This window comes from Lactuca sativa, chromosome 3, assembly GCF_002870075.4.
Source record: "Lactuca sativa cultivar Salinas chromosome 3, Lsat_Salinas_v11, whole genome shotgun sequence".
In the NCBI taxonomy this organism is placed as follows: domain Eukaryota; kingdom Viridiplantae; phylum Streptophyta; class Magnoliopsida; order Asterales; family Asteraceae; genus Lactuca; species Lactuca sativa.
Window position 1 is genome coordinate 28,268,407 of NC_056625.2, and position 72,089 is coordinate 28,340,495.

General features: G+C 35.7%; 3 protein-coding genes across 5 annotated transcripts; 2 read left to right on the plus strand and 1 right to left on the minus strand.

Annotated features, from left to right (window-relative positions):
- Positions 1 to 18,532: 18,532 nt before the first annotated feature.
- LOC111898495 (bZIP transcription factor 68) lies at positions 18,533 to 21,901 on the minus strand. 2 transcript variants are annotated; one of them, XM_042900019.2, is made up of 15 exons: positions 21,531 to 21,901; positions 21,120 to 21,180; positions 20,940 to 21,043; positions 20,743 to 20,796; positions 20,571 to 20,645; positions 20,374 to 20,460; positions 20,223 to 20,279; positions 19,962 to 20,131; positions 19,839 to 19,893; positions 19,705 to 19,747; positions 19,486 to 19,620; positions 19,339 to 19,400; positions 19,184 to 19,261; positions 18,928 to 19,053; positions 18,533 to 18,850 (listed from the first exon to the last, which is right to left on the minus strand). In XM_042900019.2, the coding sequence occupies exons 3-15, from the start codon at positions 21,009 to 21,011 to the stop codon at positions 18,794 to 18,796; spliced, it is 1,071 nt and encodes a 356-aa protein (XP_042755953.1). In that variant the 5' UTR covers positions 21,012 to 21,043; positions 21,120 to 21,180; positions 21,531 to 21,901; the 3' UTR covers positions 18,533 to 18,793. The 2 variants fall into 2 exon arrangements, with proteins under 2 accessions (XP_042755953.1, XP_042755952.1); XM_042900018.2 differs by having other exon boundaries at positions 19,339 to 19,406; positions 21,531 to 21,900.
- A 14,272-nt stretch (positions 21,902 to 36,173) lies between these two features.
- Positions 36,174 to 38,225, plus strand: LOC111898496 (uncharacterized). Its single transcript, XM_023894393.3, has one exon. The coding sequence runs from the start codon at positions 36,250 to 36,252 to the stop codon at positions 37,960 to 37,962; it is 1,713 nt and encodes a 570-aa protein (XP_023750161.1). The 5' UTR covers positions 36,174 to 36,249; the 3' UTR covers positions 37,963 to 38,225.
- Positions 38,226 to 40,236: 2,011 nt separating this feature from the next.
- On the plus strand, positions 40,237 to 43,215 carry LOC111898497 (protein IWS1 homolog 1). Of its 2 annotated transcripts, XM_023894394.3 has the most exons (10): positions 40,239 to 40,415; positions 40,526 to 41,057; positions 41,334 to 41,453; positions 41,544 to 41,764; positions 41,849 to 41,978; positions 42,063 to 42,203; positions 42,287 to 42,381; positions 42,499 to 42,564; positions 42,657 to 42,807; positions 42,908 to 43,215. In XM_023894394.3, exons 1-10 carry the CDS (start codon positions 40,396 to 40,398, stop codon positions 43,004 to 43,006), a joined length of 1,575 nt encoding a protein of 524 aa, XP_023750162.1. In that variant the 5' UTR covers positions 40,239 to 40,395; the 3' UTR covers positions 43,007 to 43,215. The 2 variants fall into 2 exon arrangements, with proteins under 2 accessions (XP_052625158.1, XP_023750162.1); XM_052769198.1 differs by lacking the exon at positions 42,908 to 43,215 and having other exon boundaries at positions 40,237 to 40,415; positions 42,644 to 42,807.
- The last annotated feature ends 28,874 nt before the right edge of the window (positions 43,216 to 72,089 follow it).

Below are 72,089 nucleotides of genomic sequence, written 5' to 3' on the forward strand. Positions count from 1 at the left end.
TCCTAAGGCCAAATGCATCAAGACTTCCAGCCATATGAAAAGGTATGTTACACTAACTAGTATCTTGTGTAGTTTACATCTTTTTATACTAGTTATAGGCTTAATACCTTGGAAACACCTTTGCATGTATAATTAGTGAAAACATAGATCCAAGGTGTTTAGGGTTGCATGTACACCTTAGGAGTGTTAGAATGCTCAAAATCCAACACAATGCATATAAGTTTAGAATCCAACAGATTTAGGTAAATGGCAGGATTTGGAATTCTTGCATTTGCGGTAAGGATTTGGGACTGTGAAATGAGAATCATTGGAATTATGTTCAACCGATCTATTTCACAAAGTAAAGATCATAGAAAAACTTAGTATGCATACATGGTGTATGGCATAACTAATGTTTAGACAAACATAGTGTGCATACTGTTGGTGTATGGCATAACACTCCTAAGTGTACATGCAACCCTAAATACCTTAGATCTATGTTTTCTCTATTATACATGCAATTATGAGCATCCAAGGTATTATCCTAATCGAGCATACAAATAATGAATATAACAAGATAGAATACATACCTCTTTGATGTAGAATGTCTTCATGAAGCTTGAGTGCCTAGTGCCTCAAGTGTGACACCTCAAATGGTTCACACAACACCAAATACACTTGGAATAACTTGAGAGAAACTTGAACACTCCTAAAATCGGCTAGCCCTTTCTTATTATTCATAGTGGCCGATTTTTCCCAAAGAATATGATCTTATATAGTTGTTACAATTAGGGTAAATCCTAATTGTCATGGCCTTCCATTTCCTTGGATCCATGGGTTCAAATACACCATGGAGCATCCATAGACCATCCTATGGGTTTTAGCCCAACTTGATTATCCATGGAGCATTAGCCCACTATACAAGTATGGATGATTTACACAATCAACCCATATATTTAATTAGTCTTCTTTTGATCACTTAATTAATTCTAGATTAATTCTTGATCAATACTAATTAAATAATCCTATTAATATATTAGAACTTATAATATATTAATCAACCTTAAGTGTTATTTGTCTCATTATAGTATATCCAAGTGCATGATGCCATGCAACCCAAATGGACCATGCCGGGTCGAGTCAAGTCTTACCAATTATAGTTATGGATTTAGACATTAATCCAATAGTCTCCCACTTGGATAAGTCTAAAACTATTATTGCAAGTATGACTTCAAGAACCGACTGGAAATCGTAGCTCACAAAAGCTTCTGTCGAACTCTGACCTTGCCGATGAACTCTGACCCTTGTCAATGACTTTTCCATTAGATAAGTGATCATATATTCCTCCATTCTGGATATCGTATGGACTGAGACATGGATTATCAATCATTCTCTTTGTCCATTTGTTGTTTCCCGATTTCCGATTCATGATGACTGACTGATTGAACAAATCAAATCAGTCCTGGCTTGGCCAAGCACTCACATGTATCATCATTAAATCATCGAGGGGCCCAAAGATATCGCTTTTATCCCGAAGGTAAAAGGAATGGATAAACTTCGACTCATATGGCTTGTTCTGCTACTTGTTGAATCATACACAAAGGCACGTTTTATAACATCAAGTTACCAATGCGTTTTCGTGCAATCAATGTACTATCAACTCATATCTCTAGGTTTGAAGAATATAAGATATTATCGTCTCATGATCACTAGTGATAAAATCCATGAAGTGATTCAAATGAGCGTGGGTTGAATCCAATACTCAGAACTTATGAGCACTCATGAGTGTTGTAGCACAACTTTGTCCACCAATTTGGACCTCTACAAGCCAACCCATGACAGTCTTGATTCATATCTACTTCCAACATATGACCGACTGTGGATGGTTTGAATAACTTTGTCATTCCGGAAGAATAACCTAGTTTATTCTGAAAGTCAAAACATGCAAAATGAAACACAAGAATAATTGAATCTAAAATGGTATCAAAACCTATGAATATAAATAAAACATCTTTTATTTATCACCATACTGATTACTCATTATTCATTGTTTCGGTTTTATCAACTTTATACTTGAATTAAAAACACTAGTTGTCCCATACTCCAAGCATGTACACTATGTTTTATCTAAACAATAGCTTTTCCATATGCCAAGTATGCACTCTATGTTTGTCTATGATCCTTACTTTGTGAAATAAACCAATTGACCAAACTTTCAATTATTCTAATTTCACACTCCCGAATTCTTATGGCAAATGCAGGAATTCCAAATTCATGCCATTTTACCGAAATCTGTTAGATTCTAAACTTATATGCAATGATTCTCTTGTAATGATTATGCACAAAGTCACAAAGACTTGACAACAAACATTGCAGAGCATTCCAAAGGAGATCAACTCCTTGGAAACATCCTTCTTGCATTAAGTTTCCTAATCTTACACAGATTGAATAATTTCTAACTTTGAAACATTTCTAGATTCCATTTTGACTATCACTTCTGAACAAGAGTTGCCTCCTTACAGATTATGCCAATATGGTCCTTCCAAAATTATCACTATACTTTCAACTATCCTTGAGCAACCAATCTTTGGTAAACCTTAGATTGTCCTCGACAATTGTTTAATCCTTTTAGTCATATCCAATTATAGGCCTTTTCCCTTCTTAATGCCCCAAGCATTTGGAAAATTTTAGAAAGGATGAGTATAGCACATGTAACCGATCCTATATCCGAAGCATATGGAACACGATTCATGATGTCTCACATAAAGACTAAACCAGTCTTTTGCTATAATATTTCCATTTCAATTTGCCAAGTTCTCATAATTCAGATTATCAAAAGGGGTGTCGTAATCATAATCGAATTTTAGAACGCAAATAATGAACCCATATATAGAATTTCCTTATGAAATTCATATATATTCTTGACTAAATTTGATTAAAATCTCAATCTAAGCTTTTAGAATTGAAACGAAGTATAATTTCCTCTCCCTTAATTATAGCAAACCACCTTTTTTCAGCGAATTGAAACTTTTTTTTCTATAATTAACATTGCTAACTTGCAATACTTATCACAATTATCATGCTCCCACTAAGATGATGATTATTAGCATAACACTTATGCTCCCACTAGCTTTGACATGTACTCAGAAATCAGTTGGACTTCTAGAAATCAATACTTTATTGACTTTCTTACCAAAGTTCAGATTTATGATACTAGATTGCTTTGATAAAACTTTATCAAAATCATACACCTTTCATTAGATATCTCATAGGTGTGTCTAAACAATTTAAGAACTATGAAAAGGGATGTCGTAATCATAGTCTCAGTTGTTTAGACCTTTGCCACTTCTCACAAGTCCAGGTTAGTGTGCCGGTTAACCACACACGCTCCACTAACGACTTTGAGAATGTAAATATCACAATTGCTATCTAGTTAAAATCTACTTAGTGAAAGTGTTTCCTCACCATCATTTTCATGAATCGGAGAGAAACCTTATGACACTTAGATTTAATGGTGTATGTGTTCTTATCCATGTGAATTGTCAAAACCATAGTCACAAGACAAGGATAATGACAAATCCAAACTCATATGGACTGAACTCAATCTTAATTTCTTGCCATCTGGCAGCTCAAGGGCCTGTCATTGCTTCCAAGTTGTTGTGCAACCAATTGAGAACTCTAAGAACTCATATGTAAAGCCAACTTTAATTGGAATGGGCACAGAATATGTCAACACGATAGGTTATAAACCTCAAGTCGTGTGCTAGTGAAGAACTTCAGGTTTTATTCTTGATTAGTTCTTGAGACTTTCAAGACCTTTAAGACTCCCACTGTCCTCTTGACATATAAGACTTTCTTGTCAGATATTCAAGTGATAGTGTGGATTCTAATCAAGACAAACACTTCACACAATTGGCCTTAGTTGGTCTTTGTTTTGTCCAAAAACATCACAACTTACCAATTTCAAATGTACAAGAGTAGAAAACTTTTATTCTTACATTTGACAAGTGTTTTAAATCTTCTTTAAGACATGTCACTCAAGTTACAATCTCGGAGTATGACTCTAAGAATTGTTTTGGAATGAAATATGACTCATCTTCTTGATTTAACCACTTCAACAATTCATAGCTCCTCTTCTTAGCTATCAGAATGCACTTAGAGGATGAATTGCGATAAGGTATCTTAATCATTATGATGATCATATGACATGATACTAAAGTACTCTCCCATCTTTTCAGATTTGAGAAACTTTTATCCTTCTGCCTAATTTGATTCTTCTTATTCGCTCTTCCATACATTAGAACCTTTTCCAATGTCTCAGAATTACACTTAGGCTTGTAAGTATAACCATATTTACTGAGCTTTAGTAAATTATGACGAATAATCTTATCGATCTTTTGTGGTGGAATTTGGCCAGTGCACAAGAATGTGTACTTGATCCCTTATTCCTTCACTTGACTCACACATCCATGTGAACAAGTAGTTAGTCTTAATTTTCAAATGCTTGAAAGTTCTCATTCATCATGCTATACAACTTGCATGATTCCAAGTTTCTATCCAATTGAAACTTGGGTGATGAGGATTTTTTCTTATTTGGTAAATTTAGACATTACCACAAATAAAAGAATCAATTTCATATTTCCAATATTGCTATCAATGGAATCATATAAACAACACTTCTTTTCCACAAATGCCATTGTAAGGATATTTTAAAATAAATAAAATTAAAAAATTTTCTTTTATTTTAAAACTTTGCGGAAAAACTACCCTTACAATGCAAAAGAGCAAGAAAACTATGTTGTCATCTGTTCCTAAGCAATATATCATAACTCCTAAGAAGTGGCTCAAGAATCCGATCTTTAAACTATGCAATACAAATCTATCTATGCGATCAGATTCAGTATATTCTTTCTTTATGTTCCTTCACTTTTCTTTGATTCTTAAAACATCAACATGTGACCCAGTCACATCATGTAATAAGAATCTCAGAATAGAAACTTAGCAGAGTTAGATAGGGGACTTTACCTGAAGTAGAGTCAAACTTATTGACTTTAACATCCTTAGGTAAATTTGGCAGCTTCGCAACCAATGCCCCTTTCTTTGGAAATATAAACATATGGACCCTTTGGTAATGGGACTATCTCAGACGTAGCTTTTCTCTTTACCATTTGGTCAATCGAGTTGACTATGGCTGATCCGTTTCCATTGGGAAGAGAATGCTTTTTCTGGATTTCTAGTGTCATCATTGTCAATGTCCATAAAGTTTTAGGAAGTTGATCTTAGCAAATAGATAAGATTATTAACGGTCTTGTCATAGTCTGTTTCATAGGAGTCCCAAAGGAACTCACTATGTGACTTAGAAAGTGATTGAACCACCAACATTCTCAAGACTTTGACACCCAACTCTCTCGGCTTGTCAGTATGTGACTTCATCTCCAAGATGTGAGCACACCTAGACCTTGCCTTGCCAATAGGGCTTGAGTGACCTTAAACTTTTAGGAACTTGTGGGTTAGGGAGAATAATTGGAGGAGGTGAAAGAAGTATGATATCCATGAGACATCATCTTCATTTAGGAAAGCTTGTTTCAAGAGATTTGGGAAGATCATAAATGTCTAAACCAGACATGTTTTGGGAGATATTCAAGATAGTTGATTTAAAGTCCTTAATATGGCACCCAATATGAAATATTAAAGCTAGGACCAACAAACTATTTTATAACTTAGAAGAGGGATGTCGTAATCCAAGCTATAAATATTTGAAGGTAGGTGAATGACGATTCACCAATTTCTACCAAGATAAACGAAATGTATTATTAGGTTTTAATTGGATTTGCAACTCCTAGATCTTTTGAGATTCATTGAACTTTTCAATGGCATGTTTCAATCTCGAGTGTGCCCTTCAGGTTTTGTGACTGGGATGTCGATGGTCACAAAACAAGGTGTAAATAACCATGCAAATATACTTGGTACCATTAAGTGTTTACCCCTCAATCGATGTGTTGGTTAACCACACACGCTCCATTGATACTAGGATAAACATTAAGTTATCCTTTGCCTACCTTGTTAAATACGAGTTAGTGTGCCGGTTAACCACACATGCTCCACTAACCGACTTAAACAAAGTGCAAAGTGTAATTTCATGGATTAGCACCTTATTCACATTTTCCTAAGTAAATAAGATTGGGTATTTATAAATGGTTTAGTTACTTAGTATTTATCATTAATACTTTTAATGAAGGGAGAATTCTAGTCCTTGTCCAACCCGTTCGGCTAACGACCCTCCACCGGTCAAGGAAGCAGTGGGTGAGAGTGGACACCCATTAAACTGCCATTTTATAGGCAGTAACCTTATAGACCGGCTTCGTGAATGAGGCCTACTAACGGTAAGACTGACTTGCTCTTATACATGTAAATAAATATTATTAACTTATAATATTATAAAGTATAAGGGTTGAATTTTAACTATTAAAATTCCAAGTGCTAACTTGGAATTAAAGTATTCATTAGAGAAAACTTTTCAAATTCCAAAACTTGAGGGCAAGTTTTGAAACTATTCAAAACTAATTAATTCCATAACTTATGTGTTTAAAGTAGTTTTAATTAAAAACTCTTCAAGTTCCATAACTTGAGGACAAGTTATGGAAGACTTTAAACTAATTAAAAAAATTATTATTGTAACTTATGGAACTAATTAAGGTTACACTTTTTTTTATTTTATTATTTAATGAAGAGACTCTTGAACCTCCATAACTTGAGGACAAGTTATGGAGTCATAAAACCATTTAATTAGAACTAGACTCTTCATTTTGTAACCTTTGCCAACTTTTATGAGTTTTATGATTCTTAAATGTGACTTTTCATATAACTTGAGGACAAGTTACAAAAACACACTTTGGAATCAACTCTTAGATTAAAATGGATTGAAATCAACTATTTCACACAACTTTTCTATTAATCTAAGAACAAGATAATTCAGATCATCAATCTTCAAGAAATTAGCATGAACATACAAACTAATAAAAATCTTGAAATTATGACAATTATCTTAGAAATTGGATTAGCATGAACATTACCACATCAAAAAACAAGTTTATAAGTCCAAAAACATCTTAGGGTAATGTTCCTAGTCAAATTCCACCCAAAACAATCGAATATATGTTGTCAGGGGGTCCAACTCGTCGAGTGCACGAACCAACTCGGCGAGTTGGATGCATTTTGCCTTGGACTCGGCGAGTCTGTTGTGCAGACAACATCAAAACTCGATTTTTTCAGTTATTTTTGCAAGTATAACAAGAAAATAAACTTGGCTCTGATACCACTGTTGGGTTATGAGCATTCTAACACTCCTAAGTGTACATGCAACCCTAAATACCTTGGATCTATGTTTTCTCTATTATACATGCAATTATGAGCATCCAAGGTATTATCCTAATCTAGCATACAAATAATGAATATAACAAGATAGAATACATACCTCTTTGATGTAGAATGTCTTCATGAAGCTTGAGTGCCTAGTGCCTCAAGTGTGACACCTCAAATGGTTCACACAACACCAAATACACTTGGAATAACTTGAGAGAAACTTGAACACTCCTAAAATCGGCTAGCCCTTTCTTATTATTCATAGTGGCCGATTTTTCCCAAAGAATATGATCTTATATAGTTGTTACAATTAGGGTAAATCCTAATTGTCATGGCCTTCCATTTCCTTGGATCCATGGGTTCAAATACACCATGGAGCATCCATGGACCATCCTATGGGTTTTAGCCCAACTTGATTATCCATGGAGCATTAGCCCACTATACAAGTATGGATGATTTACACAATCAACCCATATATTTAATTAGTCTTCTTTTGATCACTTAATTAATTCTAGATTAATTCTTGATCAATACTAATTAAATAATCCTATTAATATATTAGAACTTATAATATATTAATCAACCTTAAGTGTTATTTCTCTCATTATAGTATATCCAAGTGCATGATGCCATGCAACCCAAATGGACCATGTCGGGTCGGGTCAAGTCTTACCAATTATAGTTATGGACTTAGACATTAATCGAACACATACTTGGTGTATGGCATGACTAGTATTTAATTCAAGTATAAATTTGATAGTTTGAAACAGTATGCAATGAATAATGGGTAATCAATATGGTGATAAATAAAAGGTGTTTTATTTATATTCATAAGTTATGAGATCATATTGGATTCGATTACTCTTGTGTTTCATTTTGCATGTTTTGACTTCTAGAATAACTAGGTCATTCTTCCAGAATGACTAAGTTATTCAAACTATCCACAATCGTTCATATGTTGGAAGTAGATATGAATCAAGACTGTCATGAAGTTGGATTGTAGATGTCTAAGGTATGGGACATAGCAAGTGGTGCTACAACATTCATGAGTACTCATAAGCTCTGAGTATTGGATTCAACCCACGCTTATTTGACTCGCTTCATGGATTTTATCACGAGTGATCATGAGACGATAATATCTTATATTCTTCAAACCTATAAATATGATTTGTTACTATGAGTTGGTTATACATTGATTGCACAAAAACGCATTGGTAACTCGATGTTATAAAACGTGCCTTTCTGTATGATTCAACAAGTAGTAGAACAAGCCATATGAGTCGAATTTTATCCATTCCTTTTACCTTCGGGATAAAAACGATATTTGTGGGCCCCTCAATGATTTAGTGATGACACCCCGAAGTGCTTGGCCAAGCCAAGACTAATGTGATTCGTTCAATTAGTTGGTCGTCATAAATCGGAAATCGGGAAACAACAGGACAGAGAGAATGATTTTAATCCATGTCTCAGTCCATATGATATCTAGAATGGAGGAATATATGATCCCTTATCTGATGGACACATCATTGAGTTGTTCAGAGTTGGACGGCAGCAGCTTTTAAGAGCTACGATTGCTAGTCGGGTTTTGAAGCCATACGCAATAATAGTTTTAGACTTATCCAAGTGGGAGACTGTTGGATTAGTGTCTAAGTACATAACTATATTTGGTATGAACTTGACCCGATTGGCATGGTCCATTTAGGTTGCATGGCATCATGCATTTGGATAGACTAAAATGAGAGAAATAACACTTAAGGTTTATTAATATATTATAAGTTCTAATATATTAATAAGATTATTTAATTAGTATTGATCAAGAATTAATTCGGAATTAATTAAGTGATCAAAAGGAGACTAATTAAATATATGGGTTGATTGTTTAAATCATCCATATTTGTATAGTGGGCTAATGCTCCATGGATTATCAAGTTGGGCTAAAACCCATAGGATGTTCCATGGATGCTCCATGGTGTTTTTGTACCCATGGATCGTGGAAATGAAAGGCCATGCTAATTAGGGTTTACATGGTGTAACCCTAATTGTGACACACTATATAAGCATCTTATTCTTCCCAAAAATTGGCACTATGAAGGAATGGTGAGGGCTAGCCGATTTCATGAAGTGTCTCATTTCTCTCAAGTTATTCTAAGTGTATTTGATGTTATGTAAACCATTTGAGGTGTCACACTTGGGGCACTAGGCTCTTGAGCTCCATGGAATCAAGCTACTTCAAAAAGGTATGTATTATGTCTAGTTTTGTTATACTATTACTTATGATTGTATGCTAGTTAGGGTAATACCTTGGAATATTCATATTTGCATGTATAATAGATAAAACATAGATCCAAGGTATTTAGGGTTGCATGTACACTTAAGAGTGTTAGAATGCTCAAAAACCCAACAATTTATGGGGTATAAGGCCTCATGCATGCATTAAGTCGCTTATTAAGTCCTTTTTGAGCTTAAGAGCTTCATTTAGCCATGCATGGACGTAAAGTTAGCAACTTTACGTGGTAATCCAGCTCAAGGAAGTCAAATCTACATTCTGGAGTGAAGTCTTAATGGGTTAAGAGTTGAAATTAGAAGGTAGCTAAACTAGAAGAGTACGTTGGGCGTACAAGCCCTTGAGCCAGTACACTTAGCGTACAAGCTCGCGTACTCAGTCACGTGGCTTTGCGATTTTTAGGCTTTGAGTTTGGGTCATGTTTTTGGACTTAGAAGGTTGGGGTTTAGCTGGACCATCTGAATTTGGGAGTTTTGGGTCAGGAACATTATTGGTCCTTGGTTTAAGTCCATGAGAAGGGATTGGGCCCAATTGGAAATTGGGCCATAATTGGGCCTTGGTAGATTATTTGACTTCTAGGCCTTTTAGATTGTGAGATAGGGCCTTAGTCTTAGACCAATCTAGGTTAAGGGTAAAATGGTCTTTTTACCCCAAGTATGGATTTATATTTATGATTGGAACCCAAATGTTAATTGGATTTTATTTGATATTGATAGCTCAGGGATTTGTCGGACCAGCAACCAGGGATTATCCGATTGATACAACAGTGCGAGGTGAGTTTCCTCACTGGGTTTAGCGGGTCGAAGGCACCAATGTTGGCCCATGATTATGCTATGTTAGTATGCTAGCTGTCTGCGTGACTCGTGCATATGATATGTGCTTATATGCTTACCAGTCAGGGCTCGATGTCGAGCGGGGCCTAAGGACCATTTGGTATGCTATGTATCTTTGTGATTACTGCATGTGTATGTGTTTACTTGATATATGTTATATGTTATATGTATGTTGGACAGGGCTCGATTTGTTTACCGAGCGGGGCCCGATGTCAGACGGGGACCGATGTCGGGCGGGCCCCGATGATGGACGGGGCCCATTATATGTTATTATGTATGGTATGTTGTATTTTTGGAGAACTCACTAAGCTTTGTGCTTATGATTTTCAGTTTATGTTTCAGGTACTTCTGGTTCCAATAGGAAGTGCTCGGGTTGACTGCATTGCACACACCACATGGATTCCGCTTTCGAGATATCACTTTGATTGTTATGATGTTGAGATACTATTTTCATTTGAGTTGTATGGATAATGTTTTTGGAATATTGTTTTATTTAAATTGAAAATGAAATTTTTGGATCATATTTTTGGGATGTTACAAGTTGGTATCAGAGCCTTGGTTTGAGGGATTCAGGCACACTCTCGGGTGTGTCTGAACTCAAACTGAGGATTTGGAAAAGTTTTTCAAAAATAAATATAATTTTTTTAGAAAAGTTTTTTTCTAAAATAAGACGGGGTATGGTGCATGCAACCAGCCGAGCTTAAGTAAGTTTTCCAAAAATACCCATACATGTTATATGTTATGCTTTGATCTGTGAATCTGTGATACGTGTTGAATCAATATATGAATCTTGACTTCTTTGATGTTTCTCTCGTAGATGGATTCAACATGCCAATTAAATTTAAACCTAACTCTGGCAGGTGCACCCAAGGCATGTACTACGGATATCAATTTTCAGTGCCATGTTGAGTTACGGGCTCCTGGTGGTTGCAATAACCCTTGCATAGTGTTCAAGACCGATGAATATTGTTGTGACTCAGGTAATTGTGGGCCAACTTCCCTTTCTAGGTTTTTGAAGGATCGATGACCTGATGCTTATAGTTATGCCAAGGATGATCAAACCAACACGTTTACATGCCCTGTTGGAACCGACTACATGGTTGTGTTTTCCCCTCGGATGTTGTTCAAATTGCTTATAAAAGTCTCAACATGTGTTCTCGCACCTTGGTGCTTAGCTCCATAACCAACTTTGGTTCTGCTTTTGTATGTTAGACATTTTTTTACAGAAAAACTAAAACACACTTATTTTATAGTTGTATCAGGTTGGCTGATCATCTAATATGTGATCAATAATTCATGATCAACCAAATAGATCATGATCTCACCTATTACCCCTAATTATAGAGCTTGATTTAATGTATGATACATATTAGTAAAATATAGAATTCTAAATAAAAATCATCATCGAGATCAAATTATTATTTTTGTAACATCCCAATCTTCAGGCATGAATTTAAAGCTTGATGTTTATATTTTAGGGCAACTCGACGAGATGGAAGGCTCCAACTCATCGTGTAGAGTATTTAATGCCCGCGTATCTTTCAATGTCTACTCAACGAGTTAGAAGCCCCAACTCGACGAGTTGAAGGCTGAACATGAAAACCCTAATTTTTAGGGTTTGCACCCTATTTAAAGACCTTAACTCTCATTGATGGCCTCCCTGATCGTCCCCTCAGTCCAGAGAAAACCCTAATCGTGCCTATTTCCCTATTTTGAGTGTGTGTGAGCTTAAAGAGTATTCTTTAGTGCTTTTCTTAAAGGAGCTTGAAGTTGGTGGTGCAAAGTTGAAGGGAGAAGCTTTAGATCCGGGATTTTCAGTATTGTTACAGCCACTTGGAGGTATAAATTCGTTATCTTAGTCATCCCTTTTTCTAGATCTCTTCTTTTGAAAGTTATGGCCATTATTAGCTTATTTTGGGACCATGGCCTCCATGGACTTAAAGTTGCCAACTTTATCAAGTCTTGGCCCTCCTTCATGCCCTAGGTCCCTTGATAAGCCTTATGTGAGTGTTTTAGCCCTCTTGATGTCATGTATGGACGTAAAGCTAGCAACATTACGTGGTATTTCAGTCCTAAGGAATTAGATCTATAGTTTGGGACATTGGTTTCGCTTGTAAATGTCTGAATGCATTAAGGCTAGGAAAAGTCGACGAGTTGCTCTGCCAACTCGACGAGTTGGTTCGGTTTTTCCCGCTTTCTGGATGCTGAAGAACTCGACGAGTTGCTCTCGTAACTCGGCGAGTTGCCTCGAGCTTTTCACGATTTTCTGAGACATGAAGGAACTCAACGAGTAAGAAGATGCACTCAACGAGTTGGGTTAACATGGACTGTTGACTTTGACTTTGACCATGGTTGACCAAGTTTGACTTTTGAGGGTATTTTGGGATTTTAATGAAGTAGTCATTGGTGATTGTAGGCAGTTGAGTTGGAGCTATGAGTTAGGATTGATATTACCAGTTCAGCACTACTTGTGAGGTGAGTTTTCCTCACTATACTTAGGGGTCGAAGGCACCAAGGTCAGCCCTTGGATTGATATCCAGGTAGTTATTGATATGTTGAGTATGAGTTAGATATGCATGCTAGTTTGATATGCTAGTCTGGTAGATCTGTAGGACTACCTGTGATACTGTCTGGTTATCTATATGTGTATTTATCTATTACATGTCGACATTTTTTGTTGGTTGGATTAAGGTTGTACTGCTCCGTACTATAGTCAACAAACCTTGGAGTATGCCAGATATGAGTTGAAGGCCAGGGAGGGCATGCCAAACTCATAGTGAGGACTCATGAGCATTCCAGATACGAGTTGAGGGTCAGGCAGGGCATGCCAGACTCGTACTATGGGAAAATCCTTTGTATTACGGTCCAAGGACTGAGGGAGCAAGCCATACATAAGTTGTGGGCCCAAGGGGCAAGCCAGACTTATGTTGTGGGCTCGGGAGCAATCCAAACATGAGTTGTGGGCCTGATAGGCAAGCCAGACTCATGCTGGGGCATGGGGTAATCCAATCTGTAAAGTTGCGGACCCATTACATGTTGTTATTATGTGTACTATTTGTTATGTATCGGTATTTTGGGGGAACTCACTAAGCTTCGGCTTACAGTTGTGAACTTTGTTCCAGGTACATCGGATGAACGCGGGAAGGCGAAGGCTTGATCGTGCACCTCCTCATATTTTATGTTATGATTTTTGGGATTTCTCTGATGTTAAACTATTTTGAAAACAATTTGTAAATAATGGATGGTTTTGGAATGCTTGAAAAGTTTAAAATTTTTATGAATTTTATGGATGTTGCAATTTTGATTTTGCTAACTACTCCTAAGTCCTAACCCCTCTTTCAAAGTCCACAAGTTCCCAGGTCAAGCACACTTAACACCCCCATGCTCCATCTTAAACGTCATTGATCGTTACCTCGTCTTTCCTAAAACAACCATATTTTAAAAATAAAAAATCAGCATATAAAATCAAAAAGTTTTAACACGACAAAAATTTTGTCATACAAAAGACGTTAATACAATATATATATATATATATATATATATATATATATATATATATATATATATATATATATATATATTAAAGAATATTTTGATAGAAAGAAGTGACCAGTATATAAAAGTGAACTTTTACAAATTTATAAAGATCGAAATTTATAAGTATGGGAATTTTAATTTTGTATTTAAAAGCGATATTGATGGATCATAGAATAATCCAAAATTCCAAATATTGTTTTTTTTACATATGTGAGCCTTTTTTTTTATCTGTACGGATGTCAAAAAGTTTTATACAATCACATATGTGAGCCTTCTTGTATAGCGGTATTTGTTTCAAAAAAATTGGAGATGGGGGTGGGGACAGGGGCATGGTTAACCCTGGTTTTAATTTTGAGGGCAGAGACGGGGGTGGGCAGTTATATTTACTATTATTAATTATATAAATTTAATAAACAATAGCATTATTTTGAGCTCCTAAAATTCAACAAAAAAACATATTTTTAAGTTGTTAGTAAAATGTTTTTGGGATGTCGTAACATATTTTTTTAACATGTAAAATTCGGCTATAAATAACATTATTTGTTAACTCAAACAACAACTAATCTTAGCCCCAAAAAAACACAAGCCAAAATCAATCGGGGCGGGGGCGGGGATAATAAAGGGAATTCGGGGGCGGGGGGAATAGAGGAATTTCGATGGTGGGGTGAGAGATGCACTCCTCGTCCCGTTTACCCTCATTGACATCCTTATTGATCTGTTGACTCGAATCAAATTTTAATTAGATAGGATCCAAATCCAAACTCAAATCATTGACAAACCTGATGATGGCTATGAAATATTCCTAGAATCTATACTAATAAATAAAGATCTATTATGTTCTTATGTCATTCTCCTATTCAATTGCATACTTGTTATTTTTTGAGTTTTTTTGAATTATTTAATATCCACTTGTTATTTTTTTCATTTTATTTAAATTTCATCCATAAAATGTCACTTTATATTAATTAATTTTAATAATGTATTATATATTAATATAGATAGTAACATTCCATGTTAAATCCCAAAAAATTAGCAATCTAAAGGTCTACTCATTTGAATTCGTCTACTATTTTGAAATCAGCGAAATATACCTTGATGATATACCTCTTACATGAACCTTCACCATTCATTTATTTTAAAACGGTTGAAAAATAACTTTAATGACATAGATGAATAGTAAAGCTAAATGAAATCTAAAATGATTTGTTGGTAACAGTAGTCAAAATAGAGTGTAACGTCCCAAAAATTACGAAGTAAAAAATTCATTTTAAGAACCAACAAAACATCATTCATTCATTTCAAAACCCATCAAAATGTGATAATGTTGAAAATAGTTATCAGAGTACAAATCAGGTCATAAAATGCGGAACGCTGGTGGATGTGGTGCGATCATGCTTAGCCCTTCCCTTTCAAACTAGAAGTACCTGAAACCATAACCATAAAACTGTAAGCACAAAGTTTATTGAGTTTCCTCAAAATACCTCATACCATACATACATAAGTATACAAAACTAAATTAGGTCTATTTCACCCCTTTTGGTCTCTTTCAACCTGTACTGGGTCTATTTCACCCCCTTTCGGTCTCTTTCAACCGGTATTGGGTCTATTTCACCCTCTACAACTAAGCATACAATCATATCAGCAAGAGCTACAAAGACAAAAAGCACATACAGGCATAATAATAAGTGTCACAAAGACAACTATCATCCTACAACATAATTCAGTGAGTCGACATTGGTGTATTCACCTAACAATGATGATCAATTGTTGTTGCTCTACTGCTAATAAAACAAGTGCTACACCATACTTAGATACTCATAGAGGGTAAACCTTTAGTCTACCTCCTAAATCTAAGGGGTGGCCAAGAGTCGATTCAATTCAAAAAGTCAAAGTCAACGGTCAAAGGTAACCATCCACGTCGTGGCTATCCTTGTTAAGTTGTCGCCTTCAAACAACAAGACGGTCGTGTTTTCCCTAGTCGCCATGTTGTGGCAACCTAGGCCATGCCGTGAGCACTGTGTTCAAAATGTCTTAATGGATTAAGTTGAATCCTCCAATACCAAAGGTTCCAAGGTTCAGATCTGATCATTTCAAATGTCCAAATGGATAAAGTTTCCATATTTATCCCTTGAGACCCACCAAGAGGTCTATATCTCAATTCTTAGATTCAAAAAGGCTAAAAATGGCAAGGCGTAAACCATTAAGCACTTAATCCCGAAAGTCCTTAGTCTAACTTTTCTAAAATGCTTCTAGGACTCCTAATGGTCCACAAAAATCCAAACTTTATGGACAAACATGACCCATGCATGTCCTTCTTCAAACTAGGTCAAAAGAGAACAAAAGGACCCAAAATCCATGCATAGTTCCCATCTTACTACAAAAGTTCGAGTCTATGAGATATGACATTCAAGGGACATAGAGAAACCATAAAGTTGCAAGATTTATCTCTTAATATCACTCAAACCACTCCAAAAAGGACCAATCATGCTCCAAAACCTAGATCTATGAAGAAGAACACAAAAAGGTTGAAGCTTGATGACTTACAAGGAGTCTAGAAGATGCACACCAATGGAGGAAATGATCACTTGATGAACCAAGCACTAATTCTTCTTCTTGTTCCTTAAAAACCACCACAAGCTCACTAAAAAGTGCACAAGAGCGCCAAAGATGATTAGGGTTAGGGTTTCTGAGTTTGAGAGTAATGGAGGTTGTAGATGGGCAACCCTATCCTCCCATTTTCCTTTAAATATGGTGCAAAGCCCGAAAATTAGGGTTTCAGTAAAATTAGATGTCACGATGAGGCGATTTTTCTTGACAATTTTTTTCCAAAAAGTTGTTTATTTCATTTTAGTAAAATAAAAGATGATAAAGTACATTGTTATTTATTGACATGTATTAAAAAAAAAAAGACATGCTCATGTAAGTAGGTTGCTAAAAGTAGATTGCTCTTGAAAAAAGATTTCCTTATAGGTTTGGGAGACTTAATGTTAAAACCATGTTTTAACATTTATAGCACCTTGACATCAAATAGTAGGTTGATATTTTTGTACGAACTATTATATCACTTAGACATCAAAAAATGGTTTGCTTGTTTTTGTAGGTGGTTCAAACTATGGAAGACTTGCTCCATTTCTTGGGTTTTGGAGTTCAACACCCAAAACTCTTTTTACATGTATATGTAAAGGGTATCATCCGATAAAATTATTTATTGTTAAAACATAAAATAAGCTGTGTGATCTGATAATGGTATTATTAGTATTTATTAGACTTAATTTAGTAATTAATATGGTTGGGAAAGCAGTTATTGTTAGGGGCAGGGGCAGTTACATTTGGCTCCAAAAGTTGCAACGGTTCATGAAGCGTTGTATTGTTTCATCGTGTATAAATATGTATATATTGTCTTTGTAAGAATTTGTTGCAAGTAATTAATAAAGGTTTACACTTTTTGTGCAAGTTTCCTTCTTTTTCTCATGTAATCTTTTCTTTTTCAATGTTTCCTCCAACATTTATATTGTTTATGTTACAAGTTGAGTGAGATATCATCCTTTTTTTCATTATTATAGTTTTGATATTTTAATTTTAATTTTTTGACCAAACAATGTGGTTATAAAGTTTTTAAAATAGCTCATTGCTTTTGAGATTTTTATTTGACATAATATTTCGTTTATATTTCTATATCTTTGATTATATCTAATTTTGGTTAAAGAGCGATTAGCTCGTGGAGTGAAGAGTGAAATGTAGAAGTAAAGTAGAAAGGAAAAAAGAAACTGCTTACTCATTGTTAGAACACAATCTACGGCCTAACAATCCGATAATTTGGTTTTCTTTTTCATTCAAAGTGTGTTTAGCAATAAGACATCTAATGTTATATTCAAAGAATTCTTTATAAATTTGTGATTCTGAACACTTTAAAATATGTCAATAGTTTTCTTTTATTAATATAAATTGAAGTACTCAAACTGTTTTTAATTTCGGTAGTCTTTATTTTGAAATTTTATTTTAAGAATATTTGATGTTTACACCTTCATGTTACCTTTTTTAATCAATCTGATACTGATACACACGAGTCTCACAACTAGTATATAAAAATTTTCTATTGTTTTTTTTTATTATTATTATTGTGGACTAGGTCACATACCAATTCCCAACCAAAATTATAAACAAACAAACCTTGTTCCTGTTACGAATATTTTTAATCAGTTTGTCGATAAATGCTTGACGATATAAGGTTGTCTATGTCAAAAGATTCTTTAATGGCAAAGGCAAAAAGGTTAGGTATCAGTAAAGACTAAACATTATTATATCACTATCTAATGTCAATGTCAAAGACTAAATTGTTAAAAATCCACATCCACGGCTATTATTGATAGATTGAAAACAAAAAATTTCCTCTGTAATTTAAAGAGCTGAGATCCAAAGTTTTGAAGTCATATAACGTATTTGGACCTAAAATGTAGAAGCCATCATCCGATTGCATTTAGTAAATACAAAAATCTAGAGAGGTAAAAAGCTAAGCCTATTTTAGGAACATGAAGTGTTGGCACAAAAATCTACAAGTTATGTTTCCTCAAGAAGATAGATGAATTCAGAAAAGATGGATACAATTGATATCATGTCATTAATAATATCCTGCCATCTAAAAGAGGAAAAATGGTCAGTATCAATGGGGTCTTTCTACTACTACTACTACTAGTTACTACCATGTAAGTAAAAGTAAAAGTAAAAGTAAAAGTAAAACCACAGATTTTTCCTGTCTGCTAGTTCCATTCCGTTAGGTTAAACCCACCCCAGCTGTCAACTATGTTTGTGTTTCTCCCTCTTCATTATTTTTTTTAGGAGTTTCCCCTAGTCTCTCCTGCATCATCCTCATCAAAATTACAAAAATAATAATAATAAAATAAGTTCAATAGAATTAGCAGGCAGCACCAGCACCTTAAGGGATGCATTCTCAGCAAGAAGCTGGTCATAATCAGTCCTAATACGCTTCACTTCTGCTCTAAGAGACGCATTTTCATCCTTCAACGCTTCTGCCCGTTGAGCCAGTTCATCACATTCCGCCTGACTCATCACATCACATCACATCACATCAATCAATTTTTTATTTTTAGGATTAAATATAGATACTTTCATTTCTTCCTTTCCTAAATTGCTACTATTTCTTTCTGAAAGGGAAACGGTTTCTTAGTACCTGTTTGCGTAATCTGGATCTGCGAGCAGATTCCCTATTGGATTGCTTCCTTCTCTGCCTCTTTAGCTCCCTTTCATCCTGAAATAACAATTTTACTAATGATCCAAAATTATACTAATAACAGGATAAAACGAAGTTATAAAACAAAACAAGACCTGTAGCCAGATCTGTGGCTGAATGGTTTCCCTTGAGCCAGCAGCAGCAGCAAGCATTCCCCCTGAAACTGGAGCACAAGTTAACTTTCCACGAATTGCAGGAATATGAATATGAGAGAGTAGGATGAATTTTAATTTGCTCCATACCAATATTTAAATTTGTGCCTGTGGTGGGACCACCTACAACACTTCCTGGACCTGATATTGGCACAATCGCCATTGAATGATTTGGCCCTCCATTTTGACAACCATGCATGTTGTTTCCATTCTGAGATTCTTCACCTGCCAATATTAACATATAAGTCACACAAAACAAAACACTTCCAACTGTAAAAAGCTTCTACAACTAAAAAGTAAAAACCCAACCTTCCATAGAATCCTGCCTTGATCCTGACTTCATTTGTGAATTCTGCAAAAAACAAAACCAATACCATCTCATATACCCTAATACTCATCCACCAGTTCACTTGTATTAAACAACTACTTGTAAGAATACCTACATTTTCAGAATTTGCATCACTTCCTTCACTTGAACCTTCACTTCCACTCTCACCACTGAAAATTCAATATCAATCAAGTAAACTTTATATACACATAAACAAGGTCAAATGCTTTGTTATTACCTTTTGGGATAAGATCCATTACCAGATGCACCTGCTTTACTGGATTCATTGTTCTTGCCTGTGATCATATTTAAACTTCCAAGACTTCCCTTTGATCGTTTAATAGGAAGTTTCTCTTTCCCCTCAGACGACTTACCATTCACTTCCATACTTCCAGGTGTAGTATTACCCTACATGCAAATTAAAAGGTTGTTTTTAACATATTATTATAAACTTTCGAATAGTCAAAAGTTTATAAAATTATTAGCTCGGCCAACTCACAGAAGCTTCAGCAACACCGTTTGGAGAGGGCATTGCATATGGATAAGGATATGATCCCTGGTTGAATTCAAAATAGGTTTCAACATCAGTGACGATAAGGGAGATAGAAAAAACTCTTAACACAAAAATGATAAAATGATAACAAGAATACCGGAGGCATAGATGGATGAGTATACATGCCACCATGGGGATACATAGCAAGATACGGATGGGGTGCACCATAAGGTGGCATAAGATGCTGCAAGTACACATAGCTATTAAAAGATGCAGAATAATTCAATGTAGAATAAATTGGATGCAAGAATTACATTGAGAAAAATCAATAATCCAAGAAGTCTAGTAATGTACCTGAACCCCCCACATGTAGGGAGGTGCTTGAGGACTTGATGCTAAGTACCCATGTGGAGGCATAGGGGAATAAGCCTGTTCAAGATGTACATATCACCTGGATTTAGTCAAATGACTCACATCATACATGCTTCAAATTTTCAAAGCTTAAAAGTGTTAAAAGATATGAAACCTGAAAACCCGTCCAATCAGGGACAGCCCCCATGGGATTACCTGAGGACTGCTCCTGAACAGAGAAAAGATACAACAGATATAAATATGTCATTCTGACACTCAGTTCAGTAATAGGTATATATGCATATATGATGAATGTAATAAGTACAACAGCATTTATGTACACCTAAAATGGAGAAAGAGCATTAAATTCACCTGGGAAGTTGGAGTCTCTTTTGTCGATTCTTTTGCCTCCTTTACAGGTTTATCCATCTCCCTACTTCCCATTACTCAAAACCAGGTTTTAACCTACAATCATCCTACCACTAGATTTCAAGACAGCATCATATTAAAAGGAAGTTGAAAACTTTAAATAAAGACACATTGAGGGCTTACAGTTCGAAAAAGGCAGTACTTGTTGGCATGAACTTTGGGGTTCGCGGTTGGACTTGAAGCCCTGTCAGTTCAAATCAAAAAATTAATTTTCCTTCTACACCAATTGAAGTTGCGAAACATTATTAAGAGATTTCTGTCACCGGATATGCCACAGGCACAGCTTTTAAATTATAAACTTCCAGAGACGTAATCGGCAATTTTCTTGAATTATAAGCCCCTAATAATGTCATATTTATTTATCAAATTCAATATTAACGGCCCATTAGAATCACAAAACAACATAAAAACTAACTTTCACCTCAAACATCAACGTAAAGTGAAAAACAAATTTATCAAAAGCCATGAAAGATCGCACCAAGGTTCAACATTCTCATGTTTATAATTCCATAATGTTTGATTGGATTAACTTACCGTGAATCCTTTTGAACCACTGAATCAAACCGGTGAGTTTTTTTTTTCCAATCGTAAGGCAAGCAAGATGGAACTGAAAACCCTAATCAGGGAAAATTAGGGCAAAACAGAGGCAACTCCAGGATTGTTGACTGGAGATCAAATTCTTCGATGCAAAGTATGCTGATATACTGGACGGAGGTCTGTAGCTTACATAACAGAGTATCCCTCCTCTGTCCGGCGAGAGAGCGAGCTTTGAATTGATTGATGATGATTGTGAGCAAATACGAAGTGCGGAGGGCGACGGATTTGCGCTGACGTACGATAAGAAAAGCTTATAGGATCTGCTGTGGGACCAATGGGGTGGTGATGGGCATTGGGACCCTTTGTTCGCCGATGGCCAATAACGAAGAATTTCAACCCTAAAGGGCCAAGTGCGACTTTATTTTTTTTATTCACTAAAAAAATATAGAATTTAAAATTAGGTTAACATACCATCACCAATGTATCTTTTCTTCATCATTGAAAACTTATTTTGTGTACCTAACATCTAAGATATGCGAATCATATATGTTAAATAATAATCCTTGTATTTTATACAACAAACAACTTCTGATATTAAATTAACATAATCAAACATATATAAGCCGCTTATAAGATATAAAAAGTATCAACATATCCAATTTAAAATCAAGCATAATACCCTCATAGTCAAATGTCTTCTTAGGTTCGACTTTTTGCATGTACGTATTTGTTAATAGCATATTGTTTGGCTCGGGCCCATGGTTTACGACTCCTACCCCCAGTACATACTATCGGCCCTCAACAATCATGTGATAATAAGCATGGAAATAAATTATTTGGTATCAAAATGGTGAATGAATGTATATGTGTTTGTGCTCAAAGTTTCAAAAAGGTTATAAGCTGCTACGTGGTTTTTATGCCTTTCCTAATCAAGAAAATCCTATGGAAGATCCTACTTGCTTTGTTTGCTTAATCATTATTCATTAGGTTAGTGGCTAGTAATATGCTATACCATTAGGCATTTGGTGGAAGTGTAATGGGAGGATCCTACAGATATCTCTTAATTATTTCTGTACGAATGCAACATGGTGTTGTCTTGTTTTTCGATACTTTGGGTCCATTATATCCTTTAGTAGTTTGGGATTCACCAATCGAGCTTTATCATATTTTTTCGATTATTTGGCTTTGTTGTGAACTTTGGTATTTGGTTTAGTGAGATGTAACACCAATTACGTTTGAACCTTAAGGTTGCACAGTATGGGCAAGACAAAAAAAAACAACGTAGAAAGGCTCCATATGCATAAATCATCTTCCTCTTTCCAAGTTCACAACGCTGTTGTGAACCAAAATTAAGAAGAAAAACAGAGGAAGGCTTACAGGAATTGGAGAAGAAGCGTCAATTGCATCTCATTACCACCACCACAGAGCATCACATAATGACGAGGGAGGGGAGGTGTTCCCCCATGTTCACGTCATTAAGATGCAGACATGTTGTCAATAACTGTCCACACCCAATGATCTAATGAATAAATCATCAATTTCAAGAACATTGATTATTCAATTTAGTGTATCATGTCATGATTATAAATTAGATTTTGAAATGTTATACATATTAAATACGTTAAAATATGCATTATTACCGGTTTTAGTTGCAAATTGCAACTAAAATATGAGATACCTTCTCCAACATCATGTTGTTTCCACATGCGATCTACATAGAGGTGTTACAACAACAAAAAAAAATGAAATCTTGAAAAAGAACATTTTAAAATAGCAAGTAGAATATAGGGTAAATTACACACCAATGGTCCCTCGTGCATGTGTCCAAAAGCACGTTTGGTCCCTATTTTCAAAAACTAACTCGGACTGTCCCTCGTTTGGTTAAAAATTACACGCTTCGTCCCTTGCAGACATAAAATGACTATCTTGCCCTTTTCTTTTTCTTTTTCATTTATTTTTCATTTGTTTATAATTTGTATAGTATTTTTTTGTTAAGTATAATTTTTAGAAAAAGAAAATTCCACTTAAATTGGTTCTGAACCTTCCCACCATCAACCACCTCCTACAACAAGTCACTTCCGACATCAGCCACCTCCGGCCACCAGCCAACTCCGACAAACACCACCATTCATCTCCAAAAATAAAAAATAAACCTGGAACTAAACCCTAAAATAAAACCCAAATCCATACCCTAGATCTACAAATCGGTTAAATGAAGAAGGGAGATGAAAGGATATGAGGAAGATTGTGGCCGAATACCAACTGTTCAATCCCTTATCCTACCACTGCCATGAAACCGGCAAATCCGGTTGGTTTCTCCCCCAAACTTGTTTGAAAAAAAATCCCAGAATTTGTTTTAGTGAGGAGAATTGATATGATCTATTCAACCATCGTTCTTCTTCCACTAGACATCGTTGTTCCCCTCCTTCTCCTTCCTCTTCTTCTCAAAACCCTAGGAGCTGACGATTCGTTAGATGATGGTGTAGATCTGAGATAGTTATGTGAAGATTTTGGTCCTCTAGCTCTCTCTAAGACAATGTTACGAAGATAACGATGGTTTTCAGGTGCTATGGTTTCCGGCGAAGAGGTGGTGACGATGGCTTACAGGCAAATATCGACATTTTCAAGTGGAGATGACGATGTTGTAAGTGGCTTCGGACGTCGATGGATGTAGAGAGAAGTTTCATTGGAGGTTAAGAGCGGTGATAGGAAAAGTCATCTGAAGGAGTTGCTGCCGAAGGGAGTAGCTGCCAACGATGGTTTAAGGATGGTGGTTATGGGTTTCTTGGAAGAGGTTAGATATGAGAGGAAGAGAGATATCAAAAAAGGGGACGATGAGGTGGGTGGGAAGGTAGGACAGGGGCCTTTTTCTTTTTTAAATTAATAGTAATAATAATAACATCAAATTTAATGGAAAACAAATACACAAAGGGCATTATAGTCCTTTCAGATCCAGCAAGGACTAAAACCGCAGCATAATAATTTGTTAGGGACAAAGCGTGCAACTTTTAACGATATGAGGGACGGTCCGAGTTAATTTTTAAAAATAGGGACTAAACGTGCTTTTGGGCACGTACACGAGGGACGAACGGTGTAATTTACCCTAGAATATATGTTATATATCATATTCATCTTTGTTTCATTTAATTCGTATGTTTTAAATCATATGCATTTAAACTAAAACTAATAAGATATCTTGTTAAATTTTTATTTGGACTTAAAAAATATCATTCACATATAATAATTGTTTTCCAAAATGTAGATGCTTAAACTAAAGCCTTAACGTTTAATTTTAAAAAAATATGAGTACAAACCAAAAAATAATAAAAAAATAAAAAAATAGGAGTACTTATGAAAAGAAAAAATTACGTGAATGGTCCCTGTGGTTGGGGGTAATATGCGCGTTTGGTTCCTAATTCTTTTTCTTAACTCGGACGGTCCCTAAAATGTAATTTTGTTGCGCGTTTGGTCCCTGACAGACCTAAAAAGACTATTTTACCCTTCTTATTTCTTTTTAAATTTTGTTAATTATTTATTTTTTATTTATTTATTAAAAAATTATTATTAAAAACAATCGTGTCCCACCCCTTACCTTCACCCTTCCCACCCATCGTCTCTTAATCATCATCATCGACCGATTTCTTCCAAAAACAATTGGCTACCACCACAACACACTCCTTCATCCCTCATCTCCTACCCTATCATCGTCGGAAAGCTCACATCTTCCTTTACCTTTGTTGGAAAGCTCTCAGTCACCTTCTTGTCATTTCACGTCGGACATCAATTTCAACCTAACAACCTTTACTCCATCAACACCATCGCCTTCTTCACCCTCGGTCGAGAAGAAGGGGTGATAACGGAGCTTAGGGCTCCATACTACTGCTCAATACCTACATTGGAGGTCGTGTCGGCGACCTACCACTGCTGCTTGGACCACCATCGACCTATGGACAAACGTTGGTAGTGTTAGGGTTCTACCACTGCTTCAGGTGCTGCCCCACGAACCGACCCATTTTTCTCCCTTCCATTTCTTTCCTTACCATTCTTGATGTGTATTATGATTGAATCAAACCAAATACAGAGCCATAAAATCACAGGATTACATATATGTCTCCTAACTCTCTTGGTGATTTGGGTATATTAGGATATGAAACATTTGGTTAATGATTTGTAATTCCTTTTTTCATCAGGTTGGTGAATCAACTTGAAAACTCGAATTTCAGGTATTAGAATGTACACTTATCATCGATGCTCTTCATCTTCACAAACATCGATCTTTGTCTTCAAGACTAGTGTTGATTTCTATGATTCGTCATGGATTAGATTTCAAACATTTTGATTTCTATGGTCATAGTGGGATTTTGATTTTGATTTCGATTTTGATTTCTAGGTTCTTATGGAAAAACTCAATTTGTGTGTTTCATCTAGATTGTATCTGCAAGTTTTTTCATGGGGATTTTAGTTTTGGATGTGAGTTGTATATTGGATTTTTGTTTGGAATTTGAGTTGTTGCTTTGATTTCAAATTTATTTCATATTTATGGTCGAGTATTAGGTAGTCTTTGTTGGTCTTATAGTGATTTATTGGATACATGATATGCAGTCGGAGATAGTGACCGGAGCCGGTGTCAGGAAACAGGATAGTCTTCCTCCATTGGGGGGAAGGAAAGAAGATTAAGTTGGGGTGGGTCCATTCAAAACAAATTATTAATAATTTATTTATTTAATAATAGCTGAAGTAATAAAAAGGAATTAGAAAAATAAAAATATATCATTAAGGGCAAAATAGTCTTTTAAGGTCTGGCAGATTACATTTTAGGGACCGTCCGAGTTAAGGAACAGAATTAGGAACCAAACACGCAGATTACCCCAAACCACAGAGACTATTCACGTAATTTTCTCTTATGAAAATAACTGCATCATGTTGTAGAATAAATATACTTAGACCTATTTTTTTGCATTAACTCGAAATAACTACCGATTGAAAAAAAGAAATTCTAGATCTAAAAAATATATAAATGTGTTTCTTTACATTAGTATCAATCACTTTTAAAAAATATATATTTATTTATTTTGAAAATGGTCATTTTGAATGGTCCAATATCATTCTTTTCAATCGGATGCTATCTTTTAATCCGCGTTTTATAAATGGGTATTTAGTTGAACTATTCGATTGTCGAATCAATCTAATTGCCAAATTTTACACAATCTGAGTATTAAACAAAATTTACATACTTTAGTATCAAAAAGCTTCATAATATTTAATAAAAAGGATAAAAAAGTTTCATAACATTTACCGTATTTTAGTAACAAAACCTTATTATTTAAGTAATAAAGAAAAACTTATCAAATATCCAATAAGGGTCTACAAAATTAACGAATATCATCACTAGAATTTAAGTCAAATAAAATTTGATTATCTCATATTCAAAAAGTTTTCATATTCATTTTATGGAATTGCAAATAATAGATCTGTAACCCGTTATCAAACAAAAGATGTATACTATGATAAGAGAAATCTAAATGGATTTGAAAAAAGACCATCATATCCAATTACACCAATTTAATAGGGATTTTAAAGACTTAATTTAACTGGTTTAGCCATATTTTTATAAAAAAAATGGTCGGTTCGTTGTCTAGAAAATAAACATAAAATCATTGATAGTTGAACCATTCGATTCCCAGTCCAACCAGCCAATCTGGACAAGTTACTTAAAACGTTGCTTTAAGTTCTTATGTGGTGTCTACTTCTCATTTATTATGTTTTACCTTATGTTAGATTTCAGTAAAAATATAAGAATCAATTTCTCAAAATCGAAAGTTTTTTTTCAGTCCGAAAGCCAAGATCCATAATTCGAGGTTGAAATGTAAGTTTTTTGTAAAAAGGTATTTTAAAGTTATATAAAGTTAGGAATGTTCGAAAAACTTATTAGTTGTTCCACAATGCTTTAAACTAAAATAATGTTCAAATAAAAATAGTTTATAGCTCATTTTTTTTCTAAGTTAACTCCATCTAACTTATTAACTAATAAGTTAATAAGCAATAAGTTTTTTTTTCTTGATAAGACAACATTTGGTAGGTGGGACTGGACAGGACAACACAGAACAAGACTTTTTCAAATGGTGTTTGACGGACATGAGACATGAACATGGTAGAACTTTAACCAAATCCAATGGGACTAAATCATAAAATTTTAGCCCAACCCAAAACCATAGAACACAGTGGGACAGAATACACAATGACAGTTGGGATTCTCTTCTCTACCATCCTCCATTTCGAATCACCTTTCCCGTCAACACTCATGTAATAGCCCAAAATTTCATGCAAAACTTTTCATTTAAATGTTAACAATCCATATTTAATAACTAGAAATTCTAATCATAAGTTGTTTCCAAAATTTAGTACATCAACATATTATTCAAAAAGATCAGAGTGTCCATAATAACTAGTGGGGGAAAATGTTGGAGAGTGCACGTTGCGCCATCAAGCCGGACCCTTGCCCTTAGAGCTAGAAGTACATGAAACATCCAACAAAACTGTAAGCACACGCTTAGTGAGTTTCCCAAAACATACAAAACATATAACCATATGATGTCATGCACATATACATAATAGGTTGCCATGGACTCCCTTCATGGTCTTCACTTGGAATGTCATAGGCTACCCTCACGGTCTTATATCCTCGAGCCATGGGCTCCTCCCATGGTCTTGCCAAGTGACATGGACTCCTCCCATGGTCTTCACATACTTCACACATAGTTCAAATAGCAACCATTACATATTCCATTACTAAACATTTCGTATCAATTAATAGGTCGGCCTTGGTGCCTTCGACCCATGAGTGTAGTGAGAATACTCACCTAAAATACTGAATGATAGCTGACAAGGTCCCGGCTCCGAAAATCAACTCTACTCAACCCCTAAACAAAAGCAATTCCTTAAACACAACTCAAAATACCCTAAAACCCTTTAAAAGTCAAAATTGCTCAAAGACTAAAGTCAAATGTCAAAATCAACGGTCCGAGTTGACCCAACTCGCCGAGTTTCTCCATTAACTGCACAAATCGGGAAAACTCACATCAACTCGCTGAGTTCACTAATGAACTCACCGAGTTAGCCAGGAAACCAACAATTTAATGCATTAAGTTGTTTCCATCGAATCTAGGAACTCTAGTTCTCATATCTCTTTCAAAATGATGTCTAGAAGGGTAAAGTTTCCAACTTTACCCTTAGGAACCATTCAAGTTGAGTCAAACCCAAACCCTAGACTCATTAGAGTGGGGCTTGACCCATTAAGCCCTTAAACTTTCAAAACAAAGTCCTAATATGCAGATCTGGTCCCCAAAGGCTGGAAAATCACGTAAAGTTTCCAACTTTACGTCCATGCATGCTAAAAGGAACCCTAGAGCTCAAAATGGGTTTAATAAAGGACTTAATGCGTAAATGGGACCTAAGACCTAGTAGAGTTTGCAACTTTAATCCAAATGAGGCCATAACATGGCTAGATCTAACATGACAACCCCTGGAATACTCAACTTATTGGACAACTCAACCATGAGCCCAAAATCAAGATAAAACCCCAAAACAATAGATCTAAACAATAACAAAGCAATGTATAAACTTTATACCTCCAAATGACTAAAATGGTTGGGGATATTCTGGAACTAGGTTTTCCCTCCAAGCTATGCACCTTTAACTTCAAGGATCCTCCAAAAATGTGCAAAATATCAACTCTTAAGGCCCTTCATAAGCCCACATACTTACTAGGACCATGATACACTCTTTTAGGGTTTTCTAGACAGAGGAGGCTAGTAAGGAGGCCATCCAAGAGTCTTAAAGCCTTTAAATAGGGTGCAACACCCTACAAATTAGGGTTTCCTTCCGAGCCACCACCTTGTCAAGTTATAGCAACCTACTTCTATGAACATGACCATGGCTTGGACAAAAACGGATTCAAGACCCCTTTTATGGTTCTAGAGGCTAAATATCACAAGAAAGAAGGATTGCTTAGCATACAACCCATGCAAAAGCAACTTATCCTACTCAAAATGGTAAAAAAGACCCATAATTCAACACTAAAGGATATCTAAGTATGGGTTAACAAGCTGAGAACTTTTTACCTCAGAAGGCTGCCAAAGATGGATGGAATCCCGGATCTTGATTTTCTTCCACAAGCTTGATAGCTCCAAGCTCTTCAAATTCTATTCTATATCACAAAAACACACTCAAAATCTCAATAATCTCTCAACAATGGAACTCACAGTGAATTAGGGCTTTTGGGGAACAAGGAGGCTGGTGAGGGAGGCCCAAAAGGGATTAAGTGGCTTAAATAGGGTTCAAAACCCCGAAAACAGGGTCTCCTCCTGGCAGACCTGCTCGTCGAGTCCATGCTTGGACTCGGTGAGTAGACCCTTTAAACCCCGCATCCTTTCTAGCATCTACTCGATGAGTTAGGGCTACGAAATCATCGAGTAGCTCAAAAATAAATACTTTAATAAATTAATTACGTACTAGGAACGAGGCGTTACAAGAAGGACTCCTCGTAATGAAGGGGGTATCGTCAGAGGAGAACCCAACAGATCCCCTTACGAATGGACTGAGTATGGTTAAGCAATTGCAGCACGCTAGGAGTATCGGGCTGAAGGACAAAATTAGTTTTTGTGATTAGATAGATATTTAGAAACTTGTAATATCTAAAATGTAATTGACATTTGATGATTGAATAAAAGGAGTTTTATTTATAAGTAAAGTTACTATCTTGTGTCAACTGTTTACAATTTTGTTCCATTTTGCATGTTTTGACTTCCAGAATAATAAGATTATTCAAACCATCCACATTCGATCATACTTTGGAAGTAGGTTATGAAAGTAGACTGTCATGAATGGGTTTTTGTAAGATTTTCTAAGGTGTTAGACATAGAAAAAGTTTGCTACAAACATTCATGAGTGCTCTTGAAATAAGATTTGAGTATTGGACTAAACCCTCGCTCACATGAATCACTTCATGGAATTTATCATGAGTGATTGTGAGACGATAATATCATATAATCTTCAAACCAAGATATATGAGTTGGTTGTGCATTGATAGTATGAAACCACATCAGCAACTAGATGTTATAGAACGTATTATTGTCTATGATTTAACTAGTAGTTAGTACAAGCATATAAGTCAAAGTTAATCTATTCCTTTTATCCTAAGAGGATTAAAAGCGATATCTTGGGCCTCTCGATGATTTTGTTTTGACTTATGTGTCAGGCCCAGTCAGGACTCAACTGATGTGTTAAATTAAGTTCTATGTCAAACAAATCTGAAACCGGGAAACAAACTGCAGGACAATGAGTATGACTATGTTTCATGTATTTGTCCGCACGATATCTTGAAGAGCAGAGGATTGTATGATCCCTTATCTAATGGACGCATCAGAGTTCGACAACGGCTTTTAAGAGCTACGATTACTAATCGGATTCTGAAGTTACATTGGCAGTTATAGTTATTAGACCTATCCAAGTGGGAGACTGTTGGATTAGGTGTCTAAGCCCATAACTATAATTGGTATGTACTTGACCCGATAGTAGCATTGTCCATTTTGTGTTGCCTTCATCAGAACAATTTGATAGGTTAGATATTTGAGAAAGAGGTTATTTGTGATTTATTAATATATTATAAGAATAATGTATTAATTGATAAATCATATTATTTAATTAGTATTGATCAAGAATTAATTTAGAATTAATTTAGTGATCAAAAGAGAGTAATTAAATTAACAGGGACTGATTATGTAAACAGTGATACATATGGTTTGAGCTAATGCTCCATGATTGATTTGTGATGGACTAAGCTTATGAGATAGTCCATGAAGTGTTAGTCCAAATCAATTGTTGGATCATAAGCTTAAGTGTAAGAATTAGGGTTACAAATGACTATTGGAATTTTACACTATAAATATGTACCCTAAGCTCTAAAACCGGTTACCACTTGCATTCTAAGAAGGGCTAGCCGATTTTCTGTCTCCTAAACCTCTCTCATTGTCCTATAATTGTTTACTGGTGTTTGTGACTTGTTTGAGGCATCACACTTGGGGTGCTAAGCTCTTTTAAGTCCAAGTTCTACAAGCTACATCAAAAGGTAATATTCTAACTAGTTTTTATGATTCAAATATCACTTTTGCATGCTAGTTAGATGTGACATCCCCAAAATCACGGCCAGAAAAGACCGGTTTGTTTATGCTTTGTAAATCAGAGTTACATTTTAAATGAAAGTGTTGCGGAATTTGTCCCAAAACAAAAATATGATAAAGATTTATCAAAAACACTTCCATAGAAATGTATTTCATTAAAAGACTCGGGATGTCATGTTCGTACAGATCAAAAGCATAAACAGTACAATATAAGCCTTACTACATTATTTCATATCTACAGGCCTATATCCGTAATCCCTCGTCCAAAACATCACACCTATGCTCATGCGCCACTACCTGTAATACATAAAACTGAGTGGGTCAGGCTTGGGAGCCTGGTGAGCACATATGGTTTTCAACCCACAATAAATAAGTTTATTAATTCAATCAACAATAACCCGATTACCCGTTCCCGTTATCCTCACTTTACGTCCCTAAACACCTATCATAAGGGACCTAGCCTAAGGATCATCATCGGGACGGACACTACTGCTAAGGGGATTCCTCAGCAATAAATGTCCTAAAGGCAACCATGTGGGGGATGGAGTACACCGGTGAACACGTCGTTCACAAACACCTACAGGTTGCGAGCCTGCTAGCGTTCCACTGGACTGTCTAGAAGAGTCCGTGGTCGTCATCCATACTCCGCTAGATGACAGAAACAACAACATCAACATCGAGGCCTCTCATCATTTTATCACACATCAGCTATTACATCTACCCATGTTTTACCCCAACATTTTCGTAGATATAAAATACATATACAGTTTAAATCATTGAAAACATGTATAACAATGTTCATCTAGCATAGATAGCAAGCATTCAGATAATATGCACATATAGCACGTAATTTATATAAAATACTTCATATCTATGTGTAAGCTGAAAGTAACTATGCACTCACTTGTTAAGGTGATGATTCCAAAATCGGGCAGCGCTTGCTTCTAACGATTCTATTTTCCTTCGACGAAACCTAACATTATTATCGCTAAATTTTAGTCTAATATTTACCGTGACCAACTATTAGTCTTAGTATTATTATTATTATATAAGCGTTAAACAATATTTTCCAACCACTATGTACAGACAGGGGCCAGACATAAAACACCGGAGGGCAGGACCATTTTGGCATATAGCACTTCTGAAATCCAATAACCCTATGCGGCCCTTTAAACCAGATTCCCCGTACCGCGAGTAGTTAAAAAATATTATAACGACACTTATATAAGTTATAATAATAGCTCAAATATTTATTATAAGTTCATAATAACAATACTAATTTTAAATATAAGCTATATTAAAATAAGGTAATCATAACTTACTTACAAGGGGGTTTTTAGCTAGGAGTCGGGCTCTGCAGGGGCAGAACTTCGTCGCTGAATCTTTCTAAGAAAGATTCGTGCAGCGCTTCAGCGCTCACCTTACTATACTAAACTACAGAAAGAGAAGTCGAATCACGAGGGACCGAAATGCTCGGGGGATAAGGAGAGAAAGACTCTTGAATCAAGAGAATGGTGCAAGAAATATGAGAGCCGAAGGCTCTTATTTATACTAATTGAATTTTCAAAAACTACCCTCCATAATTACTTAATGACCTTTTAGTTATATAAACAACTAAACACCCCTCTATAATACTATTATAAATGGATTTAATGATATTTGTACTAAAATAATGTCGAAAGAACTCAACATTAGTCTTATAATGACCGCATCGTCGATACCTTTCTAATGATATATACATATGTATATATATGTGTACGTATACATGATTTATACTTTATTTTAATACGTAAATATGTTATTATAATTTGTAACTCGTTCATACGAACTCCGTTTTTGACGTTCTTTATATCCACGCGTAGGTGAAGACGTACTCTACAACTTTCGTTTAGACTCCGTCAGCTAATTCTTGACCGATCTCAAATTTAACAGTAGGAGGCCTTTAGACTGTTAAATGACCGCGAAGAATTCGTAACTCCTTCATACGAACTCCGTTTTCGTCCATCTTTTTACCGTTGAGTTCCTATTAATGAGATCTTCAACTCTCATTTAGGTTGCGTAGGCCAAAAACCGCTCGAACTAAAATTCGAGTTTCGGGTCGTGCACTGCTAAGCCGAATCTTAGAAAAATCATAACTTCCTCATACGAAGTCAGATTTGGGCGTTCTTTTTATCGACGCTCTTAGTTTAACATATTCTACAACTTTTGTTTAGATTGCTAAGGCTAAATCTCGCTCTATCGTAAATTCACTATTTACGCTTCCCGGTGCCGTGCCGGTTTTGCCGTAAAACTTCGACGGGTCATAACTTCTTCGTTATAACTCGGATTTCAGCATTCTTTATATGTACGAAAACCTTGAGACATATTCTACAACTTTATGTAGAGATATCGGGATTATCTTATATTTTAATTTTGACGCTTATTTTTATTATTTATTAATTATACATTTATAATTAAATTATAAGCACATAAATACACATAATTCACATAATACTCAAATATTTCATTTTTATTACTTCAAAAAAAGAGTTACAAGAGTTGACCTAGACTATTACATTGACAAAAATGCTTAGCTCTGAAACCCGGACGTTACATTAGATTTCATGCTTTGGAAAATGAATATTGCATGTATAATTAGAGAAAAAAATGAGCTAAAACATTAGGGTTGTATTTGCACCATATGGATGTTGTAGTACATAAAACCCATGAGAGTTATGGTTATGAACAAAATGGTTTGACTTTGATGTAACTTTATAAAAATGAGTGTTTATTCTATTGTAGTGTCGAACGAGTCTTTCTGTTCAAAATGAAGTATTTTGTCAACCGCTAGAAGCTAGAAGCTCTCAAACGCTACGTGCCAAACACGTCCTATATATATGAAAAAAGTATAAAATGGAAGATTAATGTTCCTAAGATAGATCTATCAAATCCGCGTTATTTGAGTTTTGTTTGGGTTATTTTTTCTTATTATATGTTAGATATGACTTATAATTAAAAGCATGATTAAAAAAAGATTAAAAACAATCTATACATATTTAAAAATAACGAGGATAATTTAGTAATGATACAATTTTGTTATTTCATTGTCCTTGTCATATCAAACTCATTGCAAATAATTTGTTGAGTTCGGTTCAGTTCACTTTTAAACCTATTGAGTTCAATTGTATCCGATCCAATCTTGTCCAAGTCCAACCATCAAAAACGGTATCTTAATGCTAAATAACCATTCCAAATATATTTTTCATTTTTCAAAACTTAAATTAGCTATTATCATTTTTTCAAGAGATATATACAACAAAGTCTCAATATTTTCATCGATTTGACAAGAAAGTCCTAAACTTTATTTTTTTGACAGTAAAGTCCAAATTACCGACAATTTTTGACATTTTTACCCCTTTTTCCCGGTTAGCGGGTAATTAGGACTTTTTTGTCAAAAAAATAAAGTTTAGGACTTTCTTGTCAAATTGTCAATTAGGACTTTACAGTCAAAAAAATAAAGTTTAGGACTTATTGAGACTTTAGTGTGTGTGTGTATATATATATATACACACACACACACACACACATATATATATATATATATATATATATATATATATATATTTGTTAGAAATTTAATGGTATGATACTCTTTAAGCATAAGAGTTATTGAAACATTTTCTAATCTGCTAGATCCTATTGAAATCCTTAACGTTTGTTTCTTGTTAAATTTTTTTTTAATTTCAACAAACCGACATTGAAAAAAATTGAGATAATCAAGAAAAAAAGAAAAAAAGAACCAGGGTTGTGTTGACTTTTTGCAGCCCTAAAAATGGAGAAATAAGAAACCGAAAAAAAAACGAAATTGCCCTTCTTTCCCTTCTCCACATTCATACCCTTTTGACTAGGCATGTGTTGTTTGTGTTTGTATAAAGCTAGGACAATTTCGTTTTTTTAGGTTTATAATTTCTCCATTTTTGAGACTGCAAAAAGCCAACACAACCTTGGTTCTTCCTTTCTTTCTTGATTATCTCAATTTTTGTCAATGTCGGTTTGTTGAGATTAAAAAAACGATTTAACAAGATACAAACGTAAAGAATTTCAATAGGATCTAGCTGATTAGAGAAGATTTCAATAACTCTTATGCTTAAAGAGTATCATACCATTAAATTTTTAGCCAAAAAAATTATATATACACTAAAGTCCTAATATTTTCAACGATTTGACAAAAAAAGTCATAAACTTTATTTTTTTGACAGTAAAGTCCTAATTGATAATTTGACAAGAAAGTCCTAAACTTTATTTTGTTGTCAAAAAAGTCATAATTACTGGCTAACCGGGAAAAAATGATAAAAGTGTCAAAAACTGCCGGTAATTGGCTTTTACTGTCAAAAAAATAAAGTTTAAGATTTTTTTATAAAATCAATGGAAATATTATATATATTTTTTTCAAAACTTAAATAATTCGTTGTTTCAATTCCAAAGTCCTGGTAAATTGGAAGCAAACTTTTACATGTAATACCCTTCTCGACTGTGCTTACCACAATAACCAGGAGAAAATGGCCGTCAGGGATGCAACATCCACCGCCGACGATTTCGAAGAAGAAAGCATCAGCAAATGGGAATCCCTCCGCCTCAAAACCCTAGCCGAGCAAAGTTACAGTTCCTCCGACCTCAAATTAGCTATCAAGCACGCCAAGCGCGCTCACCGTCTATGCCCCACCCTCGACGGCGTCTCGGAAATGCTAACCGCCTTCAAAATACTCAGCGCTGCCGAAAATACCACAGAAACTACTGGAACGCCTGATTGGTACAAGATTTTCGAAGTAGAACCTTTTTCTGACATCAATTTAATTAAGAAACAGTATAAAAAACTAGCCCTAATTTTGCATCCTGACAAGAACAAGTTTGTCGCCTCCGAAGAGGCCTTTAAGTTGGTAAACGAAGCGTTTAGTGTTCTGTCTGACAAGATTAGGAGGAAAGAGTATGATATGAAGCTTAGAATCGCAATACAGACCGAGGCAGAGGCGGAGGCGGGAGTGGATCCGGGAGGTGATGCTGTGACACTAGACACTTTTTGGACAGCGTGTTCAACTTGTAGGCTGTTGCATCAGTTTGAAAGGAAGTATTTGGGGCATAATCTGATGTGCCCTAGCTGTAAGAAGAGTTTCAAAGCCGTGGAGGTGGATGATGGTAAGAAAGGGTATACAAAAGTGGTGGTCGATGAAAAGGAAAACATTGATACTAGTGAAAGTGATAAGGTCTCAACTCGAAGCGAATCCAAGAGGAAAATGAGTAGTGTTGGAGAGATCATGAAGAGGTCCGAGCAATCAAAAAGGATTGAAAGGTCAAAAACGGAAGATGGGGGTAAGCATTCAAGAGTTGTGAATAATACATTGAAGGAGAAGGGGAAGAGAAAGAATGACAGTGATGAAGAAGAAATGATGACATTAGCTCAAATGCAGAAATTAGTGAAAACAAATGTGAACGATGGTAAATCGAAAGAGAAGTTGAAAGTAAATAAGGTACAAAGAAGTGGATCAAAGAGGGAAAATTCAAGAAACGAGACAAAGGGAGAAGAGAAGAACCAGGATCTTGAGATAATGACAGTGGAAGACTCAGACTTTTATGATTTTGATAAAGGAAGAGTAGAAAAGAGTTTCAAGAAAGGACAAATATGGGGTTTATATGATGATGATGATGGAATGCCAAGGCATTATGGTTTAATAAATGAAGTGGTGTCAACACATCCATTTGAGGTGGACATGTCTTGGTTGGACCCCCAAAGCAATGGTGATGAAGGGTTAGTTAATTTGGAAAGGACTGGATTTCATGTATCTTGCGGAAGGTTTAAGGTTTCCAAGAAAACTTTAGTAAGATCACTTAATGTGTTTTCACATATCGTGGAGTGTGAAAGAGCAGCAAGAGAGGTTTACAGGATTTATCCTAAGAAGGGTTCAGTGTGGGCACTTTATAATAGCGAGACAAAAGACAAAAGATGTTATGATATAGTTGTGTTTTTGACAAGTTATAGTGAGGTACATGGATTGAGCATGGGGTACCTTGAAAAGGTGAATGGGTTTAAAACAATTTTCAGGAGAAGAGAGATTGGGTTTCATGCTATCAGATGGCTTGAAAAACATGATGCTGGGTTGTTTTCACATCAGATTCCAGCAAGGAAGCTTTCTGGGGAAGAGGTGAAAGATCTTTCAGGAGATTGTTGGGAATTAGATCCTGCCTCACTTCCTACTGATCTACTCATTATTGGTTGACAGAAATAGTATTTGGTTTTCCACAATTCATTAACTTTTGTATGTATAGTTCTCTATTAATTCATATTTTTCAGTTTTTTCAGATGGAATAAGGCATGGAATAGAGGTAATTTTTCCCTGTAATGTCCAGTTATGAATTGGATTACTGCATTTGTATGCAAATCATGCATCAAATGGATAGAAAATCTGTGTTTCTATTTATGATAAGCTTAAACTATAATGTACACAGTTATGTTGCATTAATGCCCAAACTTTGGACCTTATATTGTGCATCACATATTTCACATCAGCAAATACTCATTGATCTTAAAGCTAGTTTTCTGAATGTGTGTGTGTGTGTGTGTTTGGTTTGCTCTTTGAATAAGTGGGGAATGAATAATCTATTCACAACCTGCTGTATCTTAGCTTATGTGCTTCTGTTGGATGGGAGAACTTAAAGGTAGTGTTTGGTATGATGGAATTGGGTAAGGGATGAAAAAAAGAAGTTTGTTTTGTCTGAAGAAATGGAATGGATCATTCTTAAAGGACCATTTTGTTAATTTTTATTCCTTAGCCGGCTTTTTTTTTCTTCCATTCCATCACGAGATAGAATAACATGTTGAATATAACCCATTTTATTTACAACAATACCCAAATATCATAAAAGACCTTTGGCGAGAAGTTATGTGCACCAAACAATGGTTGATAACAAGGGGGGATGGGGGAGGAGTTAAATAGAGTTATAGTAGAAAGAGCTAATAGTAAAAAGTGGAATAAATAAGAAAAGTATTGCAGTTAGAAGCTCAGAGATAAACCTCCACCCCCTCTTATATGAGATAATGTCTTCGATTAATGTCTAAACTAAATCTATCTTTAGACTCTCTTCTTGATCGGTTCTTCTCATTGTCCCATAATCAAGGTGAAGATGTAGCGGCTAAGTATCCAACTTTGATGGAGCTCAATTCCAGCAAGAAATGACTCGGTGCCACCTACTGTAGATTCAGACACATATAGTAGACCGACAATACATATCACTCATAGCCGTAACATAACATCTTGAGACCTTTCCAACTTTTACGGGTCTTACACCTAGTACATCAAGATATCAATATAAATCAACGATAACAAGGATTCTTACGGTGGATTACACCTTTGACGCCTCAATATGTACTCTTCTTTACCATAGTTGTTCTACACATGTTGGTATTTTTTTTAATTTTCTTTTTAATTTTTATTTTTTTGTTGTCTTGATCACTCACGTTTCTTCTTTGTGCTCCTTCTCAAAGGAAATTAAAATTTTAAAAAAGTAATGATAGATAATTGTTGTTGTAGATTTGTAGTAATGGGTGAGCAAAACCGAACCCGAAAACCAAAAATTAATGTAACAAAACCGAAAAGTTGAAACCAAGCCAAAACTGTCAGTTTTTTTGTGTTTAGAAAAGTTGCAAGTAAATGAAAAGTTGCTTGAAAACTATGGCCTAAGTTGCAAGTAAATGAAAAGTTGCTTGAATTAAATAAGTAAAAGAAGTCTTCACCTTCATATTTAGTCAAGAGAGCTAGTGTAATTTGTGTTTGCTCTTGAAAGAATAGGAGGAAGCTCTAAATCCTCAAATACGGTAAAAAAAAACAACAAATTGAAGCTTAAAGTTGGAGGATTCAAGAAACTGAAATAAGAATATAATTGAATTAAAGAGAAATCGATGAAAAAGAAGTCGATTAAAGTATAAACTCTCATTTTGAGTCTTACTAACCGGTCTAGTTAAACTTAGCTCAAAATGTCTTGTGTCGTAGAAATTGGTGAATAAAGTGATAACCTCATGTTATACTCTCTAATAAAGTTATTTGGTACCATTGGAGGACTTATTGTTGGTAAATTTTGTGTTTTATATTCTAGGCTTCATCCTCCCCTTTGATTCTTTAAGGGACAAAAAAATAAAATAATAATAAACCAACTACATGAATAACTTTTGCAGTTAATTTACTAACAATAATAAATAGTAACTAAATACGGAATAAGAGCGAAATTGTGATTTTGCAAGGTTTAACCGTTTAACTTAAATGCAACCTTTCCAACGGCATGAGCTTGGGAGAGATGATATCCTTAACAAAAATAAAACCACAAGAACAACTTTGATAAAAATGTACAACTTGAATCAAATTTCGAAAAATGATATACCCGAGGGATCAAATATGTAACTTACTCCATATATATTTTATTTATGCTTTATTACAATGTACGTCCCTCCATTTTATACCTATTAGAATACCTAGCCCTCACGTTTGTTCTATTCTCAAAGGTCAGAACTCCCATTTGCCCCTACTGTATATAATCGTGTTCAGATTCTCAGGCTTCTACCCTCTTCTCATCCTGTTTCGTTCATCTCTTCTTTCGTTTCACTTCATCTGTCTATATATTTACCATCTTTCTTCGTGATTTCTAAATTCCCCTGCACAATGGGTTACGAGAACGATCCGTAAGTTCCAGTGCTCTCTAATCTAGGTTTTTTATTTTTGCTTACGATTCTTCTAGGGTTAGGTTATGCATACGACCTTAATCGTGTTCTTTTTGTTCTTAAATTTTCAGCTATCGCGATGAAGATGGCGAGCCGTTGATGGATTACGACGACGGATTTCAATCCGATCACGGTGATGATAACAACAATCAACATCAAAACCTCCTTGATGACAATCTCGATGATGAATTGGAAGATAATGATTGGCAGAGTAATAGGCAGGAACGGTCTCCGACGCCGGCTCACAACGAATCCGATTCGAAGTCGAAGCCCCGTAAAAGGTTAATCAAGAAGAGCACGGCGGAGGAGACCTTGCCGGATTTCGCGATTGATGATGACGTGGAGGATGAAATGGCGAGTTTTGTCAGGGATGATTCAGACAGTGGCGGTGGGAAGAGGAAGAAGTTTTCCAGTGGCGGTGGGAGTAGTAGCAAGAAGAGGGAGAAGAAGTTGAGTGCTTCCAAGTTCTCGGATAGAGGAGGGAGATCGAATGAGAAAGGTGGGTCGAAATTTAAGGTAAATAGTAAAAGGGGTGGGCGTTCTGGTGGGGATGATGCAGAAGTTAAAGAGATGTGGGATACAATTGCTGGTGGCGATTCAGAGGTACATTTTAGTTGCAAATTGGCTGAGTTCTGTGTGTCTTCTCTTTTGGATTCCGTGGGGATAATTTGTTACGAACACTGTCAAGTACATTGTTCTAACTAATCTAACAAAACTTGTTTCATCCCAATATTAATCTCTCTTGATTGTGCAACTTAAAGATTTGTTTTTCTATGGCTTTTGGGTGCCATGAACCGCCCCTGCCACCTCCAATAATGGAAGGAACTTTGTTGTGTTTGACACTGTAATTTTGTGATAGCCTTTGCTTGACTGATGCAGGATGACAAAGAGGGTCCAAGAATGCTAGATGATGATAACTTCATAGATGATACCGGTGTTGATCCAGCTGATCGATATGCAAGCGACCATGGAGGTTATTCTCCCAGCCGTGCTCCTCAGGTAAGAAGCTCATTCATAGTATATATGAAGTAAGTTGCATGTATTTAGCATCTGTTACTATTTTCTCAGCTAAATATTATAATGATATAGGCCGAGGAGGGTGAAGAAGATGATGAAATCAAGGACATGTTCAAGATGGGTAAGAAGAAGAAGAAGACTGAGAAAAGTGCTGCAGAGATTGCATTACTTGTTGAAAATGTGATGGCTGAACTTGAAGTTGTAGCAGAAGAAGATGCAGAGCTAAACAGACAATCAAAACCAGCTATTAATAAACTCAGAAAGTTGCCACTTCTAACTGAAGTACTATCTAAGTAAAGTCTTTTATATTTGCAAAAGTTCAACATCTGCTTCACAATATTGTTTATATCATTTACCTTTTTAAATTCTTAATGCAGGAAACAACTTCAATTAGAGTTTCTAGATCATGGAGTTCTAACTCTTTTGAAAAATTGGCTTGAACCCCTTCCAGATGGAAGCTTGCCCAATATAAACATTCGTGCAGAAATATTGAAGATCCTAACCGAGGTATATAATAAACCAGGATTAATTATATCCCTTTTTTTTATGTTGGTGTAACTAAACTAATTATGAGTTGTTCTTATCCTCCAGTTCCCAATTGATTTAGATCAATATGATAGAAGAGAGCAATTAAAGAAAAGTGGGCTTGGAAAGGTTATTATGTTCTTGTCAAAATCTGATGAAGAGACCACATCCAATAGAAAGCTTGCTAAAGACTTGGTTGACAAATGGGTAAGCATATATGGATGTTGAATAAAATTAAAATTCTCTCTTTTATTTATTATGTAATGATTAAATTTATAAATGCAATGCAGAGTCGACCAATATTTAATAAGAGCACAAGATTTGAGGACATGCGAAACTATGAAGATGAGAGAATGCCACCCATGCGTCGGCCAACAATGAAAAAGTATATTTTTCAACTTCAAATACATTAATTTGTGTAGTAACATATTTATTGTTAATGATTAATGATAAAAAGCAAGTTTTATTCTTCTGATATGTTGCTACTCCCTATTATTAATAGGCCTATGAATAAAGCTTCAGGGATGCATTCAAGAGATGATGATCTGGATTTGGCTGAATATTCTCAGTAAGTCGTTTGATTATGTGTGCTTTTTCTGTTTGATTATGTGTGTTTTTTGTTTATTTAGATGTTTTAAAATGTTTAGAATATGAATTTAGGGAACCAAAATCTGGAAATTCATCTTCTAGACTAACATCAAGGCCTGAAGCAATGCCACTAGATTTTATAATACGCCCACAATCAAAGATTGATCCTGATGAAATTAGAGCCCGGGCTAAACAAGTTGTGCAGGATCAGCGTCGCCTCAAGGTATGTGTTTTGTGTTTTTTTTTTTTTTTTTTTTTTTTTAAATCTTAAACTTATAATCTCAATAATATATATGTATATTTTTATGCAATTGATGACACAGATGAACAAGAGGTTGCAACAGTTGAAAGCACCTAAAAAGAAACAGCTTCAAGCTACTAAGCTAAGTGTGGAGGGCCGTGGAATGGTGAAGTACTTGTAGGCCGCTGCTAAAAGCTAGTTAATGACCCGACAATATCAATATCACTCCTTTTTTTTTTTTTTTTTTTTTTTCAGGCGGAAGTCGTCCCTATTTGTGTATGATAAAATTGCAAAATTTTAATGTTTTGCAATGTTTTTTATGTTATAAATGAATTTAACTCTTTTCATTTTGTATGATTAAATTTATAGTATTGCTTTTCGTGGATGAAATTCTATTGTTATGTGTTTAGTGGTTAATTTAGGTGTTTGACTATGTTTGATCAAATTTAAGTGAGCACCATTCCTTGACATAACAATTTGTATTTTCTCCAATTTCTCACTTAGGTAATGTCATGCAATCCGGCTTAATTTTATCATAATGTTGTAGCGTTTTGTTAAACGCTACATGAAGTAGCATTTAAATTTGGAGCGTTCTGTTTAAACTAAACGCTAGAAGCTTATAGTGCCGAACGAAACTTTTTGTTTAAAACGGAGCGTTTGTCAAACGCTAGAAGCTAGAAGCTTCCAAACGCTCCGTGCCTAAGTCAGAATCCATAAAATATTTTCTAGGACCCACGAGTCTCACCAGTTTAATTGATGATCCGTTATAACCAAGCTTTCTAATCGTTTTTTATGTTTGCATGTTATGACTTATGAGGTCTAGTTGGTTTATTGAACGTTCCAAATGTTTTATAAATTGTGATGATGCACCCAATGATCTAATAATTTCTATACATAATAAATTGAAAAATTGAAATGAGTTTCTTTAAAAATACGTGGGTCCCTCAACGGCTCAACCACATAAAAGGAAGGTGCCTACCAAAAAATTGAAGATCGCAGATATACATGGGTTATGAGTTTGGGTTAGGCTCCTTTACTTTTGAGGTTAAAATCTTTTTCTCAATTGTTTGTATGTTTATATATACAAGAACAAAGACTATTAGCCTAAAGGTTAGGATGATTAGAGGGAGGAGTTGTCTTTTTTACTGTTTTCATTTCCTTTTCACCGATGTGTGTGGAGTTGGAGCACATTACCTTTGTTTATTATATATACTAGTTTATAACTCGTGGAAATCACGGTTACAAAATTAATTAAAATTTTATAGTAAAAACTCAAAATTATTAATAAGTTATTTTAAATAAATTATTAATTAAGAGATTTTTTTAGTTATATAAATTTTAATCATTAATTTAAATAAATATGTGAAACTATCACTTTATAATTTGTATTAAATTTATTTTTATTTTTATTCTAATGTTATTAATTTAATATAATTAGAGTGAGAAATTTAAAATTTGAAATTGATAATTAATAGGTTGACAAGTGGCATGTATTAATTAATAGACATAATAGGGTGACACATGGCAAAATGAGATTAAAATATTCATTAATTAGGAGGCCTAATAGGATGACACATGTCAAAAGGAAACTAAAACTATTCTTTTATTAGAATAAAAATTTTTATTGTTTTTTTTACGGTAAAACATTGTATGTGGAGCACATTATTTTTATTTTTGACTAAACTACACAAATGGTTCCTGTAGTTTGCTCAAAATTGTCATTTTGGTCAAAAATGTTTGGACTAGCACCAGAGGTCAAAAGTTTTCATTTTATTGCTTGTTTGGTCCAATCTGTTTTGATTTTTTTTTCAAAATGACGAATTTGCCCCTGTTAATATGATTTTCTTTTTTTCTTATTTTTTTTCTGATTTTTAGATTTAAAAAAATAAAAAATAAAATAAATCTCTCTCTCTCTCTCTCTCTCTCTCTTATTTATTTTTCTGTTTTTTCAGATTTAAAAAAATAAACAAATAAAAATCTCTATCTCTCTCTTTTCTGTATTTGAGTGTGTGTTTATCGTGTGAAAAATATTCCAGCACAATGCTCTTGAACTTGGAACCCACCTTCAATATCTCACCCGCCATAGCAGTTGCTGGAGCCAGAGGAGACGAGGTCAAACCAAGATCCCAGGTGCTCGATGAAACACCTGAAAGAAGAAGGATCATCATTGCCACCACCTCAATCACAACCACCTTCAACCCTACCTTCAGCCCTCAATGTCTCCGGCACCACCAACCTCCGTCAGGAAAATCCTTATCTGAAGACGAAGGGATTTCTCTCTCTCTCTCTCTCTCTCTCTCTCTCCCTCGTTAAAGCTTAGTGAATAAACCTGGGTAACGGAGAAGACGCAAGGCGGCGACCTAGGGTTTCATACGCGTCAAGTTTCTCGTTTATCTACTGCATCTATCGCACTTGTGTTATGCTTGTCTAATGGTGGTTGTAATTTCTAGTGGGTGGAGGAGGGGATCTTGATCGAACCTTTCATCCCCAAATCAAAAATCCAACTATTATTTCTAACCTTGAAGATGAAGATAATTGTAATTTATTCCATATTTTGGGGTTTCTCCTCCTGCCTCCATGTCAGAGAATTCCGACATCATTCTTCTGAAATTTCATAGGGCAATAGACATTAGGTTCAAAAATGATGATGGATTCTAGTGTTCAATCTTTCCGATGATGAAACTAATCTTTCAGAAGATGAAACTGTTGTGTTCTTTGATTCCAAAGAACAAAAAATGGATGTAGGTGACTACAACCAAGGCACATGTTGTCAGATTTTTTTTTATTTGTCCCACACATTCATCCAAGTTGCATAACTAGTGCTCAAAGCAAAGATAATGGGAGTGGATAGTTCTTTTAAGGTTTTAAGAGAGAGAGAGAGAGTTTTATCTTTTTTAATTTCTTTTTAATTTTTCTTTTACTAAGAAAAATATCTCAATAAATACAAAAAAATGAAAAAACAAAAAGCAAGGGCAAAATCGTCATTATAAAAAAGTTCAAAGCAAATTGGACCAAACTCGTAACAAAATGAAAAGTTTGGACTTCTGGTGCTAGTCAAAAACTTTTTGGACCAAAGTGACAATTTTCAGCTAACCATAGGGACCATTTGTGCAGTTTTGTCTTTATTCTTTTATTATATATTTTTATTGTTTCTATATAATATTTACTATGTTTTTTTATTATTAGAATAGAAGGCTTATTATCTATAATTTGGTTATGCATTTAGTTACAGATTTATGTATGTATGTGTAAACCATATTAAACACACACATATATATATATATATATATATATATATATATATATATATATATATATATATATATATATATATATAATATGGGTTTGTTAAAATAAACAATATAATTTTTTGGAAAATCAACGAATTATTAAAATAATACTATATATATATATATATATATATATATATATATATATATATAATAAGTAAAAGACTTTATTGAATAAGTATGTAATTGAACCCAAAATACAAAAAAAACATTAATGAAATATTCTAAATAATTTTTATAAATCATAAATTTTCAAATACTTCTTTAAATACAACACTAGATGTCTTATTGGTAAGCTTTCCTTCATTGTCTAAAATTAATATTTTCAATCTGTCTCTACTTTTAACTCTAGACAATGCAACATACAATTGTCCATGAGTAAACATTGGTTGTCTAAAAAACAAACCAACATTTGATAGCGACTGTCCTTGACTTTTGTTTATTGTCATCGCAAAACATATAGCAAGTGGAAACTGTCTTCGCTGAAAGGTGAAAGGAATCATTTTATTCGAAGGGGTCAATTACATTCTTGAAATAAACGTACGTTTTCCTATATTACTTTCAGAAATTATCTTTGTTTCTATAACACGCTTACCCAATGCTATAACTCGCAACCTTGTTCCATTACACAAACCGTATTTTTGGTCAATATTCCTCAATAACATAACCGGAACACCGACTTTTAATACCAATTTATGAATTGGAAAACCTGAAGGTCTAAGGCCATTTAGTACATCAGGAGAATATAAAGATTCGTCAAAGTCATCGTGTACAAAATCCGAATGACAAACACTGTCTGAACTTAAGTATTCTTTTTCATCTCCAGGAAATAATGAACAAACGATTGTTTATTTCTTGAACAACTTCATTTTTCGATGCAGGGATTGCTCTTTCTCGAAAAAACATCGGATTATTGGCATTTTCAATAATAGAAGGATAGACAAATGTAATTAATGAACCAATAGGATCCGATGAATCTGTAATGAGAATATCATATGTTATATCAATAATTGCCTCACCATCGTTTAAACCACCAACCTTTCCTTCACCTATATTCAAAATCCAGTTTGCAAATGTGGATGTTTCTTCAATATTAGATGTTTAAAGACTTAACCTCATGTTTTTTGTTAATATTAAGACCTTGGAATTTGACCAAATATAGGAGAAACTTATTGAAGCACTGACGATGTCTTGTCTACTTCCATTAGGAACAACATATAGAACTAGTGTCATACCCGTCCGGTGGACAGGTTGACAAATGTATAAACAATAATATTGATTATCTTACTTTTATTGAAAATAAGTACAATGTTATTATTTCCAACAAACAACTTTCATGAATAAGTGCTTAAGCTATTAAGCACTTTAATGGGTTCAAAATATGATTGAAAGTGTGGATCAGACAAGATACAACAACACGAAAACATTTCAATACAAATGGGGGAGGATGGGTAAAATGGTCCAAAATTAAAAATGATGCAGGAGGGGTACAATGCTATTATTTTCAAAGACGAATTACCATTTTTCCCCCATCCCCATTTATACATCTGTCGGATTTCCATCTATGTTTTCTCTTCAAAGACTACAATACCCTTTGCTTGCTTTGTAGGTCCATATTCAGATAAAGATTCTCCTTGAGTTGATTTAAGTTCATGAGGTAACTCATCTGATTTGTTAGGTAATGACCTGAATATGTATAACCAGGTGTCATGATTCATGAGTCATGTACTTGATGTAATCCAAGCAAAACTTAATGCTAAATGGAGAAGATATCTATCGAAAATGCAAGCTTTCTTTCACAAGCATGTTTAGTTTTTGATGAAATCCCATTTTGTGTGGTTAGGGATTATAGTCGTGTACTTCAGTCTGAACAAAACAATAGAATATAAAAACGTAAAAGAATATAAAAAACCTAACTAATTTTGAGACAAATTGGTACTATATGAGTTGATAATCAAAGAAACATCTAACCTCAAGCAAAGAGGCTTTTATGAGACAGCTATATATTATTGTTTCTTTTGTACTTAATATGGTCATCAAGGAATTAGCCCAATGGAAAAGTCATTACTCCACCTTTGTCATTCCAGCAATCCACCAACAACCATAACTATCTTTAAAAGCCAACAATCTTCTAGGGGCATAAATGTCATTGCTCCAGTTTTTTTTTCATAAATGCTCTGGTAACGATGTAATACCAGGGGCATAAATATCTTTAGTCACCCAACTTGCTTGTATCTTCCACCTTACCAGGACCTGTGATGTAATATTTAATTACTTTCTTCGTTAAATTGGTAAATTGAAATCAAATACTTATTAAATTTCATGGTAGCATAATACTAAATTTTCTACTAAGTCAACCATATAATCTATTATCAGGGAAGGGTATAAACATCATTTAAACACATTGTTCTAAAAAAACATTATTAAGCTGATGTTTGTAATCATGTACCTGATGGGAGTGATATTGATGACTCACGAGCATGATGGATATATTCAATCAACTTCATTGATATCGAGTGAAGTGTTATCATTTAACCATGGTTACATTTTATTATTGAGGTGATACAAAAGAAGGGTAAATTACAGAAACTTGGTAAAAAGGAGAAACTTACTATTACAAGATTCCAAATTGGCTCGCAACTTTTGTTTCAATGCAACTCTTCAATATACAAAACATCATAGAACCTGAAAAAGGTACATAAATTACTGCTTGATATAGTTGTAATCAATTTTATTTCAAGAATAATCTGATATGAACTGAATAACAACCTCAAATACGATTAACTTAATGCTTAAGAAAGTAAAAATGGGGCTTTGAAGGTTTTGAGATTCAGAGAGATCTCCACAAAACAAGACAAAACGTAATTCATGCATAAAACCCTAGCCGACCCTAAACCCCTTATTTCAATAAAAAGTCAACTTGGAAACTCCTAAACTCCAGGAAACTAGAAAAGATAAAACTAGATTACTTATTTAAATAAGAATACCAATCACCCCTAGGTCTTATGCCTCGATACACCTTGCCCCATCTCCCCTTATTCGTATCAATACCCTGCCCCTGAAAATCCACCTTGTCCCCAAGGTGGAAATCAGGAAATTGAGTGTGTATCACAGCAGCTTCCTCCCAAGTCGCCTCTGATTCTGGTAGATCCTTCCATTTGATCAAAATTTCTGTTAAGCCATGGTTTCTTCTTGAGTCCAGCACCTAATCCGGAACAACAAGTACTTCCACTGTATCTGTCAACCCATCCGGTAAGGTGGATAAAACCTTCTGGTCGCCTACAACTTTCTTAAGTTGTGAAACATGAAAAACTGGGTGAATGGCAGAGGAAGTCGGTAACTCTAGACGATATGCTAGCTTCCCCACCCGTTCAAAAACTCTAAAAGGGCCATAAAATCTGGGTGCTAGCTTGGTATTACGCCTCCTTATCACCGTGTTTTGACGATATGGTCGCAACTTCAAATAAACCAGATCACCGACATGATATTCTACATCCCGCCTTCTTCCATCAGCACATGGTTGTTGGGTTTTGAGCAATCTAACACTTCCTAAGTGTGCATGCAACCCTAATAAACCTTGGATCTATGTTTGTCTAAATACATGCAAAATAATAATTTTCCCAAGGTTTATAACCTATCTAACATGGCATGGGGAACATTTCAACATAAAAGAGTTAGAAGAGATTACATACCTTTTGGTGTGTTGGGTTCTTAGGAGTTTGAGGGCCAAGCACCAATAGTGTGAATGCCTCAAATGGAATCACAAACACCACAAACTCTTGGAAAACTTTAAGAGAGTATATACACCTTGTATAAATCGGCCACACACATGCACACACACACTAGATCACTAGCTTTCTCTTAGTGTATCTTAGGCTTCATTTCATGCTCCATAAGCATGCTTATATAGTATGCATGGTTAGGGTGAAACCCTAATAACCCATGTCTTTTCCTTTTCCAAGGATCCATGGGTTAAAAGCTCAATGGATCATCCATGGACTTCCACATAAGCCTAGCCCATTAACAAATGAGTATTAGCCCACACTATATAAAACAAATAGCCCATAATTTAATTAGTATTCCTTTTAATCTCTAAATTAATCCATAATTAATTTAAGACTAAAACTAATTAAATAACGTAACTTCATATTAATATATTATAACTCATAATATATTAATAAACATATGTGTATAACTCTCATAAAATTATCCATAATAGTTTGGATGAGATGCAACCCAAATGGACCATGCCGGTCGGGTCAAGTATATACCAAATAAGTTATGGACTTAGACACCTTATCCAACAGACTCCCACTTGGATAAGTCTAATAACTATATTTGCCTATAACTTCAGGAACCAACCAACAATCGTAGCTCTCGAAAACTCCCTCGAACAGTGAAGACTCTGTCGAACTATGAAGCGCCATTTTAGATAAGTGATCACATAATCCTCTGTTCTCATGATATCAGCCGGACAAATACATGGAACAACGTCGTACTTATTGTCCAGCAGTTTGTTTCCCGATTTTCGATTTGTTTGACAAAGAACTTAATCGAACACATCAATTCAGTTCTGACCGGCCGGTACATGGGTCACAACAAAATCATCGAGGGGCCCGGATATCGCTTCTATTTCTAGAAGGAACAGATAAACTTCGACTCATATGCTTGTTCTACTACTTGTTGAATTGTACACAAAGGCACGTTTTATAACATCAAGTTACTGATGCGTTTACGTGCAATCAATGCACAACCAACTCATAGGTAACAACTCATATCTCTAGGTTTGAAGATTTATATGATATTATCGTCTCACGATCACTCGAGATAAATTCCTTGAAGTGATACAAGTGAGCGTGGGTTTATACCAATACTCATAACTTATGAGTACTCATGAATGTTGCAGCAACCATTGCCATGTCTAAACTCATTTAGCCATCTACAAACCCGATTCATGACAGTCTTGATTCATACCTACTTCCAACATATGAACGACTGTGGAGTGTTTAAATAACTTAGTCATTCGAAAAGAATAACCTAGCTATTTTGGAAGTCAAAACATGCAAAGTGAAAACCAATAATAATCGAATCTAATATGGTCTCAGAACCCTTTTGAATATAAATAAAACCACCTTTTATTTATCACCATATTGATTACACATTATTCAATGTTTCAAATATCAACTTAAGACTTGAATAAAAAAAAACAACAGTCGTCCCATGCTCCTAGCATGTACACTTTGTTTTTCTAAACAGTAGTTATGCCATACCCCAAGTATGCACACTATGTTTGTCTATGATCCTTACATTGTGATGTAGATCAATTGAACATGATTCCAATGATACTCATTTCACAATCCCAAATCCTTATTGTAAATGCAAGAATTCCAAATTTATGTCATTTACTGAAATCTGTTAGATTCTAAACTTATATGCATTGATCTTCTTGTAATGATTATGCACAAAGTCAGAAAGACTTGACAACAACCATTACAGAGCATTCCAAAGGAGATCAGCTCCTTGGGAACATCCTTTTTGCATTAAGTTTCCTAATCTTACACAGATTGAATAACTTCCACCTATGGAGACATTTCCATAGTCCTATTTGACTATCACTTCCGAACAAGAGTTACCTCTTTTCAGAAAATGTCGATATGGTCCTAACAAAATTAACACTAGACTTCCAAATGTCCCTGAGCAACCAATCTTTGGCGAACCTCAGATTGTCCTCGACAATTGCTTAATCACTTTAGTCATATCCAGTTCTAGACTTTTCCCTTCTAAATGCCTTAAGCATTTGGAAAATTTAGAAATGATGAATATTATAGCACATGAAATCGATCCAATATCCGAAGCATATGGGATACTATTCATGATGTTTGACATAAAGACATGACACTAGACCAGTCTTTTGCTACAATATTTTTTATTTGCCATGTTTTCAAAATTTAACTATGAAGAGGGATGCCGTAATCATAATCGAATTTTGAAAATGCAAAATATATAGAATTTCTTCAAGTTGAACCATTCCAACACAAAATTCACATATATTCTTGACTAAAGATGATTAAAATCTCAATCTAAGCTTTAGAATTGACATGAAGTATAATTTCCTCTCCCTTAATTATAGCAAAACAACTTTTCAACCCCTGCAACTTCACGGATTGAAACTTTGTTTTCTATAATTAACATTGCTAGCTTGCAATACTAATCATAATAGTCATGCTCCCACTAACATGATGATTATCAGCATAACACTTATGCTCCCACTAGCTCTGACACATTTCCAGAAATCTGTTGGACTTCTGAAATTTAGATTCATACACCCTTTCTTAGATAGCTCACATGTGTGTCTAAACAATTTTCAGAACTATGAAAAGGGATGCCGTAATCATAGTCTCAATTGCTTAGGCATTTGCCATTTCTCACAAGTCCATGTTAGTGTGCCGGTTAACCACACGCGCTCCACTAATGACTTTTGAAAATGCAAATGACACAATTGATATCTACTTAAAATCTATTTAGTGAAAGCATTTCCTCACCATCATTTTCATGAATCGGAGAGAAACCTTATGACACTTAGATTTAATAGTGTATGAGTTCCTATCCATGCGAATTTGTCAAAACCATAATCACAAGATAAGGTTAGTGACAAATTCAGCCCTACATGGATTAAACTTATTCAATCTTAGTTTCTTGTCACCTTGGTAACACAAGGCCCACCAATGCTTCCAAGTTGAACTCTGATAACTCACATGTAAATTCAACTTATTTGAAGTAGGTACAGAAATAAGAATTATGTCAACACGATAGGTTGAAAACCTTAAGTCGTGTGCTAGTGATAAATTACAGGTTTTTACTCTTGATTAAATCTTGAAACTCTTTCAGGATCTTTAAGGCTCCCACTGTCCCCTTGACATATAAGTTTTCCTAGTCAAGAACCATTCCTTGATAAAACAAATATTCAAGGGATAGTGCGGATTCTTATCAAGACTAACACTTCACACAATTGGTCTTAGTTGGTCTTTGTCTCATCCAAGACATCACAACTTACCAATCTCAAATGTACAAGAGTAGAAAACATTTTACTCTTACATTTGATAAGTGTTTTAAACCTTCTTTAAGACATGTCACTCAAATTACAATCTTGGAGTATGACTCCAAGACTTGTATTGGAACGAAGTATGATTCATCTTCTTGATTTAACCATTTCAACAATTTCAAGATCCCTTCTTCTTAGTCATAAGAATGCACTAAGACTTTCTTAGAGAACAAATTTTGATATGGTTTCTTAATCATTAAGATGATCACAAAGCTGATACTAAAGTACTCTCCCGTCCTTTCAGATTTGAGAAACTTTTATCTTTCTGCCTAATTTGATTCTTCTTATTCGTTTTCCAATGTTACAAAATTATACTTAACCTTATAAGTATAATCATATTTACTAATCTTTAGTAAATCATGACAAATCAATCTTTGTGGTGGACCTTGACCAGCGCACACCCAGTGTACCTAATTCCTTAGTCCTTCAATTGACTCACATATACATGTGATCAAAGAATTAGTCTTAATTTTTCAAAGATGAAAATTCTCATTCATCATACAATACAACTTGTATGATTCCAAGTTTCTGTCCAATTGAAACTTGGGTGATGAAAAACTTTCTTCATTTGGTAAATTCAGACACTACCACAAATGAAAGAATCAAATCCACTTTCCAATATTGCTATTACTGGAAACATATAAGCAACAATTTTCCACCGATGCCATTGTAAGGATATTTTTAAAATAAATAAAATTAAAACCTTTTTTTCTTTTATTTTAAAACTTTGCGGAAAAACTTATCCTTACAATCCACATGAAAACCTTGTTGTTATCTATTCACAAGCAATATATTATAACTCTTAAGCAACAGCTCAAAATTCTGATTACCGAACCATGCGATCGAAACCCATCTTCGCAATCAGAATCAGCATATACTTACTTTAAGCTTCCTATCTTTTCTTTGATTCTTAAAAGACATCAGCATGTGACCCATTCACATTATGTAATAAGAATCTCCAAATAGGAACTTAACAGAGTTATACAGTGTATTTTACCCGAAGTAGAGTCAAACCTCTTGACTTGATCAACCTTATGACCTTTCAGGTAAATAGGGCAGCTTCGCAACCAATGCCCCTTTCTTTGGCAATATAAACATATTGAGACCCTTTGATAATGGCATATGAGACTATTTCAGACTTAGCCTTTCTCTTTACCATTTGGTCAACCGAGTTGACTATGGCCGATCCCTTTCCATTGGGAAGAGAAATGCTTTTCTAGATATCCAATGCTACCATTGCCAATGTCCATTTAAGGTTTGGGAAGTTGATCTTCTAACAAAATTTGCTTTACTAGTGTTCCAAATCATTGCTGATTCCACAGCACAAAACAAATAGATAAGATCATTAAGGCTCGTGTCATAGTCTGTCTCATAGTAGTCCCAAAGTGACCCGCTATGTTACTAAGAAAGTGATTGAACATCCAACTTTCACGAGACTTTGACACCCAACTCTCCCGTCTTGTCAATATGTGACTACATCTCCAAGATGTGACCACACCAAGACCTTAACTTGCCAATAGGGCTTGAGTGACTTTAAACTTTTCAAGAACTTGTGGGTGAGGGAGAATAATTGGAGGAGATAAAGGAAGTGAAGCATGATGTTGAGGAACATCATCTTCAAGAGATTTGGGAAGATCATAAATGTCTAAACCAGACATGTTTTGGGAGATATTCAAGATAGTTGATTTAAAGTCCTTAATATGACACCCAATATGAAATATTAAGGCTAGGACCCAACAAACTATTTTATAACTTAGAAGAGGGATGCCGTAATCCAAGCTATAAAATATTTGAAGGTAGGCGAATGACGATTCACCAATTTCCACCATGAAAAACGAAATAATTTATTAGGTTTTAATTGGATTTGAAATTCCTAGATCTTTTGAGATTCATTGAACTTTTCAATGGCATGTTTCAATCTCGAGTGTGCCCTCTCAAATTTTGTGACTGGGATGCCGAGGATCACAAAACAAGGTGTGAATAACCATACCAATTCACTTGGTATCCTTAATATTATCACCTAATCAATGTGCCGGTTAACCACACACGCTCCATTGATCTATGACAAACATTAAGTCACCCTTCGTGGTCCTTACTAGTCCAAGTTAGTGTGCCGGTTAACCACACACGCTCCACCAACGACTTGGTAAGGTACAAAGTGTGAATTCCATGGGTTAGCACCAAATTCACATTTTTCCTAAAGTAACTAAGATTGGGAATTATTAAGATTTTAGTTACTTTAGTATTTATCATTAATACTTTTAATGAAGGGAGAATTTAAAGTCATTGTCCTACCCGTTCGGCTAACGACCCTCCACCAGTCAAGCAAGCGGTGGGTGAGAGTAGACACCCATTAAGTCGCCATTTTATAGGCAACAACCTTATACCCACCTTATAGACCGGCTTCGTGAATGAGGCCTACTAACGGTAAAACGACTTATTCTTATACATATATATAATAATTAACCATTAATGTTATAAATAGTATAAGGGTTGAATTTTAACTATTAAAACTCTAAGGTTTGGAATTAAAGTTTATTAAAGTGTGTGAAACTTTACAAATTCCAAAACTTGAGGACAAGTTTTGTAACTTTGCAAAACTCTTCATTTCATAACTTATGAATTAAAGGTTCATAAAAATGAAGACTCTTCATTTTCATGTAACTTATGTGTTTTAAGTGTGTGTTAAATGAAAGTGACCTTTGGTAATCCATAACTTGAGGACAAATTATGGACTCCATTAAAACACATAAATGATAAAGAATTAATTCTAAACAATTCAGCAAATAATTCCTATCATTTTCTAAATTCATAAGAACATGAACATGATCATCAAAATTCAAGAATTATATGAACACATAAAATCATGGATTTTTGATATATGCTATTGTAAATGGATTAGAACAACCATTACACCAACTAAAATAAGTTTTACAACACCAAAACAATTTAGGGTAATGTTTCCAGTCCATTTCCAGCAGCAAAAGTCGAGATTCTGCATTCTTTCGATCCTACTCGCCGAGTGCACGAACGGACTCGTCGAGTAGGTTGAAGTTTGCCTTGGACTCGGCGAGTCCCCCCAATGGACTCGGCGAGTCTAGCATGCAGACAGCAATGATTTCGACTTTTTTCACTATTTTGCATCAAGTATCAAACAAGCAAGCCTAGGCTCTGATACCACTGTTGGGTTTTGAGCAATCTAACACTTCCTAAGTGTGCATGCAACCCTAATAAACCTTGGATCTATGTTTGTCTAAATACATGCAAAATAATAATTTTCCCAAGGTTTATAACCTATCTAACATGGCATGGGGAACATTTCAACATAAAAGAGTTAGAAGAGATTACATACCTTTTGGTGTGTTGGGTTCTTAGGAGTTTGAGGGCCAAGCACCAATAGTGTGAATGCCTCAAATGGAATCACAAACACCACAAACTCTTGGAAAACTTTGAGAGAGTATATACACCTTGTATAAATCGGCCACACACATGCACACACACACTAGATCACTAGCTTTCTCTTAGTGTATCTTAGGCTTCATTTCATGCTCCATAAGCATGCTTATATAGTATGCATGGTTAGGGTGAAACCCTAATAACCCATGTCTTTTCCTTTTCCAAGGATCCATGGGTTAAAAGCTCCATGGATCATCCATGGACTTCCACATAAGCCTAGCCCATTAACAAATGAGTATTAGCCCACACTATATAAAACAAATAGCCCATAATTTAATTAGTATTCCTTTTAATCTCTAAATTAATCCATAATTAATTTAAGACTAAAACTAATTAAATAACGTAACTTCATATTAATATATTATAACTCATAATATATTAATAAACATATGTGTATAACTCTCATAAAATTATCCATAATAGTTTGGATGAGATGCAACCCAAATGGACCATGCCGGTCGGGTCAAGTATATACCAAATAAGTTATGGACTTAGACACCTTATCCAACAATGGTTTCATCACTTGTTGCGCTCATCCCAAATGTTCTTTAAGCTCTTCCAGCACCCCATCTCTCTCCCAAAGATAATCATCTACATCAAAAGTAACAGCCATACCGTTATCATAACTGACCATTCGTGGGGGTTCACGACCGTACATAATTTTAAACGGAGTCTCTTTAGCTAATGAGTGATATAATGTGTTATACCAGTATTCTGCCCAAGGCAACCATTTCATCCATTGTTTAGGTTGTAACAATGTAAATTTTCAAAAAAAAAAATCAATTTAAAATCATATAATTCTCGTAACACATTTCATAAAAATCTCATTAATTTAATTTACAAAACACAACTCCATAATTATTTGATTCGTACTCCATGATCCTCAAAACATAACTCTTGCTCTGGTGTGTACAATCAAGCCCATGCCTTCCCGCGATCCTGAGAAAACCTAAAACACATATCACATAACATGGTAAGCACGAAGCTTAGTGAGTTCCCCAAAATACCACACACATAACTCATTAGCCACTCGAGGCTATATCACTGTAAGACCCTCCGGTCAATGTGTCTCAGTGGGACCCTCCAGTCCCATGGTTCATTGGACCCTCTGGTACGGTCTGTAAACTTCACATAACATAAATCACAAAGACATAATGCACAACATACAACATAAGGCAGGATAACATAATACTCAATGTAAGCACATAAGACCCTTCGGTCACACATAAGTACCACTCTAGGTAAAGTATAGCGACAAGACTCACCTCGGATGATGAACAACCCCTAAAAACGTTGTTGTTGCGCACCGACCTCTATCTCTGAGCCAAACCCACAATTCACCCAATTAGGAACTAAGTCCAAACTCTCACTCATTAGGTATAAAGGTAGCCCACTAACTAGCCCATCAATAATCTAAACCCGTTTGGCCCATCAAGGCCCAATAATAAATGGACTTTCCTGAGGCCCAAATTCTCAAATCTAAATGGCAAGCCCACTCAAGGGTCCAAATCACACACACACACACACACACACACACATATATATATATATATATATATATATATATATACACACACACATATTCCTCTGGTCCAAAACTCTATTGCAACCAGTCCAAACTCCAAGCCCAACACTCAAGGCCCAAAATAAGACTTAGCCCAAAAGTCCACAGTGAGGTTACACGGGGCATACCTCCCATGGTACGCTCAGCGTACTCACGAATTCAGATTGGCCATCGGGGACGCTTGGTCAGTATGCGGGGTATACTGGAATTACGCTCAATGTACGTCCAGGATTGTTATCTCTGCTCCCTTGATGTTAATCCGTTAAGACCATAGCTATACTCTTAGATCTGGTCTCCATAAAGGCTCATACATAATAAAGCTCGAGACTTTAAGCCTTCGCATGGCAGATAAAGTCCCAAACACAAATACTCTTACTCTTTACTCCGAAAAATGTTCATATCTTATGCATGAGGTGGTTCCAACGTCCAAGGCCTCATTTTTATGAATCCTCTCCACTAGAAACACTTAAATGGACATATATTAGGCTCTGGAGTTCAAGAACTCATAAAGCTTCAAGCTTTGGGGCCACAAACCTCAAAATGGACCCAAAACAAAAACTAGCACAACAATAAGCAAGTTTCAAACTTGATACGTCTGGAAGATGCACCAACAAGAGAAGAACATAGATCCATAAGCTAGATGCTCAAGCTATTCTCTTTCAAAGCTCCTTCTTCTTCAAAAGCCAAACATAAGAAGTCATCACCCCACTAGATCCACATGTAAAAGCCACCACGATTCAAACTTTACGCTTTCTGAAGCTAGATCAACCTGATTAGGGCTTGGATCCACAAGCTCCAAGCCAAGCAATGCTTCCTCAAGGAACTCCTTCTTCCACAATATGCACTAAAAACTCACTAAATCACCAAAATGATGAAGAATCATTCAAATGGAGGCTTAGGGTCGATTTCTAGGGTTTAGAGGGGTGGAGGCTGAAGATATTAGGGTTAGGTTATGAGAAAAGGAGCTTAAATAGGGTCTAAGACCCTAAAACAGGGTTCAGGTCTGATCAGCATACGCCCAACATACTCCGAAGAACATTCGCGACCCCCATGGTCAGTACTCCCAACGTACTCCAAAGTATGCCCAACGTACTTCCTTCTTCACTATTACGCCCAGCGTACACTTTGTGTACGCCCAGTGTACTCGGCTAAGCCTGAAACCACAAAACTTCTGAAGGCCATAACTTCTTCGTTATAAATCCGTTTTCGATGATCCTTATATCCACGAAAAGGTAACGAGAAACCCTACACTTCTATCAACTTTATTCCTCCTAAACCCACTCGAACTCAGATCCAAAATTCATGAAAACCCGAACCAGCACCTTTAACAATACATTTGGGCGTAATCGAACCTTGTTAGACATGGTCCGCTCTATGATGAGTCGTGGGTATGCCTTAGAGACTACCACCCATATCCTTAACCGAGTCCCTACTAAGAAGGTTGCAGAAACACCTCACGAAATGTGGACAGGGAAGGCTCCCTCGTTAGCACATATCAAGGTTTGGAGTTGCGAGGCTTTCGTAAGAGGAGATACTCACGACAAGCTCGAACCTCGTAGTGAGCGATGTATTTTCATCGGCTACCCGCAGAAATCCTTTGGATATCTCTTCTATAGACCGAAGGACAACGTTGTCTTTGTTGCAAGGAGAGGAGTTTTCTGAGAGCGAGAACGCATAAGCCAAGGAGACAGTGGGAGGCAAATCGAGCTTGAAGAGATTCAAGAGTCGATTGATGAAGGAACCTCTACCGTTGGCACTCAACCCGAGGAGGAAACTCCGGTTGAACCAATTGACGAGTCCTTACCTCTTATACGTTCCGAAAGAGTTAGAGTTCAACCCCAGTTTTATGGTTTTCATATTACTACTGAAGGGGACACGTATATTAGTGATGGTACACTAATAAATCTAGATGAACCTAATAGCTATAAGGAAGCCATGGAAGGCCCGGAGTCTGCGAAATGGAAAGAGGCAATGGACAGCGAGATCCAATCCATGTACGACAACCAAGTTTGGAATTTGGTTGATAATGTGCCCGGACGTAAGACCGTTGGGTGCAAATGGATCTTCAAGAAGAAGACCGACGTGGATGGAAACATACACACATATAAGGCGCGATTGGTTGCGAAGGGCTTTACTCAAACTCCCGGATTTGACTATGATGAGACCTTCTCACCAGTTGCGAAGATAAAATCTATTAGAGTGATGCTAGCAATTGCCGCACTTCATGATTATGAGATTTGGCAAATGGATGTCAAGACCGCTTTCCTTAATGGGAAGTTGGCTGAGGATGTTTACATGGCTCAGCCAGAAGGTTTTGTTGATCTGAAGCATCCAAATAGAGTGTGTAAGCTTGAGAAGTCCATTTATGGACTTAAGCAAGCATCTCGCAGATGGAATCTTTGCTTCGATGAGAAAGTCAAAGAGTTTGGATTTGTACGAAGCGAAGATGAATCATGTGTATATGTCAAAGCCAGTGGGAGTATAGTAAGCTTCCTCGTTTTGTATGTCGATGACATACTACTCACAGGAAACGACGTCCCGACACTGCAGGAGGTCAAGTCCTGGCTCGGGAAATGATTCGCTATGAAGGACCTCGGAGAGGCTTTCTATATTCTGGGAATAAGGATAGTGAGAGAACGAAGTAAGAGACTAATAGGACTTATTCAGAACACTTACTTAGATAAAGTACTAAAACGTTTTAGTATGGAAAACTCGAAGAAGGGAGAATTACCGATACAAAGTAATTCCAAGTTGAGTAAGACTCAAAATCCGAGTACCGAAGCTGAAATAGCATAAATGAGCCGAGTACCATACGCTTCCGTAGTTGGCTCAATCATGTATGCTATGACTTGTACTCGCCCTGATGTAGCCTTTGCTTTGAGCATTGTTAGTAGATATCAAGGGAACCCTGGCAAAGCCCATTGGATTGCGGTCAAGAATACCCTTAAGTACCTTCGAAGGAACAAAGAATGGTTTTTAGTCCTCGGAGGGAATGATGACTTGAAGGTGCGAGGGTATAGTGACGCCAACTTTCAGACCGACAGGGACAACTACCGTTCGCAGTCGGGCTGGGTCTTTACCCTGAATGGAGGAGCAGTAACTTGGAAAAGTTCCAAACAGGAAACCGTAGCTGATTCAACGTGCGAATCAGAGTACATTGCAGTGAGCGAAGCGTTGAAAGAAGCAATATGGTTGAAGAACTTCATCGGTGATCTTGGAGTTGTACCTGCCATAAAGGAGCCCATGGAGATTTTCTGTGATAATGAAGGAGCGGTTGCCTTGACCAAGGAACCGAGGGATCATGGTAGATCTCGACATATCGACAGAAAATATCACTTTATTAGACATCGTGTAGAAGAAGGATAACTCGTGGTTAAGAGGATATCATCAACAGATAACCCAGCAGATCCGCTTACGAAGGGACTGAGCAGGGTTAAGCACTTGCAGCATGCTAGGAGTATTGGCCTGAAGGATGATATTAGTATAGATTAGATAGTATTAGAAACGTGTAATAGATAAATGTAATTAACATTTGATGATTAAATAAAAGAGTATTATTTATGAGTAATGTTACTGTCTTATGTTAATTGTTTAACTATTGTTTCACTTTGCATGTTTTGACTTCCAGAATAATTGAGTTTATTAAGAATAATCGAATTATTCAAATTGTCCACAATCGTTCATATGTTGGAAGTAGGTATGAATGAAGATTGTCATGAATTGGTGTGTAGATTGTCTAAATGGTATTAGACATAGCAAAAGTTTGCTGCAACGTTCATGAGTGCTTATGAACTAGTTTTTGAGCATTGGAACAAACCCGCGCTTGCTGGAATCACCTTATGGAATGTGATAAAAAGGGTGATCGCAAGACGATAATATCATATGGTCTTAAAACCTAGATATATAGTTTGTTATTTGTTAATTGGTTGTACATTGATAATGCGAAACCGCATCAGTAAATTGATGTTATAAAACGCATGGTTGTGTATAGTTGATTAATGAATAAGTAAATGCATATAAGTCGAAGTTTATCTGTTACTTTTATCCTAAGAGGGTAAAAGCGATATCTCGGTCGCTCGATGATTTGATTTGACTTATGTGCCGGGACCGGTCAGAACTAAATTGATGTGTTCGATTAAGTTTTATGTCAAATAAATCTGAGATCGAGAAACCAAATGCTAGACAATTGGTTCCATACAAATGTCTGCATGATATATAAACAGAGGACTATACGATCCCTTATCTAAAGGACAAGATTGATAAGATCAAAGTTTGACAGCGTCTTTGAGAGCTACGATTGCTAATCAGATTATACTTGTATATATAGTTACTAGACTTATCCAAGTGGGAGACTGTTGGAATAGTGTCTAAGGCTGCAACTATATTAGGCAAGTATTTGACCCGGTTGTGCATGGTCCTTTTGGGTTGCCTTCACCATAGCAACTTGACAGGATGATTTGTAATGAGAGAAGAAATATTATTTATATATTATGAGAATAATATAAGGAATAATAATATTGTTATTTGATTAATATTATAAGTCATAAATTAATTAGGAATTAATTTGGTGACTTAAAGAGATTAATTGAATAAAAGTGTATAAACTGTCAATTGTATGATAGTTGTACTTTGGGCTGTAATCCCTTAAGGATAAGGGGTGGACGGTTTTAGGGCTTTGGATAGACCTAGAAATCGTCCAAGGCTTATCATAAGGGGGATTGGGTTGCTTAGGGCCTAAGTTATCCAATTAGGGTTTAAGGGTGAAACCCTAGGAGCCTTACAAGTATAAATAGACCCAATGGGTCAAGGAAAATCGGCACTCTTGTTTTAGAAGAAACCCTGGCCGATTTCCTCCCCTCTTACCTCTCTCTCTAATCATCCTCTTGCTAGTTGGTGTTTGTAAGCCATTAGAGAAGTGACACTTGTGACTCTAAAGCTCCAAGGACAAGAAGATTCAAGCAAGTGATTCAAGGTAATCTTCCAAATCTGATTTCTTATGTTATTATACTAGAATTATCATTAGAAGTCTTGGATTCAATGCATGTTCAATTAGAGAAACCTAGATCCAAGCATTAGGGTTTGTATGTGCACATAGGAATGTTCTTATGGCTCAAACCCGTCAAACAGACCATAAGAACACTCTTCCAACTATGATTGTCTAATCGATCCCGATCGCAACTGAAAAGGAACGGAAACATCATAATCCCCTAAGGACCCACCGCCTGAACAGCTATCAGGACTCATCGGAAGGAAAGAACCCCAAAACTCTAACACAAGAAAAGATCATGCTCGCTTGGAAGCATCCTTTGACATCTATAGACATAAGCCCGAACTTCCTCCCAATTATCCCCTTCAACACTGAGCATCAGGTCAGCTCCCGACCCAAAAGATGAACCTCCAAAGGTTACTCATTGCAAACCAAAAACGTCTCACCGACTTCCTTCTCACGATAACTATCTTGGCTCATCGTGACACATAAGTCACAAAGTTCGCTTTACCCCAAGCGAATGCTACAACTCATGTGAAATCGTCTCACTTCCGACCTCTGTCGTCTACCACCCACTGGTTCCATGTGTCTCGCGGTTCTTCCCATACCAACGAAACTGATCCACTCCGTCCTAAGATATCAGATGAAGGTCAATACCCCCCTCGAATTGAAACCCATCCACGAATCCGAAACCTCATCTCGCCAATTCAATACACGAATGGATCCAGACTTGAGTTCGAGAGTCTGATTCAACAGGAGAATTGGAACCACTCATTTCTAATCTGGTACTCAACTCATGACCAAAAATTCACGGATTTATGCACACACCATCTCTCCAATTCCTTCCGATTATGATAATCCCTACCCACCCTAGGATATAACAATTTCTCGACTGACACGAAGACCCGTGTCTCGCCCCTGGTTCGGCAACCAAGCCCCTGAAGACTCAAGTGGTAAGGCTACCCAAGCCTAAGAACTCCTCTGCGCCATACTCTGACTAGTGAATACTACAGCTCCCGGCAGAACAATATTGACCCTTATCGACTACTGAGTGTTACGGCCTCCCCCGTAGTCTTGTGATACTCTCTCACTGACTTGTGAATGCTACGACTCCCCGCAATATCATAACACTCTCTCTTTAACCAGTGAATACTACGACTCCTCGCAGCATCACGACCCTCTCCCACTATCCAATGAATACTATGGCTCCCTGCAGCATCACGACACTTTCTCGCTGACTAGTGAATACCATGGCTCCCCGCAGTATCACAACCCTCTCCCAATATCCAGTGAATACTACGGCTCCCTGTAGTATCACGACACTCTCTTCCACTGACTCGCCATGGGCTCACTCCACGGTTTCTCCTGATAATCCCAAGCGATTACTCCCATTCGGATTCACTTGCTCTCTTTATCACCCCATAACCTCATCATCAAGTCCTCACCACACTGAGTTCTCTAATTCATGCTCCGCAGCTCGACATAGATAGGTGCTTACATCCACTCAGCTTATACACCACCACTCCTGATGTAAGTTCTCGCAGGCAAGGCACTAGTCTCAGCACAGATACACCCTTAGACAGTCTCACTCCAACGACAATTAACTGTTGGGTTCCCACTGGAAGAAAATCACTTCGGTACCTCGGTACGTCATCACAACATCTCACGATGTCTTGCCTCAACCACCAATAACTCAAGTCTCATGTACCCGCATCGCAGATCTCCATAACCAGTTGCACTTGAACGAATTGTTGATCTTCTCAATTGAATACCTAGTTCTCCCCCACTTAGGGTTCAAACCATCACCAATTGACATACCAACAATCTACTCCATAGACTGTTTCACCAGGTACATCACACTTGACTCTTGGAACGTACCACACAAACACTCAATGATCTTCCCGATGGAAACCAAGTGACTCCAAATATCCCGTAACTCAGAAAAGAATCTTAGAATCCTCCCAACTTGACTGCCTCTGGTCATCTCGAAACCTCAGACTAACACACCGTCGGATACCTCAACTGTTCCGAAATAACCCTGACTCTCGTTCCGGGAATAATGCACTATCACGCACCTCATCTCTAATTCCTCGACCAGCCTCCTACAACGGGAATCATCATAAAAGAAAGAGGCCTTACTCTCAAAGAATATACAAAATGTAAACAACGAGGGACACTGCAACGATATACTCCTCTTGATCACCTGGAACTGCTGCTAAGAGTATGCTTCACTCAATACGGCACCTTCTTGTTCTCTTCCATCTTAGTCCAACTAACGACTCTCTCGTGGTATAAAAATACCTCGCAGCAAACAAACTACCCAAATACTCTGATGAAAAGGTTACCACCATATGTTACCCTATGTGGTTTACCTCCAAACTTTGAAACCAGAAACTCGATATCTCTTTCGCTTCTCCCAGAAACGGGAACAACGCAACTCTTGCTGCAGAAGGTGACGTCTCATCCATCAGCTGATGGCTCGACTCAGACCTCGATCCTCCAATAAGCATCATCTCTACTCATCCCTGAGCCTTGCGACTCCAACTATCATCTCACCAACAAAATCCCACAAAAACGAACTCGATTTCCCTTTCAAGGTATACTCCATTAAAACTTGCTTGGCATGGCCCTCTGGCCCCACACTCTATCATCTGATCTCAGACTAATCAACCACCACAAAACAACTGGTAAAACCAGAAGCACTAACCGCCACGAATCATGGTACTCGAACCATGTGACCACCTCTCAATCTGCTATGAATCATGGTACCCGAACCATGTTATATCCTCTCAATATGCTACTTATAACCTCTGGAATTTTCCCTATATCGAGTATAGGTCCTCTGCTTTCAGTAGTATGGGCCCATACTACCTACCACATCTACCCATACTTTCCACACGGATTATTCCAGATTTCCTAAGTAGCTGCTCAACCTCCTCAATCACCAATACCGTCATACCTAGTCGCTCTCCTGTGAATACTCTCCTCTATCAGCGTATTCATCTAACAAAGGTCACTCCTTAGGCTCTTCCTAGGTTCTCAAACTTCTCTGCCATCAGCTGCTGAAGAACTCCTTATGATGCCAACCATCTACCTCCTGAATATCGTCATATTCACTTAGTAGGTGAATCCCATTATCAAGAGTTACACAAAGCACGAAGCAAGGAGCATTTAGGCATCGAATAATCTCTACCAACACGTAAAACCACTATAGGTTACCACTCCACTTGTTCTACTCACACTCAAAAGGTATCACCGAACTCAAGCAACTCTACCCCTCGCGGGTATCTAATTACTCTCTTATTAAGCTCCTCTGATGCTCTTCTAGGTATCTCTCCCAAATTACTCCTCTACTCAAGTTTTCTCTAAAAGATCTCTGGTGGATACTCTTACTCCTCACATACTCAAAGCACATCACAGATAGCAAAATTCCTAGGCTAAGGCATCACAAATCAGTCAACTCTAGCCCTAAAATATGAAATACCTAGCCTATCTTCTAGCATGCATCACTAATATCTCAATAATAACTCATAACACAAATAAGTAAGGGTATTTTGGGAAATCACCGTTCAGGCTCTGGCTGATTCTACACACTGTTCCTTCTCGTTTTTCTCTTAGAAACTCTTGCTCGCTTTAGAAAAATCACTTCTTTTTGAAATTTTTTCTCAAATCCTCAGTTTGAGTCCAGATATACCCGAAGGTGCATCCGAATCCCTCAAACCAAGGCTCTGATACCAACTTGTAACAATGGAAATATTCAAACAAATTTTTCATTGTAAAATCATATAATTCTCGTAACACATTTCACAAAAATCTCATTGATTTAATTTACAAAACACAACTCCATAATTGTTTGATTCGTACTCCAGGATCCTCAAAACATAACTCCTGCTCTGGTGTGTACAATCAAGTCGGTGCCTTACCGTGATCCTGAGAAAACCTGAAACACACATCACATAACACGGTAAGCATGAAGCTTAGTGAGTTCCCTAAAATACCACACACATAGCTCATTAGCCACTCGAGGCTATATCACTGTAAGACCCTTCGGTCAATGTGTCTCAGTGGGACCCTCCAGTCCCACGGTTCGTTGGACCCTCTGGTCCGGTCTGTAAAATTCACATAACATAAATCACAAAGACATAATGCACAACATACAACATAAGGCAGGATAACATAATACTCAATGTAAGCACATAAGACCCTCCGGTCACACATAAGTACCACTCTAGGTAAAGTATAGTGACAAGACTCACCTCAGATGATGAACAACCCCTAAAAACGTTGTTGTTGCGCACCGACCTCTATCGCTGAGCCAAACCTACAATTCACCCAATTAGGAACTAAGTCCAAACTCTCACTCATTAGGTATAAAGGTAGCCCACTAACTAGCCCATCAATAATCTAAACCCATTCGGCCCATCAAGGCCCAATAATAAATGGACTTTCCGGAGGCCCAAATTCTAAAATCTAAATGGCAAGCCCACTCAAGGGTCCAAAGCACACACACACACACACACACATATATATATATATATATATATATATATATATATATATATATATACACACACATATTCCTCTGGTCCAAAACTCTATTGCAACCAGTCCAAACTCCAGGCCTAACACTCAAGGCCAAAATAAGACTTAGCCCAAAAGTCCACAGTGAGGTTACACGGGGCATACCTCCCATGGTACGCTCAGCGTACTCACGAATTCAGATTGGCCATCGGGGACGCTTGGTCAGTATGCGGGGTGTACTGGAATTACGCTCAGTGTACGTCCAGGATTGTTATCTCTGCTCCCTTGATGTTAATCCGTTAAGACCATAGCTATACTCTTAGATCTGGTCTCCATAAAGGCTCATACATAATAAAGCTCGAGACTTTAAGCCTTCGCATGGCAGATAAAGTCCCAAACACAAATACTCTTACTCTTTACTCCGAAAAATGCTCATATCTTATGCATGAGGTGGTTCCAACGTCCAAGGCCTCATTTTTATGAATCCTCTCCACTAGAAACACTTAAATGGACATATATTAGGCTCTGGAGTTCAAGAACTCATAAAGCTTCAAGCTTTGGGGCCAAAAACCCCAAAATGGACCCAAAATAAAAACTAGCACAACAATAAGCAAGTTTCAAACTTGATACCTCTGGAAGATGCACCAAAGAATACAGGAGATGAATTTTCATATTGTTGACAACAAACAAATTTTTGGCACATGAATAACCTTTTTCTATAAGTTGGGGCATTCTTTAAGATCCTATTAAATGAAATCATATCAAACCAAAGACACAAATGGAAATGTAGAACTAAAAGCTCAATAAAGTAAAAAATTAATATCATATTGCCAAGGGTATGAGCTTGAACATATACTAGGTCACCATAAATCTTTAAAATCACATGGAAACCCTTAAAATACATATAATAATAAAAAAAATTACGCGTCTGATTTCCCAAAACTTACTTGGAAATGAATATCCACCCTCTTAGTAATATGTTTACACAATGACTATTGATATCTAAAAGGATCATGGACTGATGTTTATAAATTGGGGCATTGTATTACAATGTGAACAAACGTCCAGGCTGTAAGATTCTTACTGGGATGGAAATTTGAGAAACAATGATATAATTTTAAAAAAAACAAACATTAAATCGGTTCAATAGGAAGAGAACGTACCCAAGTCAACAAAACTAGACTTTTGTTTGTAGAAAAAAAATCCACCATTAACGAAATCTGCAAAATAAGCACATACTTTTAATGCTTTTCTATTGATGGTTTGCTTTATAACTAACGAAAGGAAGGAGGCGGACATCATACAATCCTTTAATTCTTTCAGTGGTTACAATCAATCAATCAGTAAAACTAATTACGGTTTCACTACATATGTCGAGTTTACAGAAGAAGAGAAGGCAGAGATCGTGTATGAACAAAAGGTATGAATCAATCGCGGAGAGGAGATAATGTTATTAGGGAAAATGGAGGAATTGTATCTGATGCTTCATGTTTCTACTTTCTCATAGTGCACCCAGATAAGAAGATAAAGAAATCAAACCTATTCTATATAACCTGAAAAAGAGAGAAACTCATGGTGGTCCGGGAGCATGACAATCGATAGAATAACTTAATAAAATTTTCATTCGCAGCGACTTCCATTTTTATTATGATTTTTTCAAATACTAATGAAGAAATCGAATTATGCCATTAAAGTACCAACAATCGACAGAGTAAATTATGGTTTTATCGATGCCTGATGAATAAATCAAATGATTGCTCCATGACTGATGAAACATAGAAACATAACTGAAACACTCTTTGAAGGAGGCTGCGAAATCGATAAACCGACTGTGAACGTGGGGAGAATAAGAAGGAATCGGAAAAGACAAAAACTGTTGGGAATCTCTCATTAACCGTAAATATTGTGTTTAAACTGATTCAGCAGTTACCGAAATAGAGGCATGGACACAATCGTGGGTAGAGACAGAATCGTGGGTAGAACAAGATGAACCTGATCGACTAAACTGCAAACAACCGCTGTATTTGAGTTTATGCGGATTTGATTGAAAGTTGTAGGAGTTTTAAGGGCTAGGATTTAGACGACGGTTTTTCCACTCACCGTCGTCCATAGTATTAATAATTTGTCTGAAATCACCTCCAAAAACAAATTTTTGAGTTGCTACTAAAATGACAGCCAAATATATCCTTCAAAGTTCTATCCAAAGCTTCAAAGGCATGCTTGTGAATCATGGGTGCCTCGTCCCATATAATCAATGATGTTTTTTTTAACAATTCAGCAACATCACTTTCTGGCGTTATAGAAGAAAACGAATCCTCGGTAAGATTTAAAGGGATTATAAACCTAGAGTGTGCTGCCTTACCTCCTGTCAATGATAAGGAAGCAATACCACTTGTAGCAACATTTATCATGATTTAACCCTCCGATCTTAAAGCGGCGGATAACGTTTTCCAGAGAAATGTTTTCCCTGTACCTCCGTAACCGTAAAGAAAAAAACAACAACTTAATAGAGAAACTCAGAAAAAAAAAAAATTATTTCCCATTAAATCACTTAATGGGGAAAAACAGGGCTAAAATCCAAAAAAATGAAATTAAACAGCATACTAAGAAAAAGCTTGAGATTGTTGCTAAATTAACAGTATGTCAACCAAAACATTTCAATACTGCACTGTGGAGTTTGCAAGGTCACAGTTCGTTCTTAAATGTTATGTGTGAAAATCATAACATAAATAGTTGCAATATATTAATAGTAATATAAAAGCCATTTGCCTCCGGAACTTAAGAAAAAGCTTGAAATTGTTGCTAGATTAACAGTATGTAATACCATTATAATATCATTGTGTCATATATATATATATATTTTTCACATGGGCTATTTTTTGAGTAAAATTTAGGAAACAATAAAAAAACATGAATATCCCCTGTTATTTAAATAAATTGAAGTACATTTTCATTAGCAGACCACAATGAAAGTGAGATGCTATTATTTGTAATAAAATAAAAGTCCTAATACGACGGACCTCAAACTTTTAGTGGAACATAGGTTCATAACACAAAAAACCCTTTTATAAGTAACATATCCCATTAAGCAAATGACAAAAGAGTTGTTGTTAATTACATTACCTGGAAAGTTGAAATTCAATTGATTAAATGCCACTCATAATATGATATAACCTAGGGGCAATATGGTAATTTAAAAGAAAACATCATTTGAAATTAATACAAAATTATTTAACCCATAAAAAAATGGCATGCATCATTATATATCCAGACAATTCTAAATTAATGGGTTAATCACATCAGTCTCTCATTGAAACAACTTCTCAGTGTCCCATGTTTGTAATCTTTATATATAATAAAAACAAATTTTACAAAATTAATAGTTGTGCCATTTTTACAAAATAAAATATCATATTGACCAGAGTTTTAATTAACATAAACAACAAACACTACCACACATACATGTCATTAATCAAACACACATAAGGATTTTTGCATATAGGTTTAATAAAAAAGACTGTTATACCAATTAAGTTGCATTTATTAAAAAGAAAAAAACACATAAAAGTAAAATATACTGTAATATGTAATGGATGTATAAATATGAAAAAAAAAGTATAACATTTGCTCTGCACGAATTGAAAAAAAAACACATAAAAGTAAACTATACTGCAATATGATCGTATAACCAAGATCAGGTAGATTTGTAATGGAAAATAAATATGCACTAATGATCTTAGATGACAGAGCAGAATGTTTATATGAAAACCATTTGTTGTGCACGGATTATTTTAGTCGACAAAAGAACTCATGCACGGATGATTTTATACGACAAATCAGAATTGTACAGATGCAGATGAAGCATAAAAGATAACCTTTGTTAGTAGTTGTTGTAGGCAATGATGAATTTGCAGAAGAAACTATATCAAAAGCAGCAAAGTAATCTCAATTTTGAGATGCAAAACAGATTAAATACTGTAAAATATACATATATATGGAATTTATATTAGCATATATCATATGATTTTCTGAATTCTTTTTTCATAGCGTAAATATATATATATATATATATATATATATATATATATATATATATATATATATATATATATATATATATATATATATATATGGTAATAAAAATTGAATTAATTTGAAATTTAAATGTAATTCATTATTAGTGGTGCGTGATTACAGCTTCCAAAAATATAGACAGTTTTTCTATAATTATGAACTCAAATGTATCTTTGCTTTATATATGGACTAAAATTTAGGAAACAATAATCTAATTATAGACGAAAATTTAGGAAACAATAATCTAATTATATATGTGTGTGTTTTTTT

Bases quoted from the DNA above. Each gene is read 5' to 3' on its own strand.
- LOC111898495 (XM_042900018.2), bottom strand. From the start codon at position 21,011: ATGGGAAGTAGGGAGATGGATAAACCTGTAAAGGAGGCAAAAGAATCG. The intron at 20,461-20,570 runs GTACATTACTAG...GTGTACTTGCAG, and splicing joins CCTACATGTGGGGGGTTCAG to CATCTTATGCCACCTTATGG. The intron at 19,054-19,183 runs GTACTAAGAAAC...GTGATGAGTCAG, and splicing joins GATCCAGATTACGCAAACAG to GCGGAATGTGATGAACTGGC.
- LOC111898496 (XM_023894393.3), top strand. From the start codon at position 36,250: ATGGCCGTCAGGGATGCAACATCCACCGCCGACGATTTCGAAGAAGAA.
- LOC111898497 (XM_023894394.3), top strand. From the start codon at position 40,396: ATGGGTTACGAGAACGATCC. The intron at 41,765-41,848 runs GTAAAGTCTTTT...TTCTTAATGCAG, and splicing joins CTAACTGAAGTACTATCTAA to GAAACAACTTCAATTAGAGT. The intron at 41,979-42,062 runs GTATATAATAAA...CTTATCCTCCAG, and splicing joins TATTGAAGATCCTAACCGAG to TTCCCAATTGATTTAGATCA.